Raw genomic sequence first — 61,432 nt, forward strand, 5'->3', positions numbered from 1 at the left:
AGGTGAAATAATTATTGTTCCTATAGTGCTTCCATATCCAGAAGAAACACAGATATGTGAGGGTGAAAACGTGTAAAAATGAACTGGTATGTTCCCGACAACATTTACATTTGCAGCCTCTGCTTGTTTATATTGCTGCCTTTATTTGACAAACACAGTGGATGCTACAGTAACAGTTTGTTTGACATCGCAAAGAAACCCAAAATGACATTTTTGACAAGACAGGTTGTGTGTTATCGGAAACAGCTGTAAATGGCCCAGAAACTTCAAGGCCTGGGGTCCCTGGGCCACAAATAACAAAATTCTGGTGAGAACACTGTTGTATATTTCAAGATTTCTACGGATGTCATTTTGTAAGGGGTATTCTTCCCGTTTCAATACCAGTCCCAGTCAATTTTCTCTTTTGGAGTTTTTGTATATGATCAGTTTGGCCAGTAAATCATTGATTGTTTATGTATTGGATGACTGTCAAATCTGAAATGCTGTTTGACAAATGCATCAATAATTGAAAGAATCGTTTCCCTATAATTCAGGGTAATTAATTGAAGCTTAAATTTGGCCATTGATTGCACATTGTAAAGAATTTTATGGAATATTTACAAACTGTAAGTCAATCAGGAGTAGAGAAAAAAAAACAACAAAAAGATTAAAGAAGGTGATGTTTTTCCTCTTCTTTAATAAGCTCAATATTAATTTATCATCATCATCATCATCATCACTGTACCGGTAATGTACATTATGTCGGTAAAATTATAATGCTGATCATTTATTTTAAAATAATTTTTTTTTCCGTAGAGCTGTTTGATAACTACATGCAACAGGATGCTCATGAATTCCTTAATTATTTACTGAATACAATAGCTGATCTCTTGCAAGGTAAAAGTTCTATATAATGTTATACATGTAAAATTGCAGTTTAACCATGCTATACAAGCAGCCCATTATATAGCGACCTCTTTTTCCCAGGCCAGGCAAAAGTCTAGTCAGTTTTTTCAAGCTTTTAAAAATACATTGTAATATCAGTTTGTGCCCCCATTGTTATGACAAGTGACCACTTTTTGGCATCCTTGAACATTCTTTTCTTCACAATTTGACCTCTTTATTTCATTCTCAATGGATTCTTGTTGACATTAAGGTGCAGTCATTGAAAAGTGATTAAGTTCTTTCTTGAAAGCTGTGTAAAGTGCATAAATCAGAATTCAAGCATAATGTTTGACCTAGTTTAAAGACTTTAAATTTTAAAGTCTTTAAACTAAGTTTCATCAATTTGGTCATCACATTTGGAAAAAATGCCAGAAAGCGTACTAGTTAATAGTATATATGTTACAGGTCAAAATTAAATTCAGGTTAAAATTTTTAACCTAGGTTGATCCTCAATTTCCTTTGTCTCCTAGCCCTAATTCATGAATAATTAGGGCTGGGGGACAAAGGAAATTGAGAATCAACCTAGGTTAAAAAATTTTAACCTGGATATAATTTTGACCTGTAACATATGCGTAAAACTACCCCATTAATGAAACTATGCTATTCGATTGTTGCATGTTGTGACCAGCTTATCATACATGTAGCCCAATCATGGTCATGTCTACTGTACATGTACAGCTATAAAATGTGGTCAATCCACAGTTCCACTGTGCTGGTTGGTGCTCGCATTTGTGCTTTAAACTCCAGTGTTATCACAAGTAGTGGCTGATTTTGAAATTGAATCTGTCATACACTGTATGTTTGCTGAAAACAGAAAAGAAAGTTAATATTCTTCAAAATGTAAGCTGTATTTAGAAATTGTTAGATGATGTGCATTGTTGAAGTGAGTCTAACATGATTTGATTTTTCATGTTTTAGGTGAACGTGCAAAGGAAAAAGAAAAAGACAAGCACAGTAGCACCAGCAGCGTCAGTAGCAAAAGCAGCATTTCATCAGCAGGAACAATAAATGGAGTATCAACAAACCAAAATGGCAAACCAGAGCCCACTTGGGTTCATGACATTTTTGAAGGAATACTGACAAATGAGACAAGATGTCTCTGCTGTGAAACAGTATGCACTATCTCATTTTGTTTGGCTAAGTTCTAAGGATATGTTTTAATACTTTTTGCAGTAGGTTATCAAGGTGTTCATTAGGTATCAGAGATCGGAAAATTCTCCATTTATTACACAGAATTCTCCGCGTCATGTTCGGTAGCCTATGACTACCAATACTTTTTATACAAACATGAAGCCTTTTTCAAAATACATTGTATTCTCCTGTGACGTTACACCTTTCTCCTGCTAAAAGAATTCGTAATGAAAAACCTGGGCTACTGTTTTATTCTTTAAAAACCCTGGTAAAATTATGATAAACTGTTGTGACCATAAAAAAGACATTGATTAGCTAGTGAAAAGTTTGGGGTCTTATTAAGCAAACCATCTCAATTTCTTTGCTGTTTATACAACTGTACACTGTACATGCTTGTAATTAAACAAATCAGATGACTGTGTATTTTGTTTAATGGATCCTCTTATACAAAATACTCAGTACACTGGCACTGGGACCTCTAGTTTATTATACATGTAACATGTCTTAAGGGAAGTGACTTCTGGGACCTTGGTAGTTGACCTCCACTGAACCTAGTCGGCCAAAGCAGAAAAAACAACAATATTCTTTAAATTTCTGTCTGGATGGTGCTTCGTGTAAACCCAACTTTTGCAACGTATTTTTTTTAGCACGATTCTTACATGCAGTGCATCAGCTCCTCGTAAACTGCATACACTGCACTTGCAGTTTGTGCCAAAAAAAAAAAGTAATGTTCACATGAAGTAACACCCAAACGGCAGTTTGAAGAATATTATGGTATTTTCCGCACTGACCAATAGAGGCTGACTAGATTTTCTTACTGCAAAGCTGTGCTCTAAGAAAGCTTGAAGGGAGTCCAAAAACTTTGAACCTGTAGAGTGTGAATTCAGAGTGCCTAGCATGTAGGTTCAGGGGTTTTCAATAAGAGCCAGTGGCCGGTGAATTTCGCCAGCTGTTTCAGGTGAACTGGCCACCTACTTTTCTTTGGAAATTACCCCCATTTGAATAGAGTATTCATGTGCTGTCAATGAATAAAAAAACCAAAATTTAATGATGTCTGTGTTCTGTTCAAACACTCTTATTTTTGCTCCTGAATGCTGGAAATGCATTCTAAGAGGCCAAGATTTCACGCGAGTTTTTTCCATCTCCACCTACTTCATAGCCTTTGCCACCTACTTAAAATCTTATTGAAAACCCTGTAGGTTATTACTGCAAAGTGTTCCATTTACCCAGATGTACATTATACTTATCTAGAGAGAAGTTACAGTGCCATGTGCTGCTAGAATACAGCCTGTCTTGTACGGGTTTGCTAAATACACATTTTTTTGTCCTTTATTTTTTTCTAGGTTAGCAGCAAGGATGAGTCATTTCTTGATCTTTCAGTGGATGTTGAGCAAAATACATCAATAACACATTGTCTCAAGTGAGTTTTACTTTTATCAAAGCAAAGGCAGGTATGTTACTGTTAATGGATGTGAAATTCCTTGCAGCAAGACTTGTAGCAAGCTTCAGAAAACATCAATGTAACTGGTAAATGTGATAAAGACATACATGTACTAATATTATTTTCTCTGTTTGTCACTTAACAGAGGATTCTCATCAACGGAGACACTTTGTAGTGAACACAAGTACTTCTGTGAAACATGCTGCAGTAAGCAAGAAGCTCAAAAACGGTATTTTGTCTCAACAGAATAATATTTTGTCCATCTCAAGTTTGCCAGGGTACATTGTTTTTATACCACTTTTATTTTGTTCCAATTAAGTACACATGAGCCTGTTCACAATGAATGTAAAGTGTGTTGACTTCAAGAAACATGCATTTTAAGTATGACCAGTTTTGTCCAGGCATGGTGGTACAGCTGTTTTTAAAAACATGCCAGACTTACATGTACATTGTACAAATCAACAGCAGTCAGGGTCCAAGCATTGAAATGTTGTTGTTTCCCTGGACAACAGTGAATCTATTTGTCCAGCTTTATAAATGTATCGTGGCAACTTACATTATTTTGTACTGCTTGGGAAACTCAGCAATGGACTACAGTGTCACCATGTCCAGGGGGAATACTACTACACAGCTCAGTTGGTGTAGTGCCCATTGATGAATGCAATGCATTCTTTACTTGTCTTTGTGGCATTAGGGAGATCTCTTTGATGCTTTTTGTTTGATTTTTCTTCTTTGTCAGGATGAAAGTTAAGAAGCTTCCAAAGATCCTAGCACTTCATTTAAAGAGGTTCAAATACATGGAGCAATTACAAAGATATGCAAAGCTCTCCTACCGTGTCGTGTTTCCTTTTGAACTCAGACTGTTTAACACAGTAAGTATCATAGATCACTGCATTAAATTGTTGAATTGTCCCTTGTTAGTACTTAATTATTTATGTATCGTATTAATTGTATACTTTCTCATATTATGTGAAGTGCTAGGTATTCTATAGGGGTGTGCTCAGTTGATTATATGAATTGTGAAATAGTACTAATGAATTTAGTTCCATTTGCGAAACTGGAGCATAGTGCTTGAAATAAAACGGCGTTTCTCTCGCCCCAAGGCATACATGTACTTACTACCTTGAACGGCAATGAGATGGTGGATGATACTGCCTCTGAAGCGTTGTTAGAAAAAAGAGAAAGATTAGTCTTCCCGTTTCTTAGTGATTTTTCTTTGAGAGTCTTTTTTTGAAGAACAAAATTAGATTTCTTTAGCAAAGATACCGCTGATGTTTGTACCAGAGTTATGTGATATTGATCTGGAGACATCACTGTTTAATAAACAAATCACAAGTCATTTTTAATAACGGAAAATTCATTAATAAAGACTCTTCAGGAATATCTGACCAGCAATTACAGTATTACTATTCCTGTACGAGTGAAGGTCAATCGGATGCGTCGTAAGACTCCCAAGTGTTTTGGGTCTTCAATTGTGAGTTGTCTCTCAATATAATCCTGTTTCTCCAACGTAAGTTAGATACAGTCATTCCAATGACTTTGTTTCTCTTAGTCACTGTCAAAATGTTCCAATCCGGACAGTAATTTGTTCATTAGCACGGCTTTCACAGCTTACCTTAAAATAGCTATTTCTGACGTTGTACTTAACCTTCCGAGCTATAAACATAAAGTTGCATTTGTGGAACAGTTCTGTTTAACTGTTTATTTGTTTGTTTCTTTTTTTGAAATAGTTAGTTAATTTCTCTGACTTTTTAATTGTGTTAATTGTAGTCTGACGATGCTATTAATCACGAGAAGCTTTATGATTTGGTTGCTGTTGTGATCCATTGTGGCAGGTATGTATTCATTCAACAAATAACTGTGAACAGACATATACGGCAGTCTTTTAACGTTAAGTACCTCGTACTAGCCTTTTTTGAGATCGGATCGCTGGGCCATAAATTGGGTGGTTTGGGGTACGATAGACTTCCACACAGGCCGTCTTTATGAGCAACGAAATCGCAATTCATTCGCGGCTCATTTTGAGCTACAAAGTCGCGAAAACCTTAAACGTACAACGAAAGTCGCGAGATTTGTAGAAAGTTAAGGGGAAGGACGAAGTGATCCGTAATTTTGCTTCACGGATCGAGAAAACGTCGCTAAAAAATGATTGTGTGGTCATATTCTTCTTTGGGTCAAGAAATAGGCGCCTGGCAAGCCATAAAAACGTATTGATTATTTTTCCGGAGGGAGGAAACACTAAAAGCGCAATTAGAGTGGTTTTCGTTTGAGTGTCGTAAAACCAAAACCAAAGTAATTACTCTGGCCAATCACATAGGACACAGACAATACATTGAACCAATCAAAACTCGAAGTAATTACATGTGGCTGACGCAAAGCGCGGGAAAATGCATGCGAGCGCGTCACAATTGGCTTTGGTTTTACTTCTGATTGGATGAAAAGGTGGCGCGAATCTTTTAAGCCAATCGCATCGTGTAGAAAGTGCAAAACCAATTACTTTTCGACACTCAAATGAAAACCGCTCTAATGAGCCACATTAATTTCGTCGCCATCACGCACTTGTAGTGGTAGTGTTAAAGGAAAAGGGAGGGTTCGTATAGCGGCTTATGGACCCAATACTGGCCAATCACAGAACAAGAAATGAAAGCCATAAATAATATTTGTTCCGTTTACATTTTACGCGCATTATCCCCGCGAGTAGTTTTCTGTTTGTTTATTTATTTATTTATTTATTTTTTGGGCGAAGTAAATTTCATACCTTCACCTCTGTTTTGTTGTTCTATTTTATCAAGAGACTCACATTCCCAAATGAAACTTTACAACTGTTTCTTTTTTCTAATTTTAACTTAAGTCACTTTTGGGCGTGAAAAGGTTTAAAACCTACGGAAGCACGTTGCCGTGCAAAATCATAAAACAACTGTGGTTACCTTCAACAGAAATAAGATAACAGGTTATAAATTTTGTTCTTGATCTTTTTGCAGTGGACCCAACAGAGGTCATTATATAACAATTGTAAAAAGTCACGGCCTTTGGCTACTTTTTGATGACGATATTGTAGAGGTAAGAAGTATTGTAATACTTGTTGCAACAAGTAAATATTTCAGTATGGATAAAGGAATAACAAAAGGAAAACTCTCAGTGTGACCAGCGAAGTCTCTTTCCAGTGGGGGATGGAGAGAAACTCCCCTGCCAAAAAAAGCGGGGACATCCACCCTCCGTTAGTACAGAAACGTGTCAGTCCGTAGTAGCTTAAAGTTTGTTTCATAGCTAAAACCGCTAATAATTATAGCTATCGCGTTAGTTGCGTAGTCTCCCATACTGTATAGGTAGAGTTCGTCGCCGAAGAAAGTCTGCAAAGGGGGTTCTAGGCTACCTAGGCTGTAGACGCACTTGCGGTTGCCTACAAAGCTGATATTAGTTTTTCTCATGTCTATTTTGCAGAAAATCGAAGCGCAAGCGATAGAAGAATTCTATGGCTTGACGTCAGAAATCCAGAAATCTTCTGAATCTGGTTACATACTCTTCTATGAAGCGAGGGGATAAAATGAAACGATGAAAATAAGCTCAAATTCGAGAAGTCTTTCACTGCCAGAATCGCGCCCCGTCTGTACGCCTATCATTGTTTTGATTCTAAATGGAAACTTTTTACCCGGTTTTGCCAGGCTTTCATCCTCTCATATCTGGTGGAAATAGTGAAAACGATTTCCCAGGGTGGGGAGTTTTGAAAACACCCCTTGTGCTCGCGTGGACTAATGAAAACTAGTACCTGGAAGACGTCGAGAAAAAAAAAGATTCAAACGAAAATATGACGCGCGAGATCTGGAAAAGGGCTGTGGCAAGTTGTGGCGGGAAAAGAGGGAGCGCCGCCTCCTCTCTCCTCAGCCTCCACGCCTTTTTCTGGATCTTAGCATTGCACATCAAGCTACATTACTATGTTGGAACCTGAAAGAGGCTAAATGAAAATGGATCTCTTTATCAATGGTAATTAATCGTAGTCCTTCCAAGCGATAGTATGCAGCTCTTCAATTTCATTGTATCTTTAATAGCACGGAGCTCGAATGGTTCAGAGCTAGGGTCCATTTTCATTGTTATTTTTTACTGTTCTCTCAGCCAATCCTGTGTGACCTTGTAAGAGGTGCATACCACCGAAATTTTAGGCTCGATACCAGCCGCTGTTCAGGGAAATGAGCCCGCGCTAACAAGACTGCGGACCGGAAAAGACCCCACTCAAATTTAACATTGCTAATTATACCTTGGACGTCTTTTCTTCCTTATGAAAAAAAAAAAACCTTTTGTCAGGGAAGTTTTGCTTTCTAAATAATTATTCATGCTAGTCATCGCGTAATATGATAAGACTGGTGCTGGTAGCCGGTCTCGAAAGTCGAACGTGTTGAGCCATCAAAGGTCGACAGGCTAGACCTTGAAGTGGGTCATCTTCATCCACCAGTTTAGCCTTTCGGAGGGGTTAAAAGATAATCCCTTTTGCGAGGGTGATTGGGGGGGGGGGGGGGGGGTGGGGGGTGTTCGGAGGGTAGTCAAGATTGACTGCGGACAATCTGTGGGAGAAAAAATTAAAACAAAAACGGGTACGTATTGACAAACAAACATAATTTAAAATCACAGCTAGAGGCCGAGGTTTTCTTTCCTTGAAAACGAAGAAAAAAAAGTGTAAGGTGAGGATGCCGACAGAGGGCTCGAAAAAGTGCAAATTTAAGCCTTGATTATGGGAAATACTCGTTATACGGCGTGTGTAGACTGGTCTTACGTGATATAGTTCTAGTCTGAACGTCAGTTACCAAAATTCTGTATAATAGTATTGTGACCATACAAGCGGTACCCCTTTTGGCAGTATATTAGCTTTTTATTATTATTTACTTATTTTGTTTTTAATATTGTACGAAGTGAAGTCTGGATTTCTTTCTTGAATCTTTATTTAGAGCTCCCTTCAGTAGAATTTAATCAGGATATATGCACTGTACATGTATATTTACCCATAAAGAATGTGTAATACGATGATGTTGCGCTGCACTGTCTATCTAAAACGGATACCAGTTTTTATTTTAAACAAGCAAAACAGAATCATATATGAACTTTGGGTGAAAGGGATCTCCATCTTGATTTATTTCATCCGCAGTTGATATATTGAAGTTTACCAGACGTACTTAATCGATAAACCGATAATCGATATAAATCATCAAGAAATATCGATTTCCGATAGAAATCGATAGTGATTTTTTTATCGATTGTTATCGATTACTATCAATTTCTATCGAGTGTTATCAATTTTGTTAATCGATAATAGTCGATAAATTATTTTTTTTCTGTGACTTTGATTTCTATCGATTTCCGATATCAATCGATATTAATCGGTGGATTAAATATCGATGATATCGATTGATTTCCGATATCGATTTTAATCGATTTACGACGTCTGAAGTTTATTTGTTCATCCTCTCCATCTGATACCGCCAGTTCGAGCCCTCCCGAACATAAGCACTTGAAATTCGTAACGCGAAAAGTCCCGTGAAATAAGCTTCCATCTCATTTTTGTACCTTGGCTTATTTACTTAAATTCACCTTAAATTAACGTGGCTTTCCGCTGGCGTGACATAAAGTCCATGGATGCCATTATAAACGAAACCTTTCAAAAACATCCACGAAAGTAACATTTTTTTATTATATTGGGAACTAATTTGCCACGACATTGGCCTTATTAACCCATATCAAGTGAATGATGATATACACCAGAGGCGGATCTAGGGGGAGGGTGCAAGGAGTGCGCACCCCCGCTTAGATGACCTGCGGTTTTCTAATACAACTGGTATTCTGCAAAAAAAAAACTATGTGGTTTATTGGTGTTAAAGTAAAGCAAGAGACGAGTGCACCCCCTCCTAAAAAAAATCCTGGATCCGCATCTGTATACGGTGGAAAGTACTAGCTGCTTTTACTGAACAACTGGTTTCTGAAAAGCAAAATCGGTTACGCAGCAAAGAAATTGTCTCTGATAACACTTAAGTTATTTTAATCACTTTAATCCAAAAGTACAGCACTTTTAAAATTATGGTTAAATTAGACATCCATATACTGGGTAAATGAGAATGAAAAACAGAAAACGTATTTTCAGTTGAATAAGAACATTAAACCTCACAGCGACATACTCTGAAAATCCTATCTTAGCACTGTGGAGACTAACCCCCTTCGAAATTTCAGAGTGAAGAACTCCTTTCAATTAATTAAAATTACTTCGTCACCAGTAAGGGTAGGGCGTGGCTTGAACTTCACTGTATGTATTTTTAGCTTGTGAACAGACTTAGGGGGAGAGGGTAATGTATTTTAGCCTGAAGGCGAAGATACGTTCGTGGGACAAAGCATCTTAACGCTGCAGAATTAAAATTAAGTTCTAGTGCCCGACCCGTGATTGATGACAATAAGAGTAAGTTTCTATAACTAAAGAAAAAGCTGCGCCGCTGGTTAGCTCTGGTAATTTCCTCCGTTGAAGTTTATTTCTCTTTTCAAATAATACGAGGCTCCGATTGCGTGATTAGACGATAGTTAGTAGCCAGAGGAGACTGGTTATGAAAGCCGGCAAACATCAAAGTTGAAAACAACGGTGCTGAACTTTAATGGAAAGCAAGGGGATACGACTGGAGTCTGGTCGACAGTATTGGACAACCCCCGTAGTTTATGTTGGAAGCTCTCTGACCATGCCCAATCCCTTGCTTTTTGCTCACAAATTGTGACTGAATGAATTAAAGCGATGTTTCTATTGGTCAGTGAGTTCAAAATGATAAGAGTGCGATTGAACGTTGTTCACGGTCAGGTCCAAAAAAACTAACGAAAACATATGAAGAGTCGAACTGGTTTCATTACCATTCCACTTAAATATCTATGTTGTCATAAACTAAGTTCTTTAAGGGTAATGTAGACCACAATAAAGAGATCAAGTGGTTTGAAATCAAGCATTGAATTCTTTTAATTAATGGCCGGTGGTGGGAATTGAGATGGGGCGATTGGATCCAAGTCTTAAGTCTCTTCTCTTGTAAATTACTAGGAAACTGTTTTTCCCAAGTTATAATTTTGTTAAAAAGACTCCGTTGTTGTTTATTATACTGTTAATATTATAAACCTCATTCCATCAGTGTTGCCTTATTATTACAACTATTTTATAAGAACCAATTCAACTTGATTTGGAAAGCGTTCGTTTTTTTGTATGAGAAGATAAACAGTCCTTTATTGTGCGTAAAATATATGAGACTCTTTTCAACCTGACATGAAGAATTGTAGGCTTTTATACGGGGGATCTTCGAGTGCTGATTCCGGAAAAGTGCGAATCCAGAATTCAGCTCAACGAATCCGGAATCCAAGCTCCACTGGCAAGGAATCCGAAATCCAAGATCTACTGATATGGACTCTAGAATTCAGTACCATGGCCGGAATCCGGATTTAACAGCTTGGAATCCAGAATCCAAGACTATCTTGAAAGTACCTTACATTGGGGCAGGAAAAAAGAGGAATTCACTCATTGTTGATTTAATTTGGATTTCAGTTCCAAAAGAGGTGTCACCAGGTTCTTTCTTTGAGGCCCCTACTGCCTCTCACTCTCGTGCCCAGATCTCCCTCTGACTTATGGTGAAAAGTGCCGTAGGAGATCTGGGTACGAGATGAACTTACCTCTTTCCCAGGCCACTAGCGCGCGGAAAACAGAGAGCACACGTGCTGTCCACAAAGCTGTCCACGCTTTGAGTAAGTACGTAGGGACATGTGGGCAAAAGAGAGAGAGAGGACTGTAAAATTTACGTTTTTGCCTGCTGAGTGAAGCGAAATCATCTCTGGTTTCAGTAATCGGCAGTAGGTTTGACAAATTGCCCGGTTCCAAAAAAAAGAGTTATAATTTACTGTCTGGGAACCAGGAGTTTTTCATGTTTGAAACTTCACGTCGCTTTAGTTTCCAAATAATGGGCTATCCCCATAATTCACGCTATCACATTTGGGGATATAATTTTTGGATAGTCTTATATTAAACAAAACAAAAACGTTTGCTTTCATGCGAGCAATTTAGAGAAGAGTTTATGACGCTCAATTAACACGTACCTGCATTTTCTGCATATAAGTCCTCTTTAGGTCGCCAAATTCTGAAGCTGGGGTTCATGTAATAGCTCGATTAATTTCATAGTTTGTTCCCTGGGCTTTGGAAAGTCACGGTATACATCCAACAATCATTTTAGAGACTCTCTCCTCCGCAGAGGCTCGCGCTGGGTATCCCAATAAATATAGCAATAATGGAGGCCTCTGTAGAGGAGGTTAGAGTCTGCGAGGTACAAGTCTTGTGGGATATCCTTTATCGGTTTTTTTGAACAGAGTTTTTTAAAGCTGCTAAGCCGGACCTTAATTTTTTTTTCATTAATTTCGAGCTAATTACGTACCATGCCTTTACAAGTAGTTTCCTGAAATTATGGTTGAAAAGCATTAGGAATGCGACTTTTTGGGTCGTTCCAGTGGAAAATGTTTGGGGACAAAAGTCCTGTGGTTTGTTTTCCATTTGCCCAAACCATGAACCAACCGGTCTATACCCATGTACTAAGTAAAAGACAATTCCAATCATGTCCCAAGAGCCTAGGCTACCCTTATTTAGCGGATGTGGAATGGATTCTTGGCGCACTGAAACTAAAAAGGCCAAGATCAGGGTTGCTGCCCCTGGAAGTAGGGACTTTAAGAGATCTAATGACGCGGACAGCAACGAGAACGTTAAAAAAAATACATAGGTTTAATATTAAGAAAAGAAACAACTTTGCACGTGCGTCACGCTTTTTTGTACATTTCTTTGCCCGTTTTTGCACGACTACGACGTGAAAATACTTAATTTCGTGTTTTATGGAGAACGTAACCAATCGACGACGGAATTATATTTCTCTTTCTGAGCTTGGATATAGTCACTTGAAATTCAGCTTCAAGAGGGTTCGCCTACATTTGACAAAGTAAGTGGGTACGAATAATCGCTATTAAGACTGAAAGAACACAAATTCACTTTTTTAAGCGACGTTCTCGTTGCCGTCGCGTCGTTGGATCTTAAAGTCCCTATTAAGATTGATGGAGAACCTGCCTGCGGGCTATTGACACCAAATCGCCCCATGTAAGGGAATCCAAGACAGTCCTGGATTCTTGATTCCAGGTACTGGATTCTAGTCTGTGTCAGCACACATTGGATTCGGATTCCTTGAGCTGTATTCCAGATTTCAAAGCCAGCATTCCCGATTTTACAGGGAAAATTTTTTCCTGGATTCCCTTTCATGGGGTGAAACAAAGGCAAAATTTATAAGTTCTAATGCCAAGATAACCTCGCCCTAGCTGTTAGAGAGAGAAACATTCAATAAAAACAATAAGGAACATGATAATTATTCACTAGGCTTTTATTTTTAGTTTTGATAGATTTCACAAGTAACTTGCAGCAAAAAGTACACCTAAACTGTATGGTTATTACACAGCTTCTCCTGGGACAGATTTTATGTGAACATGTTGCATGAAGGGCCGCGGGCCACAACAAAATTATCAGCATCCCTTGCAACTCTAATCACCTTAAGTTTTTATGTGTAGGGACTGGGAACAAATCTGGAATACCATTCTCAAAGGCATTTACAATTCATAAATTATACAAAAAAATGTTTGACAAGTGTTTGGAAATCAGAGGAAAAACTCCTCACTTTTGCATCCTTCATGTTTCTTTCTTTGCTTGAGCAGGAAATCAATGAATTTTTAATTCATTGATCACACTACAACATTTGTCAGAATACAGGGAGGCCACACAATCTGTGTGTGTAACCGATTGTTATTTTACAGTTAATGTACTGGATTTACCGTTTGCTTCATTTTATTATCGTAATATATCGCTAAATATGTATATAAAATTAAGCAATGTCAAATAAACATTTTATTACCTTACCTGTGGTTGTTTGAGGCAAAAGGACAACAGTATACCACAGGTAAGGTAATACAACGTTAATTTAACATTGATTTATATCAGCGTGCAAAGAAAGTAGTGTCCAATGGCGCAGGGCTAGTGGATTTTGCTATCGGGGTAGTGAATTTTGTTGTTAACTTGCCCGACAGGCAAGTGATGTTTATTGAGCAATTCAAATAACAGAGGAACTATATGAAATCAATTCTGCTCATCAAAAAGCATCTGGGGCCAGTCGAAATGACGTCTGGGCTAGTAAATGCTAGCTCCAGCTTGCCCAAATGGCAGGCCGTAAAAATGATTTTCTTTGCACCCTGTATATACATATTAATTTTAGCAATATACCACTACAGATGAAGCAAACTGTAAATCCAGCAAATCATTATAAATTAAATAACAACTGGCTACTCACAGATTGTGTGGGACCCCTTTGGTCAAAAACACTCAACCGTACACGTCACATTATCAACTCCCTTCTAATTGTTTGATCTTGTGATGAAACAGTGTGTCTTATATGTTTTATGATATTACTTTGTAACTGACTTGGATGAATTTGAAAAATATGATGTAAGATTATTTATAAATTTATTTTAAATGTAAGATGATGATCACAAGGTGATAGAGGCAAAATAGTCAATCAAACAGCAAACAAGGGCTAGAAAAAGCTGCATTTTTTCTCTCTCTATGAAAAAAAATATTCAGATATAAGCCCACAGTTATGCAGGTATGCTGTAGTTTTAACACTTAGGATGTGGCTGAAATCCTCTTTGTTTACATGTATGTCTATGGATGAAATAATTTTAATACAGTTTGATGTTCCAAGAGAAAGGTTCATGGCATTTTTGCATGATACTGCATGTGACTTGTTTTAAAATGAATCTTAAAGGTGAGCACTTTCCAAACTTTGACTTTGGTAAAAACATCAATGATCAAATCCTCCTCTGTTAACAGTGTATTCGTTAGGGAAGTCAAAGAAGAACTTGTTCGGTTGGCTTATCAAGGGAAGGACTCCAGCATTAGGAATTACATTCCAGGATAGGTAAAGACTGACATTCTTGTTTCCCCTGAAAAAAAAGAAAAAGAGACGAGAAAAGAAAAATCAATGTCCATGCACATGTCACTCACAGGTTTGACAGTGACAAGGCATTCATAATAATGTTGTTTGGTAAACTCACTTGAGTCCAAGACCATCGTCAAAGAAGTAGTACTTTGTATTCATGCCATGATAGTTCAGAAGAGCATTGTCTCCACGTAAGATGATCTTGTCCCATATCACCACTTGATTAAATTTCTGATTAAAAGAAAATCAATAAAATTAACATTTTTATACCACCTGAAGGCACTTGAAAAATAATTCCACAGTGTCTTCATGAGAAAAAAAATTATTATTTTATGTCCTAAATGAGTTTAAAGCAAGACTTTTAAGCAGAAAAATGTTAGTTGCGGGTCAATCTTTCTTATTGATAATTGACTGAAAACATAAAAACAATTTGCGATAATTGATTATGAAAAATTTCAGTTCTTTGTCATAAAATTTATACGTTTTTGTTAACATTAATTTTAATCCATTGATGACCCTTTTCTGATACATTTTGTATGTATTAATAATTATTGTCATGTTCTTAAAAATTGACACAACCACCATGCTTAAATCTCTCCACTGGTGCTATTAAGAGAAGAGGTCCACCCAAAAGAGAAAATCAAAACTTTCATTACATTGACTTGCACAAAGGAGCACAATAAACAGAATTCTTATAAGAAATTTTTCTCCTTACAAATTGATGATTGAGGAGTTTCGTCAATCTGGTTATTTCTTATGATTGATAATGAATCTCAGCTGATTCCCAACACTAAATATATACCTACACTATTTAACATAGAGAAAGAAACACACATACATTATTCTTGGTTGAGTACTCTGCTGTTAAATACAAGAAAAGCTGCTTGACATTCCAGTTGAAAATTCCTTTCATATGTTCCATGAAGTTAAGGAAAACACTTGTATACGTACATGTTGAAAACACAAACCCTAAAACAAAGAACTTTCATCCCACTACGCTATAAAAAGTTTACATGATGACTCTTTAAGGGACCCTCAGTTGGTTTCTAGTGGTAGGTGAGGGGAGATAAGATCAAAACAAATTTTCTTGCAACAACATCAATACATCATGGAGATAAAAGGTTAATAAAGTGTTGACCAAGGGAAATGCTTTGATCGTTTATCAACTGCTCTCAACTACATGTAGGGACAACAGTCTGGAGAATGAGTATGAGGATACATTTGCTGTAAATCATCTATTAAGCCCCCCCCCCCCCCCCAGGGTGGAGGGCTTATTTATTTCAAACACATTTGAAGGGGGGGTTTAAAAGAGACGGGGGACTTATTTGAGGGGGGGGGGGGGTATTTTATTTAGTAAAGATGATGGTATCAGTTCTCCATAAGGAACCAAAATACAAGGTGGAAAAGCTCAAGTACAAGAAGTCTATCATTTATTAGTGAAGAATAATAAGAGGGAGGGGAGGGGGGGGGGGCTTATAAGAGAGGGGAAGCTTATTAACTTTCTTCCCCTGAAAAGGGGGAGCTTATTAGAGAGAGGGGGCTTGTTTGAGAGGGGGGGGGGGCTTAGTGGAGGATTTATGGTATATGCTTGAATCCAATAATAAAGGGACAGTACGGCCAGTTATTGGTTAAGTAATGCAAGTGCTAACGCAAAACATTAATATTCAGAATCAAATAATAATTATTATAATAATAACAGCATAATCTTTCCAGTCATCATGACTGACTGTAGGAAGAATTTTGCCACACTAAGCAAATTTTCATCAGACGTTCCCCCATGATGCATTGTTATTATGAACTTATATTGAGGGTCAGGGCCATAATGAAAACTACTGGGTCTTATTAAACAAAGTCTTTTTAAAAAATGGACCTTCACATCATTGATGCAATAAAACATTATGCCATTCAATGCACACCAAGGGGGCATCTGAATAAAAATAACATGACTTGTGTTGGCACTGATTTTGATTATTGTTATTTTAAAATACAATTTAATTTAATTAAAGCTACAATGCCTTTGTAGAAGAGGGAGAATTGCCTACAAATATTGGGCCATTCCATGTGACGTCCAATGCCCCCTTCCCCATTCATGAGGTACAGAGAAATAGTAGACGGAGGGGGGTTCAAAATGTCATTTCTTTGGGGTAGCTTCATGTATGTTGGTACCTCTGATATCTCAAAAACATCTCTCTTTTTCTGATTGGAAAAATGTGTCAGCAGTCTTTGTTCCTTTTTCCAAAGGGCTAATATTTATAATTTACTTTGTCTCAATGCTCGGGATGCGGGTATAAAATGGAAAGGCCCAATAAAATGGAAAGGCCAAGTAACAGAATTCCTTAATTATATTCCTTTTCAAAAAGGATATCTCCTTCTAGATCGAAAGTAATGAAGCCCAAATCATTTTTATCCTTTGAAACGCTAAAGTCCTGAACGTTTTTCCTGATAAAAGAGAAAAACAGACGCACGTGTTAGAACAAGAAACTATTTTTGAGTCATTGTCCTCGAGGAGTTACTTACACCAAAACTTTCTTTGTCTGAAGATGCAGTGGCGCCTGATGTGTATTAAAAAGCGTCGAGAGGAAACATAAAAACGTCAAAGCCGCGAGAACTGTAAGGGTAAAAGCAAATACGGTGTTTAACCGTGATAGAAACGTGTTCATTTTGCTGAAAGATGTTCCCTCTGCAAATTTGAAGAAGTCTGAAAAAGTAGAGTTGTAAACATTTCATTGGACAGTGGATTTCGATGCTATGAAATGCCCACGAGTGTACCTTTTTGAAAAAGTCAGCTGGTCTTCTGTAGTGCAGGCTCCTTTATGGCGGACATTTTGGTCGTCTCTGTGAAATCTGGCGCCGCCGACCTTAACCCGGTATTTTACTGTCTTTTGTGCAAAACTGTCTGAATTTAAATGTTTGAGATGACAAATTTTAGCTTTACGAGTATTTTTTTTTTGTGATAACAAAAAGATTGGTCACTAGTGAAGGAAGGGCTGCTGCACATTGCGTAGAAGATGGAAACACTCGACTCCATTTTCGAGAATTCCGCTCGTAGTAACTTCAACAATATCGCTATTACATTTAACTCTGGCTCAACCAAAGAAGAGTTAACATACCGAGCAGTCAACGAAAAAGCTTGCAAGGTGGCAGAATTTCTGAAGACTGTATGTGAAAAGCATGAAACAGTGGCATTGTATTCCAAACAGTCGATCGGCTGTGTTGTGTCTATTCTTGGAGTTCTCAAAAACAAAGGTTGTTTCGCGCCTGTGGATCTTCAATGGCTCCCAGAAACGATGTGTAATTTCTTGTCGAATTTAAACGTTAGGCTCGTGCTCGTTGCAAAGGAGCTACTGGGGTCATTCCAAGAGTGCTTGCGTCAAAGTAAACATAGTTTAGCAAAAGACTACCAGTTTGAAGTTGAGGAAAATGTAGCTCTTGGTATGAATGGATTTGTGCTGATGAGAAAACTGTTAGATGTTAACTTTGCTGCAGTGAGTGCTGAGTCGCTGGAACTTGCTTATGTTATGCAGACATCTGGTACCACGGGTGAACCCAAAGCTGTGAAAGTCCCTCACAGATGCATTGTTCCAAATGTAACGGATTTAAGGTGGGTTTCTTGCCAGGTAAGCCTTTGGCTTTAGCTGTAATGGTACCAGGAAATATCCGTAAGTTCATCCCCTTGTGAATTAGCCCCGTACAAATCGATGTGCGACAAACACAGACTGCAGACTTGCAGACCTGCAGACTTGCAGACTTGCGGACTTGCAGACTCGTTCGGAACTTACGGGGAGGGGGGGGATAATTGCCCCCGCAAAGATTTCGCCCAGAAGGCGAAATCCCGAGGAGGCACTCTAGTAACTCGCACGTATATTAAGGAAAGTACTTACAGTTGAAATATACAGTCAGTATGCCAGAAAAAAAATTTTGATTTGCTTGAACAGGGGCTTGTGACATTTATTGTGCCGTCATACTTCGATACTCTTTTGCGTTACGTGTTATCAGTGACATTCTGTGGAGCAGTTGTTTCAGTGAAAGTTATGGACCAAAAGACACTCGTTAAGTGCAGATGAAGTTGTAAGGTGCATACAACCATGTATATATAAACACTTGGAGAGTTTGCCAGACACGAGTTCACAAATCTTTGATTGGAAACCTTACCAGACACTCTTTGTCTCTCTTTGACCGAAATAAGACTCAGCCCCAAACAAGCAAGACGAGTGAACAACGGCTAGCTTATCACCAGCAGAACAATGGACGATTACAGAAATTTGCCGACAATCAAATTCTGTGCTGACTTATTCCCTGCTCATAGATGTCCTTCCGCTATAAAGCCGCTTGATGATCCCACCCGTCTTCTTCTTCCCCTTGCTGAAGTTTAGGTCACCGTTCTTCCGATGTTAAGTCTTCCACGGCAAGCATTTCCAGTCACCTGTCGAATCGGGCACTGTTGTGTTTGCAGCCGGCTAGCGCTGTTGTTTGCCTCAGACGTACTTTGTGATTCGCCAACAGTAAACAGAGGATGAATAAAATTAGCCCAAAGCCCTGTCACAAAAAATGTAGGTCTGCAAATCTTCAAGTCTGCAAGTCTGCTAGTCTGCAGGTCTGCAAGTCTGCAAGTCTGCAGTCTGCGTTTGTCGCGCACCGCCTACAAACTCATCCACCACTTTCAGAGCTTGCAACATAGTGGACCTAAGACCTTAAAAAAACTGTGTGAAAATAGCAGTTCCTTACAGGTTCCTTACAAATACATGTAAGTTGCTTGTGAGGTAAAAAAGGTCAAACTGGGTCAGTTTGAAATACTGAACTCTATCACACTGCAAAAGATTGGCAAAGTATATCAAGTGTGGAACAATTCAGCTGGAAGGTTGAAATCAAAGTGATCTTTGGCAGAAGATGAGTACAGTATTTAAAATTCGAAAGGGTTGATGGATGGATTGTTTAGTTCTCTCTGAACATTTTATGGCGGTAACTTTTTATGGGGCTCATTAATTACTCATGAGATGACCCAACAGGCCATTTGCACAATGGCGTCATTTTACTACTACGACCAGAATCCTTTTCTTTTTTCCTTTCATATTTAAATTTTGCAATCCCAGTGAGGTTTGAATAATAAAAGCCCCAATTAGCACAAGAAAGCAGAACCCTGAAGGATTCTGGTCGTAGTAGTAAAATGATGTCATCGTGCAAATGGCCTATTTCTTGCGGTTCTGACTAGCAAACTCGACACTAAGGAAGGAAAGCTGTGGCTTCTGCATATGGACATTTTGCCTGAAGTTTACTGTCAGTACTGGTGTGTATTTGTTGTTCTTTAAGCCTGGTAAATGGCTGAATAGTATAGAAAGGCGGTGACTGCTCATGTCGGTCAACATCTTTTTCCAGTAAAAACTTATTGACAAATAGAATAGTATAGTGTGAAGAAAAGAACTCAGAAAAGGATTCTGAGCTCTACAGTAAAGGCCACAGGAATTGCGGCATTTACATGCATGTACCGGTAAATTGCGTGCATAGTGGGTGATTTACATTTATGTTTTGGTCATTTTAATATGTAAAGTTTTAACAAAAAGAAACTTGTAAACTAAAAGCTTCAGCAAAGAGAAGTGCACGGCTAAAAAAGGATCAGATTACACAAGGAGAGACTATTAGGACGATTAGGCCAATTCATACAGCTGCACCACCTGCAGTGCCAGCCTCCATGTTGATGTTATTTGCTTTGTCTGTAGTTTGACCCAGACCATTAATTTTTTGAAATGACCCAATTTAAAGTGTCATGCAGGACATATACCCCACTTTAACTAATTTCTAGATTGAACAGCGATATTAATACCTTAAAGATTGACATAACAATCATTGTGGACACTGAAGTACACATACCTGTTCCACAGGGAAATATTTCAACTGGTTTCAGATGACGTAGTGTACCTTGCTTCTCCCTACACCTTTGATCCCTCTATTGTACAGATGTTTATGGCATTTGCTGCTGGAGCCAGACTTGTGATTGTTCCTGGGCAGGTGAAAATGGCACCTTCTAAGCTTTGTCAAATCCTTTTTGATGAGGAAAGAGTGACTATTTTACAGGTAACACTGACATTTCAAACTATCTTCTTTTGAACTTATTCTTGATAGCATTTCTCTACCTATATTATTTTGACTGGCATTATATGTGTTTAGCGTATAATACAGACTCTAATGGTATAAACCGCACACACTCCGTGATCTACCTTGATGTTTTTAAAAGCAATGTGATTGGTTTGCTTTCTCAGACTACAAATGGTGGTATCCATAGAACCAGGTGGAGAATATAAAACACAAAATAAATTGCTGGTGGGGACTTAGTGCTTTGCCAAGGTTTTAGAGTAAGAACTTTTTAAAATACAAGTCCTAGTGTGTTGTTTTTGAAAGAAGGAAAAGATTGTCACTTCAAAGTGTTTAAGTGGCCTGATATTTAAATTGTAATGTTTAATTTATCATTCAAAGAATTGTTTACAACTATGAGGAGAACAACACCATTTTAATTCGTGATTTCCTTACTATAATGTGAAGTTTACCTAGAAATTGGAGTTGATTTATGATGGAAGACAATGAAAGCAAATACATAATTAAATTAATCTCCTTAATTTCATGCATGGGGTTACAGACTTTTTTGCTCTCTTTAAAACAACAGCCAACGCCCTCTCTAATGCATTTCATTGGTCAGGACTTGATTCAGTCTAAGATCCTTGCTAGCGATTCATCTCTCAGAGTGCTTGCCTTTGGAGGAGAATCCTGCCCAACCCTCTCCATCCTCAGAGCATGGAGACCACCAGGAAGCAAGACACTGATGTACAATTTGTATGGCATTACTGAGGTGTCCTGTTGGGCTTCTTGCTATCATATTCCTAATGATCAGTTGGAATTTAGGGAAATAGCAAGTGAAGCAGATAATGGTAATTGGAAAGAGAAAAGTCAAGATGATTTCCCAGTTGGGATTGTAAGTGATGTACCTCTTGGGCTACCACTGTCCAACACTGTGATTGAAATGCGAGATGAAAATAATGAACTTATCAAAGAAGGCATCGGGCAGATTTACATAGGTGAGATCACTTATCAAAATATGAATGTTAATTGCGAGTATAGTTAAACTAGTACAACATAATACTCTCACTTTGTGTCTGTCTCCTTAGCAAGTTGTCCATCTTATAAATAGAGAGTGAAAGTGCACTGTAGATGTCTGTTTTTATGTTTTCCCTTTTTTATAACTCAGATGATTTGCTTTGGATAGCCTCTCAAAATTCACAGCACACTATATTACCATAGTTGGATACATACATACATACATACATACATACTGTAACTCCATATGATTGAAGTCACTTTTGAAGTATTGTGCAACACTGCACTTAAAATTGTAAAAGTGGGCTGGGTTAATCAGCCCTTGCACGCTACATTTTGACTAACTAACGCTCTTGTCTTTTTTCAGTAATAGTTAAAATAATATAGCACTGAATTCCATATATCTTCAATATTGAATCAAGTCTGTGGTGGGATCATGAAAATGCCCAAATAAACCTTTAACGCTTCAAAATACATGTACATGTATGAGCTTGTTTATCAGATTTGAACTGAATCAAAATAATATGATGTTGTGTTACTGTAACTGTATTGCAGGTGGTCCAGACCGTGTTTGTCTCCTTGGTGATGAAACATCACTCACCGCACGAACCAAGCGTAAAACAGGAGACTGGGCGTATGTGAAAAACGGCTGTGTCTGGTTTTGTGGACGCAGAGACCGACAAATAAAGCGCATGGGAAAGAGAATAAACCTAGACTGGATTGAGCATGAAATTGCCGAAAAACTTATTGGCAGTGAGTGTTCTCTGGTTTTAGACAAATCAGGTGGCATAAGCCAATCAAGAATTCACTTATTTGTGGTCAGTGAATCTTTGTCGTATAACAGCAAGAAACTTGCATCACTAAGAAGTAATCTGCATAACCTGTTACCAGTTTATGCTCAACCTGATTTTGTTCACATAGTGCCTCAATTGCCAATGACAGCTCATGGAAAGACTGACCGCGATGCGCTCTTAAGGAGTGTTCAGAAATCCTTAGCTCACATAGATATAAAAACTATCAGAGAATTTCTTCAAAGTTCTTGGAAAGAGTGTTTACAAGTGACCAAGGTCAGAAGAATAGCTTCTGACAAACTTGACTTGTTCCAGAATGATCCTGTCATGAAATTAAGTGCATGGGATGTAAAGGACGATGATCTGTTTATTGCCAGCGGTGGAACATCCCTAGAGGCTCTGCGATTGGCAGATCTTATTGAATCATGGATATCCAAACAAGTAAAGACCCCTATGAACTTTCCAGAATTACTGGATGTTATTTTAAGCCAATCATTTGGCGCCCTTTGTGGCTACGTGGAGAGTGCATTAAATGGCCAAAATGGAATTGATTTGGGAGGTATTAAGGGGACAACCATGGTATATAAAGAAGAAGGTGATAATGATGAGATTTTCTCTGATTTAAATTTTGTTAAAGATGCCATGAAACTTCCATTGAAGAGGAAAGTGTTATCTTCAGTTGCTGGTGCTTCTCCGAAAAATGAAGTGTATGTTAAGTCGAAGAGATTATCAACTGCAGAGAAAAACAGCAACTCAGTCGAAAGTGGAACAAACAATTCAGAGTTGAAAACTTGTTTCTGCTCTGTACGCAGAGGAAACCAGTGGACTGTTTGCACGTTTTGCACTTTATCAAGACCCTTTGCAACCAGTGATATCACCAGTCAAACAGAGACGTTTGCACCCAATGAAAGTCACCTTCAGTCTTTCTCTGCATCTCATGATGTATCTACCAATAAAAATCAGACCCTCCCCTTCCCTGAAGATGTGAATGCTCCCGGTAGCCAGGTCACTGTCACTTGTCAGTGGCGCACATGTCTATACAAATGCATTGATGCCTCCCCTCTTGTGGTGAACTCTCCAGGGGGGTGCGAGGGTGAAGTTTTCATTGGGTCACATGGTAAAGTGTTCATGTGTATTAGACTCAGTGACGGTGAAGTCCTTTGGGAGAGAAGTGTGGGGGACAGAATAGAATCATCTGCAGCAATTTCTGCATGTGGCACTTATGTCATAGTAGGTGAGGTATTTTTGTTATCGCAGGGAGGCCGTGCATACTGACACAATCTTGGAAGAGCTAACATCTTTCATTTTTGAATATTTGAAAGAAGTGGCATTTCAACAAAGAGCCTTAGAAATATGAATTCTTTGAAGACGAAGCATCAGTTCCGAGTATCCTACCCAGATAGACTTCAAAACAGTCGGCGAAGCGCTGGCGTGATATTAGAGAGGTTAAACGTCACGATTACGTCAAACGGCAAATGCGAATTTGTACCACGTGACCAAGTTTCCCGTTTACTTGTCGTTTACTGTTCATTATTTCTACACACAAAAAAGTAGTTTCACGCAATTTTTTTAGCCATGAGAATTGTTTTGAGCTGTTTTTATCTGCTCATGTTCTATTATGAGAAATTCTCAGCTTGAATTTGACGCTTGCCGTGTACGTGAAGCTCTATTTTTGCTCGAAGCGCGTGGCTCCCCCCTCACCCCAGACCTTCCCTTTGACCGCTCGTGCGCGCGTTCTTAACCTAGGCGAAAATACGGGCTGTTTTGCAGCCCGCGCCCCACATAAAACACTAGCAAAAGTAAAATTAAGTAATTTGAGACAAAAAGGGTGGAAAGAAATCTCTGACCTTCTTGAAGATAGCTGCCAATGTTTTTCATTTACAATGTAGTCTAAAAAAGATGAGTGCGTGGCATGAAAGATAATGCAGATCATGCCAGGAAAAAGATTTCAAATTGCTGTCAATGTTTTACATTTACAAAGTAGTATAAAAATCATAAGTAATGCAGATCACGCCAGGAAAAAGATTTCAAATTTTATTGCGCCTTGCGTCCTAATTCAAGGCTAAATCAGGACTAGTTCAAAGTGGTTATAGACATTTCTTAGTTTTGAAAGGTGCCCCAAGGTACTGTTCCTTTCCTTACAACTTAAGTTGTTTTGCCTTTTAACATGTTTTCTTTTGTTTTGTGGTTTTTGTAGGTTGTTACGACGGCAAAGTCTATGTATTTAACCGCTTTACTGGTGACACACATTGGACATTTCAAACTGATGCAACAGTAAAAAGTTCACCTTGTATAGACTCACAGACAGGGTTGGCCTGGGTTGGGTCACATGATCATCACTTGTACGGCCTCGACATCAAGCGTAAGCAGTGTGTCTGTGCAGTGCACTGTGGTGGTGGATCATGCTTTAGTTCTCCTTGCATTAGCCATGAGCCTCATTTAGTTTTTATTGCAACATTGACTGGCCGTGTTGTTGCTGTTAATGCCGTTGAGCACACTGTCCTTTGGAGTCAGCAGTGTCCCAAACCAGTGTTCGCATCCCCTCTATTGATCCCCTGTGGCGTTGTGTGCGCATGCGTTGATGGGCTTGTCTATTGCTTTGATTTTCAAGGAAGAGAGATGTGGCGCTTTGGAACTGGCGCCCCTATTTTTTGTTCCCCTGCTTACACTAGAACAGAATGGGATTCTGACATTCCTGGGTATATCGTGTTTGGATCTCATGATAAATGCGTGTACTGTTTATCAGTTGATGGAAAGATGCAGTGGAGTTTTATAGCTAATGGACAAGTGTACTCAAGTCCTTTCGTTACTCAATTGAATTTCAAGCGTCAGACAGGCTGTCACTCAACATGTCGTGAGACATGTAAAACGCGTCACAAAAGTCACGCAAAAATGGCAGTGTTTGTGTTGTCCACTGTGGGAACCCTGTTTATGCTGGAACTCAAGTCTGGTATTCTTTTAGGTTCTTACTCTTTACCACGTGAAGTATTTTCATCTCCAGTTGTTTCTGATCAGCGAGTACTTCTTGGGTGTAGAAATAACTATATTTACTCGCTAAAACTGAATCAAACCGCGGGTGACTACACTCAGGTGTCACAGTCATTTCCTCGTCTTTAGCGGGGGCTTTGACCGCAGCTTACCTGCACGCAGTAAAACAACATTAATTTTGTTGAAAATATTGTCAATTATTTCTGTTGATAAATAATGATTCGGCTTAAACGAGTAAAATTCCTTAAAGACGTGCCAGCAATGTTACTTTTTACTGCTTTTTAATTCTGTGTTAGGCTATGAATTTTTTTTTTGTTGTGAGCTGAGGGGTTTACTTCATGTGAACATACAAGTAAACAAACAGAACAGGGTATAACAGCAGGATAAGATGATGAAACTCCCTGCAAACCAAACCTCTTGTAAAAACAGACAGCAGCACAAGAAAACAATGTGTACTCATTTGACCCTATTATCAAATAGGAATTCGCAAGTTTACTTCACATACAATTTCTTATGACGTTGCATGAAAGGGAAATTTATATTCTATCAATAAATTGAAAAATATGACGTCATATTGACGTCAAATTACGTCATTGTGTCAATCAAGTTCTGCCTATAAGTTGGAAATGATGGGTACATTTTTCTGTGAAATTTAGGTAAGCGTAGCGTGAGCTGTTTTTGAGGGGGCCTCCGAGCCGTGTTCCCCCCCTCCCTTCCACTCCTCCTCTCCTGTCGCAAAAAAGCCCCGTTTGAATATGGTAACTAACTCTACAGGAAGGTAAAATATTTGTCTTGCCACGAGGGTGGATAGAAAAAAAGAAAACCGACTGGATGTTAAGAACCGATGACATCCCATTGGCAGGTCGGACACTTAAACCACTGAGCTGATTTTTTTTTATGTCTGGGCTGGATGTTACTATTTTTCTGGCGACTCAAGCCTAAAAACATTCTTCGGTAGGGACAGACAACCAACCGTTATGGATTTTTTGTACTTTTTATCCTAGTTGCGGATATGTCAGACATGTCACTAATATGTCTACTGTAGAAAGGAAGGTAGACGGATAGAAACTACTACCACACATGATACCGTTTGCGCTCAAAGCCGAATTTTCGATATGTTCATTTCACCAAGGAGGATGTTTAATCCACCGGGGCGGCAAACACCTTCCTCAATTTGTATATTTCTTCATGCCATACTTGGCTTCATTCAACAGTTGTTTAAAACTTTGGTATGTTTGAGAATTTTCTCGTGTCGTATCTGGCCTGAGATGTTTCTTTCACAAGTTTGTAAAACTTCAGGTCTGGTAGCGATAAGTAACTGTTAAAATTTCGGCTTTTAGTGATACCGTTAATTTTTATCGTTTTAAAAGATAGAATTGTTAGAAATGGAAAAAATTACCACACGTTTCGCAGTTATAACAAGGCTCATCTAAGATATGGCATTTTACTGTCTTTATCATCCATCAGTGAGAGTGAAAACAGCCCGTATTTCTGCTTAGCTCACAAACCGCGGAGAGCGACAGTCCTGGAGCGAGGGTGAAAACGGAACGGTCGTATGAAACTCGCGCGCTTCGCCCAAAATTCTCACGCTGTCCTTGAAAAGCGGGTATTACATTTGGCTAAAACCGGTTTTGTTAATGTCTGATTTTTTAAAGATCGAGAAGGCGATCGAATGGAATATATATTTTAAAAAGAGCAGGGTAAGTTCGAAATACGTGTATGGAGAGTTTCGAAAAACTGGGGTCCGAAAAATCGGGGTGAAATATTTAGTTTACAGTGTCTGCACAAATCCAAGGGAGCGTAGAGGAAACGACTTTTGGTTGGTAAAATTTTGGAGACTTAAAAACAAAAACTGAATTCCACCGTGTTTATTAACTTGCAGCCTAAATACTGTTATAAAACCGGACAAAAAGATTCTTACATCATTATCAAAAGGAGTGTAAGTAAAATATTTTTTCCTTCATAAACAAGCGTTCTGTTTTTCCTTTGAGAATCACAGAACAATTTTGTAATTTTACATAAGAGTAGATTAACTCTGGGACTTATAGTACGTGTGTTATACTGAAAATGATTAAACGCGGTCTATTTGTAATATATAAAAATAAATGTCACAAACTCTCTGTGTACAATTTCAAGCTAAGACTAAAAATAAAGGGTCTGTTCCTTTCGGTAAATCTAAAAACGGATTTTAGATCTTAAAACGAATTTCGCGTCCCTTTCTGCAAATCCAAATCCGGATTTTTGATCTGGTGAATCCTATTTGAAAAAGGATTCATTGGATTTGAAATCCGAAGAATCCGAACCCAGATTAGTGGATTAGTGATCTACGCTGTCCCATTCAGAATGGCTCCGAAATTAGTGAGATTATCCAGCGGTATTTCCAGTTGAAGTTTTCCCGTCGAGTTTCCTAGCTTGTTGCTGCCACTTGCCGTAAAACATCTGAAAACACTGGAAGATTGCTTTTGGTACAGTAAAATATCCGCGTGCTAACCATTTGTCGCTAACTCAGGTAAATGAAGGCATGGGTCCCCAATGATTCAGTCAAAAAGTGACGGGGGGGGGGTGGTCTATCTTTGAGCACTTAAGCATTAGCAAGATACATACATGTGTGGTTTCTGTCAATTAGGTGATTTTCAGTCATGTAAATGTTGTCACGTGACTCCACACGGCCAGAAAACAATAAAAAGTCTTTAAACAAAAATGGCAACACTTTTTGTTGTGAGTTAGTAAACCGGACTGGTTTAGGACAATGTGTGATGCAAGCATCTACAAAACTGTGCTTGGCCTTTTTGGAATTTTTTACTGTTTTAGAATATAAACGGCTTTTTCAACTAGACCCAGTCCCCCAAAGCAATTGCATCCCATCTTAACGCCTTCGATTTGAAATATCTAAAAAAGGCGACGCACAGAAGTGATATATTTAAAGGCCTTAACATTATACAACCAGTAAAATAATTGAGGACACACAAAAAAGTGTTGCCGTTTCAAGAACAAGCTTTTTCAGCCGATGGAGGTCACGTGACCTAATTTGCATAATTTTAAAGGACGAAATTGACACAAACTAAAAATGTGGGTAGCTGGCAAAGTTTCATGTCTCTTCATCTAAAGCTCTTAGATATAGACCACCCCCTCACTTTTGAATAGAGCAAATTAAGGCAAATTGAGGCCCATGCTTTAATTTACCTGAGTAAAGATTGCTTAAAAACACAAATAAGTAAAAGGGACAAATGAACTGCCATCTTTCTTCTACAAACTCGCTTGTAGACGCAATAGGCAATCCATCGTGTCACAGAAAAAAATCCGAGCCACGAAACTGGATCAAACTGAGCCGACAACCTTTAGATACTTGTCAACTTTAATGCTCTTCTTTCTTGATCTGTTTATGTTCCATCGTCGCTATTCGAACTGCAGACCATAAAATTCTGCACGGTGTAATCGTATAATTTGTCAAAAAGTGGAAAAAACGTCATTTCTTGAGAGGCTGCCATGTAAATTTCACGCGTTTGCAAAAGGTTACCAAGTTACAAATCCAATTTCGGATTTCACGTTCCTTTCGACCGCGAAATCCAGCAAATCTAAGATCAAGACTCCGTTCTTGGATTCGCCGAAAGGAACAAACCCAAAGAAAACGAAAACCTGGAAATTTACTCTAACGAACATATTGTACGCAAACCACGTCAGACCGTAGCAATCGTGTAAGTATCATGTATGCTTAAGAGAACATTTCTACCCAAAAAAAAAACAGTTCCTCGATGTAACTAACTCAGTAGATTACTCAAAAGATTATCAATAATATCACTCGAAAAACTAACAAAAGTCATCTTCACGACGTGTCTTACGATCAGTAAATTCGAAATCAGTTTGATCCGGTCCACGCTTTTGTGGCTGATTCAACTGTGTACGGTCATGATCATCAGTCGCCTGCTCCTGGGAATCTATAACACGCTGCACAGCAGCTAACAAACGGGACAATTGCGTGACGTCAACAAGATCAAGTCCACGCTTATTCCGTTTTACGGAAAGAGCGCGTTGATAACACTCCTTGGCTTTTTCATAGTCACCCAACTTGTGATGTAGCTTACCCATATTACGGTAAGAGTTTCCGACCTTAACATGATCAGGTCCAAGCTTACTGAGTTGTACAGACAAGGCACGTTCATAATACTCCTTGGCCTGCTGATGGTCGCCCATTTTGCTATGTAGGTTAGCCATGTTATAGTAAGTATTTGCGACGTTGACATGATCATGTCCAAGCTTCCTGAGTTGTACAGACAAGGCACGTTCATAATACTCCTTGGCCTGCTGATGGTCGCCCATTCTGCTATGTAGGTTAGCCATGTTATGGTAAGTATTTGCGACGTTGACATGATCGGGTCCAAGCTTACTGAGTTTTACGGACAAGAAACGTTCATAATACTCCTTGGCCTGCTGATGGTCGCCCATTTTGCTATGTAGGTTAGCCATGTTATAGTAAGTATTTGCGACGTTGACATGATCATGTCCAAGCTTCCTGAGTTGTACAGACAAGGCACGTTCATAATACTCCTTGGCCTGCTGATGGTCGCCCATTCTGCTATGTAGGTTAGCCATGTTATGGTAAGTATTTGCGACGTTGACATGATCGGGTCCAAGCTTACTGAGTTTTACGGACAAGAAACGTTCATAATACTCCTTGGCCTGCTGATGGTGGCCCATTTTGCTATGTAGGTTAGCCATGTTATGGTAAGTATTTGCGACGTTGACATGATCGGGTCCAAGCTTACTGAGTTGTATGGACAAGGCACGTTCATAATACTCCTTGGCCTTCTGATGGTCACCCATTTCGCTATGTAGGTTACCCATGCTTTGGTAAGTAACTGCGACGTTGACATGATCGGGTCCAAGCTTACTGAGTTGTATGGACAAGGCACGTTCATAATACTCCTTGGCCTTCTGATGGTCACCCATTTCCCTATGTAGGTTACCCATGCTTTGGTAAGTATTTGCGACGTTGACATGATCGGGTCCAAGCTTACTGAGTTGTATGGACAAGGCACGTTCATAATACTCCTTGGCCTTCTGATGGTCACCCATTTCGCTATGTAGGTTACCCATGCTTTGGTAAGTACTTGCGACGTTGACATGATCAGGTCCAAGCTTACTGAGTTTTACGGACAAGGCACGTTCATAATACTCCTTGGCTTTCTGATGGTCACCCATTTCGCTATGTAGGTTACCCATGCTTTGGTAAGTACTTGCGACGTTGACATGATCAGGTCCAAGCTTACTGAGTTTTACGGACAAGGCACGTTCATAAAACTCCTTGGCTTTCTGATGGTCACCCATTTCGCTATGTAGGTTACCCATGCTTCGGTAAGTATTTGCGACGTTGACATGATCGGGACCAAGCTTACTCAGTTGTACAGACAAGGCACGTTCATAAAACTCCTTGGGCTGCTGATGGTCACCAATCAGTTGTTTTAGGATACCAATGTTATGGTACGTTCGGGCCACTACAATGTCATGGGATCCAAGTTCATTTACTTCTATGGAAAGGGCAAGTTCATAATATTCCTTAGCTTGCTGATGGTCACTCAAGGTAAAATGTAGTTCACCTAGTTCGCAATAAAGACTTGCAACGAACAAGTGATTGGGTCGCCGTTCCCTTGTCTGATCATCTTCAATGATCTTTAAAGCTGCGCTTAAGTACTGAATTGATGAATGGAACTCGCTATGAAGGCGGCACTCTCCTCCAAGCACTCTTAGGTTATAGCAAAATTGGTAGACATCCAAAGTTGTGTTACAGAAAACCTGAAATGTATCTTTATTTAAGAAAATGTGGTTAATTCCTACTACTAACGTTTTTAAATGTGGAACTATGTGTCTGCTCTCAAGGAGGACATCCACTGTCTTCTCAATCTTTGGGACTGCTTTGGTAATAAACTGCTTGCATGACTGCAATGCAACAGATAAAACTCGGGTATGTTCATCAGTGTTCATTCGATCTTTAACTACTAACTTCAGAATATCTTGTACCACTTTGTGTAATCGAATGTTCACTTCATTCTCATCGTCGATCAACAGCAATGAGGAGTCTTGGATCTGAATGCCTACCTCCTCTTTATCCAAGCTTTCATCAGCATTTACAACATACGTGGTCAACACGTCTAACCGTAATGGCTCTGGTGCACAAAAAGCGAGAAAAGTGAAAGCGTGCTTCATTATTTGATCAGAAGCCATTACCGCTTCAACGGCTACCCTGGTCGCTATTGTCATAGAGTTTGGGTAGATACTATTTATTTTGGCAAGTTCCTTTTCAGTGAGTTCACGTTTCCCTTTTTCTAGTTTTTCTAAGTAACCCTCCCAGCCAAATGCTGGATTGCTATTTCGCAGTTTTCTCATAAACACTCCTGCGCTGGCTAGAGCAAGTGGTTGGTAATCCAAAGCATGAGCCACCTGTTCTTCCATTTCGTTGGCAGAGATTCCAGAGAGCTCAATTAAAAGGCAAGTAGCATCAGCAAGCTCCATACCTTTGCTCAAGGAGATGTGGGATGTAAAGGAACTCTCAGGAGGGATACAGGAGCAATCCTGCGTTGTGATTAGCAGCTGGCCTTTGCCCCACTGCTCATTTCCTCTCTCAGGAAGAAACTGACCCATTCTAGCGAGATTTGTGACATTGTCAATCACTAAGAGCCAAGATGAGTAATGGTGGATTTTTGATGTAATTAAATCTTTGATAATGGCTATTTTCTGCTCAGTACTTAGATCCTTGGAGTTTTCGGTAGTAGTTATAGTATACGCTGGGCAGCTCACTTTTCTTGCCAGCGATAAGTACGATGTTAAAAGCGCTTCTGGGTTTTCAGCACTTAAAGTCATTACAAATGACGGAGCAGTTGTGTCTTCACTGGCGTCTTTGTAGAAATTCTCAGCAACTAATCCAGCCAGCTGAGATTTGCCACTCCCGGGATTGCCTGAAATATAACAATAACTTAAAGTGTTATCGTTAGCCTTCCTAAGGTTTAGGAGTTTCTGCGTTACTTTAGCAACGTCGCAATCGCGTCTCGCGATCACATGGGGAGGTCTGGGTGGAAGGACGCAAAATGGTTCTACTTCGCGCTGTAGCTGCTCTTCAAGGACCTTGCGTTGTTCTTCATTAGTTTGTAGCCTGTCTATGTTTTCTTGCAGTTCGGCATGCTTTTGTTGTAATTTGCTTTTTTCTTCCTGAAGTTCGGCATGTTTCTCCAGAAGCTCTTTAGCTTTTTCCTGCAATTTACTATCTTTGCTTTGAAGTTCGGCATCTTTTGTGTGAAGGTCTTGAGTAAGGTTCTGTACATTTGTAATCACATTTTGCAACTCATCGGTTGGAAAACTTTTCTGTGTACTTACAGTTTGGATTTCAACAGTAGACAGGCCAAGATTTCGAAATGCTGTCTCCACTTTGCCAACAGTGATGCTGAAGTCTGTATTTGAGAGCTGACCTTCTGTCATGTGAGCGAAGTCTTCATTGCGAAACTTCCTGAGATCATCAACATTGGTTTTGATCAGTGTACTCAGTCCATAAATAGAATCAGAGAACAGGATGGCATAAAATAGCATACTACAGTCCCACTTCGCCCTGTCTCCATTTACTATTGTAGCCAACAGTCGGGCATTTCTTCGTTTATTAACTGGGGACTCACCGTTATTGAAGTCTAGTCCATTTTGAGGCGTGTCCGTCCATTCTCCAAACTTTGTCATGTAACGATTGTCCCATTCCTGCTTGAACAGAAATCGCAGAGCTTTGGGCAGTATGTTAGTGGCTATGTGACAAACCCTGAAGTAGTTAAGCTGTTCTTCCGAAAATATCTTAGTGGCCATTTGGTAATAAAGCAGGGTGAGCAGTCTTGAAACCTGATTTACAAAAAAAAACAGTGTTACAAAATGAATTAAAATGCATGGCCATTGCCTTACACAATACTTTAGGGATAAAATGCGTTTCTATTTATACCTGGATTTTTTAAAACCGGGTTAGCAAAAAAATCAACTCATTCTACTACTTGGCAATTTAAGAAAATAAAACTTCATTCAAAGGCTGATTAAAAGCCTTTATCTGTCTCCGGGCAGTAAGTTAGTAGCTACTAGAAGCATTAATTTCAACGAGTCCAAATTTAAAATAACGCAAGTTTTAGAACACTTATATTCAGTGATCTGACTCCGTGAAGTTTCAAACTGGTGTCATTTCAGTCTAGAAATTTTTTAATTGAGTGAACTGCAGCGAAAAGGTGTCTGGTTAAGGCTTACATAACAACTTAAATAGCTAGCAAAACACTACTTTTTTCGTGGGTCCGATAAACGACAGGGTTTCGCAGAGAATAGACAACAAACTGAATGAAACATACCACATAAATTATCACCTTCGTATCTGCAAAAACCGGCCTTTTGGTTCCAAGCCATTAGAGCCGGCTGAAACTAGACCTAGGTCCAATTTTCCAAGGTACAATCAGCTAACCTAAACACCGAAGAAACGTTCTTATGGCTGGCACAGAATACTTTAGCGAAACAGCTCAACCATGCGACCACATACCTGTCAACACCATGCGGAAATCACACAATCGCACACTTTCGCGGCACTGATAAAACTATCCACAACCCCGCATAATCTTCTGACGTTTAACACAAGCCAAATATCACAGAACAACTCGGAAAAACTCAGCCTATTAGCAGATACACGCCTCTGTAATTGTCTCTTACACTCTTCTTATTTAAGTTCCTAGATGTAGACTCTGACTTCACACCAGAAAAAAACTAAGTTTTGTACTGGGTCAAAGTTCACCGGCAATTTTGCTCTCGCCTAATTCTTCTGACTCCTAAGAGCCTGTTCCCGAGGCCAAGACTCGGTGGTCACCTTAGAAAAATGAACAATATCGTACCTTTCTGTCTAAGCCCGGATCTGGGTGATTGATCCGTTTAGCAAAATGAAACGAGAATACAATACGATATTGGACGATGCAGACTCTGCGAATCGTAATAACTTTGTCCCATCTCAGAGCTTTACATGATGCTCTCTGGGAAACTTTTCTCAAGGTGACCAATAACAAAATTTAAACTACTAAATGGCACCGAAGCCAGCTTTAGGCGCGCACTGATTTCAAATAACTGTCACTTGTGTTTAAGAGAGAATTGTGGGTAGGATAAAAAAAAGACACACAAAAGGAGGAAGTGAAGGCAAGGGGGGGGGGGGGGGGGGGTAAATAGAAATGCGCTAAATTCTATCTACAGCCACATCTACACAAAGCCCTAACCACAAAACGAACACACAAACAAAAAAGGACATAAGCAAACGAATCAGTAAATAAGCTTTTAGACAGGGGAAGTTGAGAGAAATTACAAACTGTTTGCTAACCCGGTTTTCATAACTTCAGGTAGATTTGCTTTTATTTGATTTGTACGTAAAGGTATTGAGGTACATTATAAACCGAAAGTACGTGTTTCGCAGAACTTCCTGAAGCCGACAGGAAAGGGTCAGTGGTGAAAAGTAAAAATAAAAGTATAGTAGGCCAAGATGATTTAGTGAAAAACTGAAAAAGAAATATTAATGAATTTGAGGGCTGTTTCCCGATAGGTCAGGTAAGTTCAAACGGTTTTAAAGTTTTCAACAGTTGCATGGTTCAAACTTGAATTTTACTAGTCCGTTTGCAAAAAAACTGTAAGTGTCCCGGTTCGAGTAGTCGCCATGTGATGGATCTAATACAGTTGTTCGATATAAAGGAAATATACTCCTGGATTACCAGGAGAATATTGTTGAATTTCGGACCCAAAAAAGGGCGTCGCATCTTTGTGTCACCCGAGAACGTCCCCAAGCCAACCCGCGGTGATGAATGTCAAGTTTCATACCCTTCATCCTCAAACACCTTAGTCTCCCGCTAAGCAGCCGTTGAAGTACTAATTAACGTCAATTTTTTCGCTATGACTTCGCCGTAGTTGCGTTGTTCGTCAGTCGTTGACCGTCTGCCACCCTCACGCAACAAACAATTTAAAAAGCGTTCTTTTAGATATCGACCATATACCTCGCATACTGACGGGAAAACGTATGGGCAACCCACATTCTCGGCAAGAAATCGCATGTTCCACATACGACAACGTTTTAAAAAAATATTGAAAGAGATAGATAAGACGAAGAGATTGAATGCGACAGGCTACCGTGGATAAAAGAACAGAATGAAAGAAAAAGCACGAAGAGCAGGCGACGGTATGACTGGCGAAAAAAGAAAACGAGACTCCATGGAGTCAGCCTGATTAGCTGGTGGGATTAGATCCCGCCAGTTACGCAGGCTAGACTGGAGTCGGTGGCCGCTTGTGACACGCACGCGCTTAAATTTATCTCTTTGTGCTATCCTTAAGGAAATTTGAAATAGCTATAGCTTAATTTTTTAGAAAAATAGCTGTGCTTTTCCTATCCTGCGTGTGGTGTCATATTTTATGGAGGCTTAAACAGCTATTGAATGAGGCCTCCATGGATAACACCCCACCATCTGCATAATTTTCCTCGCATCATATGCAATTGCTTTCTTATTCCTTTAAAAAAATTTCTAAGTTCTTAAAATGGTCGGGTGTTGTAAACTTTTACCGTACACAGTCTTCTGATGAGCATGCGGTTTATTTTAGGCGATGATTAAAATGACGTGCCATGTTCATCACGTGTTTTTCCTCACTCTCTCTCTTGCAATGATGTGACTTCTCTCGATTTTCGTGCATTTATACACGACTCAATCATCGTCGAATACGATGTAAAAAGTTAATGTCCTGAAGAATACTCGACCGTCGATAAAGTAGGAAGTGGAAAACTTTTAGCGAGGAAATCCTGTTTCGTCTAGAATTAATCGCCTCCTTATTTCTTATCTATATTCAAGCAAGCGAGACTTACAGATTTTAGGAGCGTTCTTGCTCAATGTGTGAACTGCACTCATGCCAACCGGTTTTTTTTTTGGGCATGACGTCAGGGGTTGTATTTTGGCTCGTCACGCAGGAATCTCTGGGTATCCATCGCCGCCAAAATTCAAATTTAATGTACTTAGATCTAAACAATCATTTCAAACATTCTTCTTTGCAATTTAAATTTGCAATTATTGAACTGGAAATTGGAATCCACAATAACTGTAAATTATAGTATAGATCGCCCTCTTTTATGTAGCGCTTTTTCCTCCAATGTCCCAATTAAAGCACTTTACAGCGTGTTACATAGTTACAATTAACTGTAAAACTCAAAACACTTTTCTTGCTAGTTAAGCTTTATCTCAAAACGAAATGTCGCCTAAAAGTTGAAAAAGAAAAATGCACGTAACGCTACAAACTGCTACAAACCCTGGCAGCTGTGTAGTTTGCTTTTTCTTTTTGCCACAGTTCATACATGTTGAATGCATTACTTTGCTAAACGGGTAAATAAATAGGGTATTACTGTTTCGCTCTTCACGCCTTGTAAGCTTACGCCCGTTACACGAGCAAACAAAAAAAGTTGGTCCCGATTTTCAAAATGCCGAGGTGGTTAACGCTATCGCGGGTCAGCGTTATCAATCAATCGATCATCTTCGCTCAAGTGTGAGAATTTTGCAATTAAATTTAGGCTTTGCCATGCACGTAATACTACTCTTTCGAAATTACTTATTTCAACTTGCATCTAAATTCAACTCGTCTTTCTTAACACAACTGAGCCAAGACTTACACCAACACAATGTCTCGCGGCGGCCCTCTTTACTAATGCGGTGTTTTTATTACAAGGTCCGGTTAAGGTGGCTCCGTAATTAATACAAGAGCATTTAGCTGTGACAAATTTTCCGTCATAACTTTTTCGATTTTAACGCGATGGCTGCTAAACTTTGCAAAGAACAACAGATATCATTCGGCAATAATACGAAATATTCCGATTTCATTGATGGTAAATATTTCTTGAGAAATTAGCGCTTAAAAGGACCCTACTGTTCAAAGAACATCGCGTCTAGTAAAAAATTTTGCTGATATTTTTTACTGAAATTTCTGGTATCGGCTTTAATTGATATAATAAATATGCCAGAGGAATTTCAGAAAAATCGTTGGAGCAGAAGTCCGTAACTAAAAGTCGCTCAAAATTCAGCTGTGAAATTGTTTTGGAATTTCAAAAATAAATTACTATCAGGAAGAAGGAGACACCAGTTTCAATTTTCGGGACAAGTAAATTAAGTGTTTGCTAATTCTGAAAACAGAAGCCGATTGCCTATCGTGCTATTCTTTAGAGGGTATTTTTCAGTTTTACAAGCACTATAAATTGCTCCAAACTTTGCTCTGACGTCGATTGGCTTGTTCCTCGACATTTTTAAAATATCCCTTGGCAGTTTTGGTTCAAACTCCTGCTACATACATTTTGATGTATTGCAATGCATCCTCAACGGCTTTTGCACAGCAAAATCGAGGTGCTATGGTAACACCAAAAAAGTGTAAATTTTTGCAGCTGTGTGAACACCAAATAGGTGTTCAGTTAACACAACTGTCGTGTATATTTACACCAAAATGGTGCAAATATGACCTACATACGATCCTGAATGCGTTTAAAAACACCTTTGCAATGTTACAGCAACACTGACCTGGTGTATATTTTTTCTATATTGGTGTTTAGTAACACCAAAATTGGGTTAACGTAAACCAATTTTGGTGTTAAAATACACCAAAAATATGTCTCCTTTACACTGTTCTGGTGTTTTTGTTACACTAAAAAAGGGTAATGATGACACTGAATATGTGTAAAACCCATTGCAGCTGTGTGCACACCAAAGTCAGGTAAATTTACACTACTGGGAATTTTACACTGTATTAGTGTAGATCAACACTTCCAATTGTGTTATAACACACCGTTTGAGTGCTGAGCCAACACTATTTGTAACTCATGAAGAAGTCTTAAAAGTAGACAAAGTAACAGCTACGACAACAACCTGTAAGTTTACTCCCATTTAATTGCTTTACCCTGAAAGCAATAAAAACTTTGATCTCTTCAGAATTCAGTAAAACAGCATGAATTAAAACAAGTGTTAAAAACTAAGAGGGCTGTACACCGTAGGTCTTTCTTTTCTAAGACTTTTTAGGGAGGTTAATACGACGATGACGGCGACAAAAATGTTACGAAAAAAGCAATAGATTTATATTAGCAAAACAACATCTTTGCATGTGCATCACATACTTTTGCTTATTGTCTTGCCGTTGCTGCACGACTACGACATTTAACTACCTAATTTCACCAGTTTTGCGGAGGATGAGAGCACACTGCATGAGAGAACGATTTTCTCATGCAACCTTTTTTTAAAAATTCAAATATTAATATAGTCCTATACAGAACTACAGAAGCCAGAGAGATGAAATTTGAAACAACGTGGATTTACTTTTTAAGAGACGTTTTTGCCACCGTCGTTGTCGTCGTTCGGCTTAGCTATTGACGTGAAAGGCAGATTACACAACAGGTCGTGCAGATTTAATTTTAGTTTGCTTTAATTACGAGCTTAGAACTGATTCAGTTCATTCATGAGCTGTAATACCTTAGTCGGTATAGTTTAACATTGTCCATTCAAAACTTCTCCTTGGGACAAATGAATATGAGTGTCTGCATTCTTCCGCATATGCTATATTACACACAACATATATTAGAGTGAGCAAGGCGTTGGTATGTCCTCCATTAACCTTTAGAGGGAGATTCCTTTCCCCACTCAGGTATATATCATCTGGGGCTTGCAGTTGCCTCTCAAAGATGATGAAGTGCGTCATTCCCTCCTTGCTGTTCTCGGCAACTTTATTTGCATCAACACCATTCTATAAAGAGGAAAAAAGAGGCAAAAGAACACTTTCAATAAATGTGTTTTCTCAACTGCAGCATAATAAAAGTCAATAAATATTGAAATGAAAAGTTTTGTATGTTCATCCAATTCTTCAGATGGCCCGAGCCTATGTATATGCACGTTGGGTATGTTTTTGAATCGCGTTTTTCATTTTTGGCATCCTTAATAAAGAATAAAGCAAATTAAAGAAAATGTTGTCTATTTTTGTGTAGGTTTAACACTATTTGAGATATCAGCTTATGTTTAAAACCGAATTTTTACAAAAACTGTCAAAAACATCACAGAAATCGGTTGAATGGTTCCTGCCGAAAAACGAATTAGGATTGTAGTACAAGCATGAAAGGTTTAGCCTGATTAAATGAGGAAATAATGTTTGCCTTATGCTCAACTTAATTCTGTTTGCGAGACTCCTTCACTGAATTGTTTCAATGCAACAGGCATTTTTCGATAAAACATAAAAGATAAAAGATAAAATAAAAAGGTTCGATAAAAGGCAAGTCCAGTGTAACTTTTCCAAACTTTCCTTCCCAAAGGGTTATTAAGTTTTTCTGGAATCACTGTCCATATTCACATGTACTTTCTGTTCCCGTGGAATCTCTAGGAATGAGTTTGTTACTGCCACAACACTATCTGAAGAATTGATTGACTTTGTCTTATTTTTCATCTGCAAATGAAGCAATCTTTCTTTTTCACGTTCTGTTTGACGCCACAGTTGGTGAAACTTCTCTTGATTTTTTTTTGACAGAAGACAGTTTTTCTTCAGTTGTCTGTCTTTTCTTTTTTTTCTTGAACTAGCTCTTCATGAGCGTTTTTCTTTATTTGTTTTATTTCAAGCCTTCTTCGTTTATTTCGAGCTCGTCTCTGACGCCTTTTTGCCTCATCAGATCCTTTCCAACTAAAAAAAAATGCCGCAAATAATAAAAATTTGTTCAAAGTGGGTTGGAAGCATTACTGTGAGTGTATTTCCTTTTTCTTTGTCTTTCTTCCGTCCTTTCTTTCTTTTTTGTGTTTCTATCCTTCTTAAGTTTTTCTGATAATTTTAGATAACTATAATTATTACCAGCTATCAATTCATCATGTTCCAAGTAATGAGCGGGCTGGCCTCTCAACTTTGGAGCTAGTTAAAAGCGGAAAATCCAACTTTACATAGCTATGGAAACCCACAACATGATGAATTGAAAGATAAAGGTAAGTTGTTTGGGAATATATATAACTGAGAACCTTACAGACATATTTTAATAACACTTTTTGCAGCCTCGATTATTGTATCACTGAACAGAACTTTACAGTTTTTGGTCTCAGGCACTTTTATCGAAAAAGACAGTATTGAAGTATCATTGGTAAAATGAATAGGATGGCTGAAAATAATATTTTTCATTACAGGTATCTCTTGTAAATGATTGAAAATGTTTATACGTTCTTTTACATTGTATATGGACAGCACACATTGGCAAATTGTGTAGGTGTAACATGAAATAGGTAATGATGTGTTTAGAATTTGCTTACTAATCCAAAACCTCGTTCCCAGGATTCTCTCCTAACCGCTCCGTATAGGCTGACTAATGCATTGTAACTGAGTCTTCTTTCTTCCACTGAACCTAATTCCCCACCCACCCTACCTAAGAAATATGTCAGTATTAACTAGTCTATGTTGCAAGCTTCTCATTGCTAGTAAATTCCCTATATATAATATTGTCTCTTTTGTTATAGTTTCCATAATTGACCGGATTGCAGGAAAAAAAGCTTACAATATAGGACCACATGGACAAAATTTGCAAATCCCTCCCCCTTCTACTCCCCTAGCCGTTTTCATATAAAATGAAATGATGTTTGTGACAGTCACTGTCCCTTTGGAAGTGTAAATAGGTTCTCACCTCTTTTTATCAACTGTTGGGGCGCTAGATGCCTCGCCAACTGTTTCAGCATTAACGGCTTCTTGTACAGGTCGCGCTTCGGTAGACACTTCGTGAATTATCCGAACTTCTGTGCTTTTATCAAGTCAAGTTTTCGTACCTTGTGAAGAAGATTAGCGAGAACGCCAGCAGGGGGCACGAGGGTCTTCAGGGTCTACTCATTCATGCACAACCGAACCTGTTCAGCTTTGGAAGTTAAAAAGTAAAGAGTTAAGAAAGGAAAATTAAAGTTTTTGTAAAGCTAAACTTTCAGGCCTTAATTAATATAATGCGAAATAAAAACGTCAACGTGTTCCGTTATTTCGCGCCAAAAGTGCATTTTCAGTTGGGAACTTTCGTTAGATGGGGAATCAAAACAAAGATGTATCAGAACACCGTTCTACGAATTGTAGGTTCGTGTCACAGTATATGAGGGTTTTTTTCTTTTAAAAGCAGAACATATTATTTAGTTAGGACAGGCTATTACCTTACCATAAAAATTATCGGCAAATGCCTGAATACTGAATACCCCTCCTTCTTCATCCACTCTTGAACATCTTCGCAAATAAAAATAAGTGAAGCCAGGTTTTACCCTTAAAACAGACAGACTAAATAATTTAACTCTTCCGTGCAGAATCTACAGACGGTGAATTGGAAAGCTACTGCTTCGCTGTGCGTGAAAATATGAACAGCACCCAACGTTGAACAAGACACGAAACCTTTCCGCTTTTCTCTGATTGGACAAAACATTACTTGATAAGTACCGTCTTGAAAGGAATGTTCACAATGCAATCAAAGGGATTAATGAAACCGTGAGAACGTTTTAGGACTGAGTTGTGATTGGTCGTATCCGCACACAAAACATTCCGATGTTGTTTCGCTTGCCGACGTTGATAGACTCGTTTCAATAAAACTTACAAGATCACTTTCGTGAGCCTCACGCAGCATAGAAATATAAAAATGACTGGTGTTAAGCAAATGCGATGTTTTCGTCATGTTTCGAAGGTTAACTTGCTTATAAGACAAATGCCGTCTTTTTAGAATATTTTAATTTTTCCACAATTATCTTTGTTTTCACCTTTCCGGCGTATGAAAGCACGTGCTTTCAATTAGTCACGGAAAGCACGTGGGGCCCTGGTAGTAGATGCTCGTGTCACGGTGTGTGTGTGCATGTTTTTTTTGTTTTGTTTTGTTTTGTTTTTTTTTTTTTTAGGGTTCTCTGCCCGTAATAAAGTACGTGAGGATAATTGTCATTATTAAATCAGTCAATTTTTGAAGAAGAGGAAATTACATCATCCTTAATAAAGGATTCACATAACTTTTAGCACCAAGAAGTATAACTACTTTCATTGCTGCAGCACTGCCTCACATCTCATATTTTTTGAAAAGCAATAGACCTATTCGGTCTATTCACGTGAGCAGGGTGGTTAGTTTCAACATTTCTGACCTGGGATATGCAATTGATAATTTCAGATTAAACCCCGTTTTAGTGTTTTGATACACGATTTGGTGTAAAATAACACACCAGTTGTGTTAAGTTCTTGCAAGATTTCTGAAACACAGACGTAGTGTAACTTTACACCGCCAACGTGTGCCACATTTCTTGATTACACCATTTTAGTGTTTTCTTACACTGAATTGGTGTATCTTTTAAGAAACACTCGGCAAGTGTTATGATAACACTAATTCAGTGTTAATTTATATCTCCCTTGGTGTTAATTTACAACCTCGAATTTGCTGTGTGCTGCTGTACGTTGTTTCCAATTCAGGAAAAAGGTATTGGGATTGTAAGCTATCTTGTGTCGAAGCTCAGACAGAACTGTCGAGTACCTTTGTTTATGACCGGAAAATGAGCACGAGCGGCAGCTCTGCGAGGAATTCGCACCTCAGCTAGGGGGGACGAATGACAATGATGCCCATGTCTGTGAACCGATCTGTATAAACATGTATTGCAGAGCAAAACATAATAATCAAGAAAAAAATACCCATTCATTGAAGGAAGGAGTGACAAAAATTTCAGAGTTGTAAATTTATTCAAGGGCAGTATTTTTGCGATAATTTTATTTTGCACTGTGATGTTATTCGGTTCACAGGCATGGTCATCATTGTCGTTAGTCCCCCCTGGGTGAGGTGAGAATTCCTCGCAGAACTGAAGCTTGTGCTCATTTTGTAGTCATAAACAAAGGTGTTGGACAGTTCTATCTCAACTCTGATACGAGGTAGCGTCCAATCTCAATACTTTTTTCCTGTGTTGGAAGCAACGAACAGCACTACAAATCGTTGAAAATGCATTGCAATACATTAAAATGTATGCAGCAGGAGTTTGAGCCAAAACTGCCAAGGGATATTTTAAAACTGTCGAAGAACAAGTAATTCTACTTCAGAGCAAGGTTTTAAGTATTAATTCCTCTGGCATATTTATTATATCAATTAAAGCCGATACCAGAAATTTCAGTAAAAAATATCAGCAAAATTTTTTACTAGACGCGATGTTCTTTGAACAGTAGGGTCCTTTTAAGCGCTAATTTCTCAAGAAATATTTACCATCAATGAAATCGGAATATTTCGTATTATTGCCGAATGATATCTGTTGTTCTTTGCAAAGTTTCGCAGCCATCGCGTTAAAATCGAAAAAGTTATGACGAAAAATTTGTCACAGCAAAATGCTCCAGTATTAATTACGGAGCCACCTTAAGCTGATAGCGTAAAATTCCGAAAATAAGCCCTGGGGCTTGTATTTTTCAAAGGCCCTTTTTGAGGGGCTTATTTTTGGAGGGGCTTATATTCGGAGGGGCTTATCTACGGAGGGAAATTTGCGTTTCAAAATCGATTGGGCTAGCCTTATAATTGGAAGTAAATTTACCGTTTTTGCTTTGTTTTACTTTGTCTTTGAGGGCAATTTTCCAAGTACAAGCCCCTGGGGGGGCTTATATTCGGAGGGGCGAATTAACGGAGGGTTTTTTTGCGTTACCGGTTTGGGGGGCTTATATTTGGAGGGGCTTATTCATGGAGGGGCTTATTTTCGGAATTTTACGGTATTTCCCTTATCAACGATCAAAATACGACTTTTTAACCTTTTGGAGTTTGAAATAGAAAAAAAATGACAGACAGCATTTCAAGAAAAAAAATAATAACACACGCGATCTCGAAAGCGATCAACTGATCATTAAATTTGGAGTTCTTCAACGCGTAAGACACAAGCCAAAGGCGCCTCACAGAATCATGGATCTTCCAAGTCTTAGAAAAATGTTGCGGTACCGTGTAAGTGTTAAATTTAAATGCTGATTTGCTTTAGAATAATTGTTTGAGTCATCATTTCTCAGAATTTCAGTAAACACCAGCCTTGTCTGGGAAACTGATTCTCGGGTTCCAGAAACACCGAAAACCTGTGTGTTCTATTTTAAAAATCTGTTTGGGGGAGCATGCCTCCAGATCCCTCTAGGTAGCTCGAGCCTTCGGCACTCGCAAGGCGCCTTGCGCCACCAAAAAATATCGCGTCCGGTGCTTTCAGAATTATGTCCGCTACTTTAAAAACCTGTCGAAAACCCTGCAATACGACTTTTTTTGATTAGTAGTAAGGGGTGTAATTTTGTCAGTAACTCTAAGGCGAGCACACGAAGCGTGCGATATGGCAAGCCAGGCGAGCGCCAAAACAAAACCGTCCACACGACTTTCCGTTTTTGTTTGAAAACGCATTTTTTCCCCTCCGATTTCGCCTACCGTCCACTTGTATTCGGTGAAAACGATCACCGAATCAAGCATCTTTTCAAAAACGCTCTCCAGAGTGAAGATTTTTGAAAACGCTGGCCACTCGTTTATGGTGGAAAGAGGAAAACGCAGGTTTTCGAATACAATGACGTAATGCATCATTTACTGCTAGCATGACGCATGCTTTGCAAGGTATGCTATCGTATTTCCATTGTTTAGCGTTTTCGTATGGACGGGCGAAAACGATTCGAATACGCTACGTGTGGACACTTATTTTTTTTTGACAACGGAGGAAAGATTCTCCTTTTGCGATCTTCCTAGATACCGTATTAAAGGTCTTCTGTTTGCAGGGTATGGACGGATAAATTTGTAGCGAGATTTATTCTATAAATTACAGTCAATATTCTAATGATTGAAACATTTTCGACCAATCGACAGGATAAAAAGAGTTACTGATTCAGCTTGCTTGCATTGGAACCTGTTGAAGTAAAACTCTATATTTCAAGTGGTGACGACAACCTTCAGTGTATACTTTGTCAGCAAGACCGGCCCTTGCAGCTTCAAACATCAAATTGCAACGCATCATTGAAATTATCCTGTAAATATTCAACAAGAAGCAGATGACCAACTCGGCAACTAAATGGAACGATCGATCGAACTAGTCAGGACTCAACTTTGGAAACCTATGGAGACAAGTCAGGTTTTGATCAGAGCTTAATACTGAAAACGATTGCAGGCAAATTACAGCTTTTCTTTGGCGAGCTGATCAAGTGTTTCCAAGTCACAGAGCAAATTGTTTCTTTCTTTTCTGTGCGACACATTGAAATTAACCATCAAAATTTGTTAATGTGAGATTTGTAACCGAAGCCTGTCGTATTATTGGTCTCATAAAAGTGACAATTGACAAAAAGAAATCATACAACGTCCAAATCTTACTTTCGACCTACAAATAGTTCTCACTCGAATAAACTTCCGGCTTGAAAACTCATGATAAACTGGTACATTACGGATCATTGCATGTTTCCAATGTTTTAAAATAATTCATGTGGTTGTTTGAACATCACTTACCGCTTATCTGTTTAATTTCCTGTTCATGAACCTCTCAAGGAAGGATGAAATAATCCAAGGAACTCAATCGAATCGTTGTTCAGCAACATTCGCTTTGCTAAGCACTTTATTTTCGTTCTCCTTGATTGTCTTTGTATTAATTAACGTCTAGGATCACGCAAGGATACAGACGCCAAAGAGCGTTGTGGTTTTCACGTTACGTCATCGCCGCCATGTTGGTGGACGGTAAACAAAAGATCGCTCATTAGCTCGCTTTGTTTGTCCAACAGCATTTGTTCATTTCACCATTGTTATTGATGTCTCCCGAGATTGCATGAAAACCACCTATACTCCTTTTTAGCTCATGGATGACGTAGTCATGCTATGGGCTTTTGGAGGCACTCGAATGGCACTCGATCACCCACTCACTCACTCACTCACTCACTCACTCACTCGATTCTCATTAATTTATTCATTAAAGTCAGATTAAACACGTTACTCCTACCTCCCTTACTTAGTATTACTTTTTTTCCAAGTGCCTTTTTCGTATATGTTTGGAATATTCTAGAGGGTACTAGTAAGGCGAATTTTTTTTCCCGACACATCAATTGTAGAGATGGGTTTTGCAAAAATAACAATATTTTAAAGAACACTGATAATATCATCCGCAAGAAATGGACTTAGAATTGTTAAAAGGACATTGAAATAATTGAGCGTAGATCATTGTTCTATATTTGGACGAGTTGTGCACATTTGTTCCCGATATTGTACTTGATATGAAGAAGATGCGATCAACAGGAGTGTGAAAGAGCTATTGCAGCCTGACGATGGGATTTCGTTCAGCGAAAAGCGAATAAGCCAAAGAGCCTTATAATCACTGCAAAAAAAACTGTCCTCGAATTGTTAAAGCGACATTGAGGAGTATCTATTGAGGTTTATTCAGTTATTTGGACGAATCCGTTCGACCATTTGTCTTCGTATGCAAACAGGGAATGAATTAATGTTGTGTCAACTAGACGCACAGGTTTTAGAACCAACAAGCGTTACGCTATTTTGCTTGAATTCTTAGGTGATCTTTGCCTTACAGTAGGCTTTTGTTTGTCGGTGATTCCATTTAGCAGTGCTATTAATGTAATTTCTACGAGAAATGCTGCGCTGGTATCATAAGTCTCTGGCGAAAGGCAATCGGATACTTCGACTGCGTTTAAATTACTTGGCTAGGTCAGAGCACGTACTGCTTTGAGCTTAATCCGTTTTACATGTATTAAAATAATTTTTAGCTCGTGTTTATCAAAAGCGCGTTCTAAAGCAGTTCAATTTAGCCATAAACGCCTGTATTCTGTATTTAATATAGCTCGTACTGCGTATGACCGTTACGTACTCATCATATGGAAACATTTATTTGAAAGCATGGCACTTTTAAAACCACGGTTTAAATAAAACTCATGTATGTAAAACTTGGCTATTTTACAAGAAAGTGCAGTGTTTGACAGTCACATGAGAAAGCAAATTATTTTACAACTAAAAAGCGTTAATAATTGCTTTTAAAAGTGATCTTTGCTTTGTAAGTAGAAATGCTGCGCTCATAAAAAGTTTCTAGAATATTCAGGTACACATGCAATCGGATACTTCGAGTCACGCCGTATTTTGGCAAGTTCGTACACCATGAACCGTTCAAAAAGATTTATATGTTTTTCTTTGATTATTGAACTGTCTTTTCTACACTAATTCAATTCATCCATAAGCTCGCTCCTAAAAGCCTTTGATTTGTTCTCTGTCATATATGCCTAATTTTGACTCTTCCCTGCAATGAATGTGTTTGGCTGTTTCTTCTTGAATCAAAATACTCTGTGGATAATTTAGTGTTTTATTTTTCTTGTTGTGTGCTGTGTCACACAAATGTAAGAGAAAAGCTTGCACAAGAGTAAACAGCAGTGGACTCACCGGACGACGATACAAATTTATGTCGATGTTACAGCTGAGCCGTCAGCCATCTACTGACTGTATAGCAGGGGGAGTAACATTTTCAGGTGCGTTGGTGTGACTAAACGTCCTGTAACTCTAAGCGTATCTTATGCACTTTCTCGCATTGGCCTGGTACCTGCGATAAGTGATTTAAGCACCGCTTCGACTTTTTGTTCTTGCATAAAAAACTAACCAGTTTTCAATGCTTAGCGTGGTAATAGTCCGGAGTACCCGCAGGCAACTGGCTGTTTTTTTTTCTTAGCGATATACAGGGAAATGCAGAGGTTTTTACAACAAGCAATGGACCCACCTTGTCTATATTTGAAAAAATGCAACTGTATTATACTCGAAAACTAAAAACTCAATTAACTAGCCCGCGTTTACCACAAACTTGTGCAGAAAGTTACCTCGCCCCAGGCTTCTTCATACCTCCTAGCGCGTTAATTAGAGACGACTGGGGACGAGTCAATACAGGAACTATAATATGTGCGCATTGGGCTCCAGGGCACTTTTTGCACTCAATTGACAAACTCTAATAGCGAAACCAAATCAGCTATTGCACTTTTACAAGAGAGGATATTCATCCTCTCTTAACACAGGAGCCCATAACCCTGCTTAACAATGGTCTGTCTAGGCATACATTTGTTTTCTCTGATAAAAAACGCATGTAGTCAACAGAGATAGGAATATTGGATGACATGGTTTACAAGGGAATAATATTCGTGAACTTACGCCGGCAGTGAGACTGAACTTCTCATGAATGTTTTCTGTCCTTCACTCACAGGAGAAAAAATGCCCAGTGGGGCTGATGATGAAGGTGAATACCAATATTCCCCCCCCCCCCCCCCCCTCCTCTGCCCCTCTTTCCTAACTTAAGCGGCATTGCCGTTCGCAGCCCTCTGCTAAATTCTCTTTTCAGTTATGCAACAGCCAACAATGTTGCATCCGTTTGCACGTGGCCTAAGTCTTTCACGCAGGCACTCTTAAGGTTTCGTCACTCAGGCATCTACATGGGAGGCAGTTCGCTCCGATCCGCTACATAAGGGGAACGCAGTTTTTTTAGGTTCTTGTTCTTTACCAGGTGAAGTCGTTAATCAGTGTGTACTTCGAGTGCTTCAAGGGTGTAAAACTGACTATTTTCATTCACTTCCGTGTGTTTTAACATAGCCAGCTTAGCTGACATTTGAAGCGGAACAAAAAGGGGGAATAAGGCGCGCGAGTTTATAAAAAGCAGCCTATCGCGTTCTCGCGCGCTTATATATTTCCCCTTTCTCTTTCCCTCCATACGTCTGCCACACAGGCTAGTTACGGCCGTTATATGGCGCGAGAGGCTTTCCATTCATACGCCTGCCACATAGACAAGTAACCATTAGCGACAGCATCTGTGTAGATATTGCGTATGTCCCACAAAACCGGAATTGAATCGTTTGTCCGAAAAGGCATATCACAATCACGTTCTATTCTAGAACTTCAAAAAACACCCTCTAAAAATGTTTTTCTTGCCGGCTGAGCGTGCGAAAGAGGCAAGAAATGAAGTTCTCTCACACTGAATGGAACCTGGGCACGAGTTGCAATTGAGGGTATCAGTTTTCACGCTAATCATGTGATTCAGGTTTTCTTTCTTGCCAAACAGTACAACAGTGTTTTGTTTCTTGTGATCAAGGTGCTGTTGCATTGTTGTGTGGCAGACAAATGGCATTCAGTGTGTGAGAATTAGTCCTGCATTCGTTTTTTTTTTCTAAAACTGTCAATAATATGCAAAAAAATGACTAACACTGAAGTCGTTATTAACTTTGTTTCCATGTAGAAAAACTAAGGTACTTTATACTTTCAAAAAGAGTTCTCCTTTAAAAGCATCCTGTATTACTCAAATTAGGTGTCACTTACAGTTTAAGTGGCGCACGTCGTGCAAATCTTGCTGCATTAATAAGCGGTCTGCGCAAAGTGTTTCAGATATTCATATGATATTAACAACCTGCATAAAACTCTTGTGTACTTAAAACAAAACTCTTACCAAAATTGCAGCTTCTAAGGCAAAAATTAAAGACTGTCATTAGATTGTAAGACACGTTACTGAAAAGTTGAAAAGAATCGCTTAAGCGACGCTACAATTAATAGTAAAAACTACATCACTTTGATCCGGCATACGCTTGCTTGGGCAGATTAAAATAAACACTGTCGAATTACTGGAAATACTCAAGGAACTGCTGCTACCGTGTATCCAAAACAAGTTGAACATCAACTAACCAGTAAAAGAGCAATAGGTTATTAACTATAAACTATGTTAAAAGCAAATTCAAGAAGAATTATCTCAGAAGGGCTTCTACGAGGGAAAACGGATACGAAAGTCTGGGAATTCAAAACACGCCGAACATCATTAAGTAGGTGGTAGGTATGCGCGCTTTGACTTTGAGCATACGTACGAGTGATTAATCCTAAACACGATCGGAGTTCTCACTAACAGTCACCCGGTAAAAGAGCCTTTCTTACCTAGTATAGTCGTTTGTATTGTACAGCAGGCTCAGTTATGACCATCGGTTTGTCAACAAACGAATGCTCGCATTCGCAAAACCAGCATGACGGTAGAGGACAAGATTGACTAGTCCAGACATTCGGGCTTTGGCGACTTCAAAGGTTTGACGCGATTCAGGCACCAGATTTGACGCGATTCAGGCCTCCTTTTTTCCGCCTCACTGAGGAGGACAAAAGGAGCCTCTGTTCGCAAGGTGACTAATAGGCAGCACTCCGTGGCCTGTGATAGTCACCGAATACGCAATGTCAATACCTTACAAGCAAGCTCTCCTGGAGCTCCCGAGGGGTACGGGGGTGATCACGTCTCAGGAATTTGAATCCCGCACCCTTGTGGCTCCCCGTTGGCAGAGCTGTCAGTTTTGGCCAGTCGGTGCGGCATGGAAATGAGCGTCAAGTGTAAACAAACCGATAGGAACAGCACGTGAAAGATAAATTTCCCACGAGCAAATGAAGCCCTGAAAGTGCGACCGCAGCGAAAAGCTGAAACACCAGAAAATTGTCGAGTTCTCGGTTTCATAGGCAGGTCTTTGAGGGTGCCAGATCAACAGAACAACGTTAAAACAGTGGCAAACCACCGCTAAAGCCAGGTTCAGCCCTCGGCATGTACCTTGAACTCAGAGTATTGTTCGTTCGAAACCGCTTTTGAAATGAAGATGCCCAGGAAAACTAAATAAATTGCGTCTCTCCTGCAATTAAAACGGATTGTAAATTGACAGGAATACACCGAACTGAATTTGTCTGTTGCATAAAATGCTAAAATTATGCATATTTTCCTTCCGCTACCATATAAACTCTACCGCGAGCCCTTTTCTGTGCACTGTAAAGAAGCTAAAGCAACAAGCAAATAACCCACCAATAGTGTAATTTTAAAAGCGTTAAATCTCGGAAAGAGATCTTCTCGTTAGAGCAATATGTTTTAAAAAAGGTTTTCAAAGGTTTCACACCAGTGAAGGTGACTAGCCGGCCAGCCTACAAGCGAGCTCTCCCGGGGGAACATAACGTCATCGCCTGATTGAAAATCAGCCAATCATCTTCTCGCATCCCATTCTGGGACGCAGATTTTCAAATTCCTGAGACGTGAGTGCAAGCTATTTGTGCCCTCTTCCCATCCCCACTCCTGTACCCCCGGGAGCTCCAGGAGAGCTTGCTCGCAGGCTACAATAGGCAGATACGTGTTAAGTTAAAGTTATCGGGTCAATTCATTTTATTTCCATCTTCAATTCTGAGATACTGTGGCCGTATTGAACAGTTGCTGAAATGTACCACAATGGTGGCAAACATTAACGAGTATCAACAGTTAGAACAACTGCGGTACAAATCTGGAATAGTGTTATTGAAAAAGCTGATCAGAAATTGACCTTCATTGAAGAAAATAGTTGGGTTTCGGACAATGTTTCTGCTTTCCCATTTTCCTTACGCACCCTCCTGTGCTAGGTAGAGCAAGTGTCACCACTTGCAATCCAAAGCAATTGCTACGTCCCCTCTCAAGTCACTGTCAGTCATTTCAAAGAGGTATACTAAAAGGTAGATGGAATCAGGTTGGCTCAACACGTTTGCTTGTGGATGTGCAGAATGTGAAACAACGATCTGACGAGACACAGTAGCTATCCTGTTTCGTGACTAGCAGGTTTTAAGTTGTCTCGAACCCCCTACGCGTGGGAAGAATTTATGCATATTCTTCCATGTCAATATAATATTCATCAACGTCTTCTTCCTTGTTATTCTGCTCTGGTCCTTCTCTTTGCAGTATTTGTGGCTGAATAAACTGGACAGGGTCATAGTGAGAAAGACCCATCCCCTGGCGAAAGTGAACACGACGCTGAAATCGGCGAAGGAATAAAGAAGCCTTGGCATCATGAGCAATGAAATTTGCTCCCGTCTTATTTGCTTGGATGGGGAGGTCGAGTTCGCAGGTGCCGTGATGGTCACCCAGGTGGCTATCTTGGGTACTTACGTTTTGGTAAGTATCAGCCTGCTCGGATTTCGAACCAGGCATATTCAGTCCAAAACACATGGATCGTGCATTCTGCTCTGGTTCTTCTCTTTGCAGTATTTGTGGCTGAATAAACTGAACAGGGTCGTAGTTGGAAAGACCCATTCCCTGGCGGAAGTGAACACGACGCTGAACTCGGCGAAAGCGGAAAGGAGGCTTAAAGTCACTAGCAACGAAATTTGGTTGGATCTTTTTTAAAGGCGTTGCATGGAGGTCGAGTTCATAACTCTTTTTGGCCCGCTGATGGTCACCCAGGTGGCTATGTAGGGTACTTAAGTTTTGGTGTATATCAAGTACATCGCTATGCTCTGAATTCGAAACAAACTTATTCCGTCCAATACACATAGCATGTTCATAACACTTTTTGGCCAGCTGATGGTCACCCAAGGCGTAGCACAAGGTACCCATGCTTTGGTAAGTACTTGCTACGTCAACATGATCAGGACCAAGCTTATTCAACTGAATTTTTAGAGCGCGTTCATAGCACTCCTTGGCCTGCTGGTGGTCACCCAAGGCGTACTGTAGATTACCAATGTTGTGGTAAGTGCTCGCGACATCAACATGTTCGGGGCCAAGCTTGTTCAGACGAATTGACAGGGTACGATCGTAAAACTCCTTGGCCTGTTGATGATCACCCAAGGCGTAATGTAGGATACCTATGCTATGGTAAATACTCGCGACGTCACCATGATTGGGTCCAAGTTTATCCAGTCGAATGGACAGGGTACGTTCATAATACTCTTTAGCCTGCTGATAGTCACCCAAGACGCGATGGAGGATGCCCATGCTATGATAGGTACTCGCGACGTCAACATGCTCGGGTCCAAGCTTACTCATCTGAATGGCCAGGGTGCGCCCAAAATACTTCTTGGCCTGCTGATGGTCACCCAAGGCATAACATAAGATACCCATGCTGTGGTAAGTACTCGCAACGTCGGCATGATCGGGACCAAGCTTGTTCAATTGAATGTCAAGGGCGCTTTCATAGCACTCCTTGGCCTGCAGATGGTCACCTATGGCGAAATGTAGATTACCCATGTTATGGTAAGTGCCCGCGACATCAACATGGTTAGGTCCAAGCTTGTTCAGTCGAATGGACAGCGCTCGTGCATAATAGTCCTTGGCCTGCCCATAGTCATCCAAAGCGTGATGTAAGTTAGCCATGCTATGGTAAATGCTCGCGACGTCAACATGATTGGACCCAAGTTTGCTCAGTCGAATGGAGAGCGTTTGTTCATAATACTCCTTGGCTTGCTGATAGTCACCCAAGACGCGATGTAGGATGCCCATGCTATGGTAAGTTTGCGCGACGTCAACATGATTGGGACCAAGTCTTTTTAGCTGAATACGTAGGGCGCTTTCAAAACACTCTTTAGCGTGCTGATGGTCACCAAAAGCATACTGCTGTAGAATACCCATGTTGCGGTAAGTACTTGCGACGACAACATGATCGAATCCAAGCTTATTCAGTCGAATAGACAAAGTACGTTCATACAACTCCTTTGCCTGCTGATGGTTGCCCAAGGCGAGATGTAGAGTACCCATGCTATGGTAAGAATTCGCGACGCTAAGGTAATCAGGAGAAGGCTCACTCAGTTGAATGGACAGGGCGCGGTCATAATACTCCTTAGCCTGCTGATAATTACCCATGGCGTAAAGTAGCGTTCCCATGTTATGGTAAGTATTCGCCACGTAAACATCATCGGGAAAACGCTGACTCAGCTGAATAGACAGTGCACGTTCGTAATACTTCTTGGCCTCCTGATGGTCACCCAATGCATGATGAAGGATAGCCATCTCGTCGTAAATACTCATGGTGGCAGATTTTGATCCCCCAATTTCTCTCATTTCTTCAATACATTTCAAAGCTGCATTGAAGTACTCAATTGCTGAAAGGTACTCGCCATGTAGGTGACAAATACGTCCAAGCACTTGAAAATGAAGATACCAAGAGAAATCAGTGGTAGTACGTTTGAAATACTTCAATTTCTTCTCATCAACCAGCATACGACCAATGTCCACAGTTAGAGTTATTAAGTGTGGAACATTGTGTCTGCTTTCACCCACAGAATCGAAACTATACCAGCTGTCTGGCATTGCTTTTGTTACAAAATTACTGTGTGACTTTATTGCAAAATAAATAGCGTTAACGTGAGCTGGACTATTCACACGCTCGTTAACTAGAAGCTTGACGCTATCGTGTACCACCTTGTGAAGACGAATATTAACAGCATCCTCATTTTCGATCAGCAGAAGGGAGGATCCCTGGATCTGAATTTCAATTTCCTCTTTATCCAGCCTCTGATGAACATTCAGAATATAATTGGTCAAGATACCTAACTTCAGTGGTTCTAGTGCACAGAAAGCAAGAAAAGTGAAAGCGCACTTCATTATTTCGTCAGAATCCATTATTGTCTTAACGGCTATCCTGGTTGCTACAGTCATGGAGAATGGGTAGAAAGGGTTTATACCAGAAAGTTCCTTTTCAGTAAGTTCACGCTTGCCTTCTTCTAACTTTTGTAGGTACTTCTTCCAGCCAAAGGTTGGATTGGTATTTCGCACCTTTCTCACGTACACTCCTGCGCTGGCTAGTGCTAGTGGCTGGTAATCTAAAGCGTGTGCTACCTTTCCCGCCATGTCATTGTCAGTGTTTTCAGAGAGATCGATTAGAAGGGAAATAGCATCAGAAGGCTCCATGCCTTTGCTTACGGAAATTTGGGATGTGAAGGAGCTATCTGGTGGTATACAGGAGCAATCTTGTGTCGTGATTAGCAGCTGGCCTTTTCCCCACTTCTCATTCCCACGCTGAGGAAGAAGGTGACCTATATTAGCGACATTTGAGACATTGTCAATCACTAAAAGCCAAGATGAGTACAAGCCAATTTTTTTTGAGATCAAGTCTTTGATAATTGCGATCTTTTCTTCAGCTTTAAGATCGTTAGAGTTCTCGACGGTAGTTATAGTATACTCGGGGCAGCTCATTTTTCTAGCCAGCGATAAGTAGGATGTTAAAAGCGTTTCTGTGGTTTCAGCACCTAACGTCATAACAAATGACGGAGCACTTGCGTCTTTTATGACGTCTTTGTAGAAATTCTCCGCAACAATCCCAGCCAACTGGGATTTGCCACTCCCAGGATTGCCTGAGACATAACAGTAACTCAGACTGTTCGGGTCAGCCTTCTTCAAGTTTTGCAGTTTTTGTGTAATTTTAGCAACTTCACTGCCGCGACTTGCGATTAGATGGGGAGGTCTGGGTGGAAGGACACAAAAGGGCTCCACGTTACGATGTAGTTGCTCTTCAAGGACCTTACGTTGTTCTTCTATATTCTGTAGTATGTCTTTGTTCTCTTGCAGTTCTACTTCCTTCTCTTGAAGTTTTGCACGTTTCTCTTGTAATTTGTTCCTTTCTTCCTGAAGTTCTTCATCCTTTTTTTGAGATTTCTTTTTTTCCTCCTGAAGTTCAACGTATTTCTCTTGAAGTTTTGTAGCCTTGTCCTGCAATTCGATATCCTTATCGTGCAGATCGTTATCTTTGTCCTGAAGTTCTGCATCTTTCGTCGTGAGATCTATAGTAAGCTTTTGAACACTTGTCATTACATTGTGCAGCTCATCGGTTGGGAAACTTTTCTGTATACGTAGACTTTGGATTTCCGCTGTTGGTAGACCAAGGTCACGAAATGCTTTCTCTACTCTGCTAACAGTGATCGTGAAGTCCGAATTTGAGAGCTGACCTTCTACCATGTGTGCGAAGTCTTCGTTGCGAAACGTTCTGAGAACATCAGCATTGGTCCTGATCAGTGGATTTAGTCCATGTCCGATAGAATCAGAATACAGGATGGCATAAAAAAGCATAGTACAGTCCCATTCTGCTCTGTCTCCATTTACCATTGTAGCTAACAAGCGGGCATTTCTTTTTTGATTAATTGGAGACTCACCGTTTTTGAAGTCCACTCCATTTTGAGGCGTGTCCTTCCATTCTCCATACGTTGCCTTGTAACGATTGTCCCATTCCTGCTTGAACAGTAATCGCAAAGCTTGGGGCAGTATGTCAGTGCCTATGTGACAAACCCGAAAGTAGTTAAGCTGTTCTTCCGAGTAAATCTTAGTGGCCATTTGGTAAAGCAGGGGCGAACAGTCTTGAAACCTGTTTAAAAAACACAATGACCAATTGAATTAAATTAGCTATAGTCTCACACAATAATTTAGCGATAAAAGCGTTTCTTATTTGTTTTATTTGTTTTATTACGACAGTGGAGAACAAATAAGAGGAAACGTCAAAGAAAAAAGATAGTAATAATAATATGAAACTTTTCAAATTATGATTCATTTTCTATGTATTTCAATTCATGTCATTTCCATTATCGGATATATCACGAACTCACAATGGCCTGCTCTCCAGTTTGCTTGATTAGCTCAATAGGTAGAGCATTGCGTCCGGTCATCGCAAAGGTCAGGGTTCGACTCGGATTCCCGCTCAAGCCTAAATTTTTCATGTTCATTTTCAACCGCTCAGGTTGTTCAACATCATACTGCGAATCATGCTCACTTTCATATATTTATCCACAGTTCAAAATATGACTCGATAGATAGATAGATAGATACTTTATTAAAACTGCATTGCAGCCAAAGGCTGAATTACGCAATTATTTACAAAAACTTTGCAATACTTGAAAATTACAAATGAATCCTAGATAATAATTCGAAAACTTTTTTTTTTAGATAATATTAAAAATTCTATATAACATATTCATATTGAAATAAGTTAAAATATGAGGCATGAATATAAGTGGGATAAAACTACAGCCCGGACTGTTTCCACATCGCATATATAAAAGTATTACTTGTTCTTTCGTGCAAAGCTTTGGCATATTAAAAAGGCGCTGTCATCTTAGGTTATAGCGTGAGTTGTCATAGTCTGGTGGAAGCAGCGCCTTCAATTTATGATTTGGATCACTGACAATGTTATCAAAAAGCCTACTATATAGTACGTGATAATGCTCCAAAATGGGTGTTAACCCCACCTCTATTGCCGAGTTGCACTTTCCTGAGGTTATTATTGATATTGCTCTTTTCTAGAGCCGTACCAGCTCTTTCTTTAAGTACTGGGGGAGACCGTTGAAAAAGACAGGTGCTGCATAATCAATAACAGATCTCACGAACGATACGTAGGACAGTGCTAGGTCTTGTTTCGGAACTCCCGCTCTCTTTAAGTGAGTTAGGAAATAGAGTCTCTTGCTAGCCTTTTTGGTTATCTCAGTTACATGGTCGTTCCCTGTTAGATAGTTCGCTATAGTAAGGCATAGTAGCTTTGCACTAGTGACTAACTCTACCTCCTCTCCTTCTATGATGACGCGATCAAAGACTCTTTGCTCTTTAGCAAAGGAGATCCTGAGTATTTTGCACGTATCAGCGTTTAGTTGGACCCTGTTCTCGCGAGACCACTCAGTTACTCTGTTAGCTATGGCTTGCGCGTGACTAACTATATATATTTCAACTCATAATAACAACAACAATGAATAAAGCAAAAAAAAAAACAAACAAAATAAACAAACAAACAAACAGGGACTCGATCCGGAGATCATTTGCTTGCCAGGGAAGCAGATATGTCAGAGCACCACTAATCTGAAAAATATTCTATTTAATGCATTTTTAGTGGAAATTCAAACAGAAAACGCTGAAGCTAGTTGAGGCGTAACAAGAATTCAAAGATAGATTTCAGCAAAGCATGGTTTTCCAAGGCATTTCGTCGCATTTTCAGGGAGATGCTGCCGCACAAGACTGTTTTGTTACATCCGATTTCCGCTCTTATATTGATAATAAAGCGTATAGTCCAAATCACTTCGATTTTCTCCTTCATGTGCCTGTGTAGTCGAAATATATCGCCAAAGGCATTTCCTGCCCACTCGAAACGGCCGAAAAAGCAACCGAGCCAAGTATGCTTTGTAATGGTTCTGTTGCAAGGCAACTGCGGATACCAACCCGATATGTTGAAAAATGGCGAAAGGGTCATCAGTGGCTTAGTGACCCACGCGCGATTAAAGGCGACGCAAATTTTGACAAAATTGTTAACCTCGCATTCGCTTGGCCCTTCGGGCCTCCCTTCACTAGAAAATATGGTAAAGAATTGTTCAGTAATAATGTGGAAAGTACACAACTGAACACAGTCAATGTGTCTCAAGTGCTTTACAAGAAATGCACCGTATAACTGTTTCCGAGTTCACTGTTTAAAGTCCAGGCTCAAGTCGATTCTGACGAAGTAGAGATGAGTTTCACATAATGGGGAGCTTAAGCAAAGGCGTTCTTGAGTGACTCAAGTCAATCGGGAGTGAGACCTTTTCCCTTTTCAATATGCCTTGATACTACCACATTCAGTTTGTACTGCCACTATGGTGTCTTTACTCTTACTTGACATAACAACGCTCAATTGCAACTTGAAACGCATACAGTCATCATGACTGAACGAAATCTTTTTATTCAATTGGTAATTCAATCCGTGTTCAATGACCAAAAGTCGATGAGATGCAAAAGAAAATAATGAAAAAGCTTAAATTAAAGCTTATTGAAGCTTTCAGATGAAAAGCGACGTAACATTCTTAGAAAGGTATAAAAATATAAGAGCCATACACTGTATGGTGAAACCATGGACTTCTACACTTTGCAAAGACTCGTATCTTACCAAAGAGTCGTCCCGCAATGAACTGAGATCAGTCTCTACTTTCATTTAATTCGGTAAACAGATTTCCGGCGGGCAAGGTCGAATCGAAAATGCACAGTATACGTGTAAAAAAACTATACCTGAATTACCTGTGTTTGCCAATTTGTTGTATCACTTACATTACCCAGCGAGCAGAGGTTCCTCTCTTGCATGGCATTTAGCGTTTACAAAGTCGTTCGCGTCGGTTGTCAGTCGGTAGTTGGTTTGTTTTATAGGGTGAAACCTCTACTTACAGGGTACACTTTTGTACACTTACATGTGCATTCACGTGATTACCGTGATATCCGATAGACCTTAAACTCAACAACAGGATCTTCCCGGCCACAAACCGTGCATATTAGAAAATGGACAATACAGTTTATAAAGTGCCACTGACCACCTTCACCAAGAATACGTCTGCGGGCTCGCTTAAGCTCGCCCGCAAATAAAGCCAACTCGTGTTTCTGCCTCACTGTGTGATCCTTCTACGTTCCACGTATGATGCGAATTTTGACAAAATTATAAACCTTCGCTATTGGAGGGCCATACGAAAAATGTGTTGATGTTTGCCCTTTGAGGTTCGTAAACTAAGGCTGACATATTGTACCTTGACCTGTTTAGGTATTATAAAACTGCGCATATTTTAAGTTTCTAAAAAAACCCGAATGAGACAGGTGTCACATAGAAACTAATAATATTGGTCCACACAACGTCCGAAGCTTACAATCGACTAATAAAATAGTTTTCTTACTCTTTCAGAATATATTCCTGCATCTAAAAACTCATCTATTGACAATGACGCAATGCAGTGCTATGAATACTAGTATTCCACAGCGCATCAATCCATCTCATTATTCTTAGCTGTTTGAAGAATACTCACCAGCTTATATCTTCAAGGTTCTGGGCTCAATAAGACGAAAAGCTGTCAACGAAATCCCTCATGAACTCGAACGAACTCAATCGAATCGGTGTTTAGCAAAAAATGAATATTCAGCTATTCGCTTCGTCCACTTGCACTTTCGGTTTTGATTGTCTGGGTGTAGACTATTGTACGTCATACAACCGTGATGAAGAGATCACGCGAAAGAGCGTTCACCCATACCCGTTTTTGTTCGCTGTTACATGTGACATATTTATGCACAAAATTCAAATTATGTGCTATTCATTCATGTTTAAACTGAGAGGTCTCCGAATAAGTTGTACATTAAAGTAAGTTACAGAGATTTGCTCAATTCATGAGCGAACTTTTAGGGTAAATGGACCAAAAAGGACGACATAAGTCAGTGACTTCTGACAAAGCATTTGTCATCCTTACCACGCGTCAGTACTCAAGCGTTATTGTGTCCTGATTACAGGTGGCCTTTATAGAACGGTGCATAAATTACCACGTGTTTCTAAATTTTAGAATTAAAACAGTACACTGATCCTCATGGCAGGAAGAGTGATAGCAAAAATAAAGAAAAACAAACAAAAAAAAATAAAGTGGTGAACTATATTTGCCCGATATTTCGGTTTGCACCGACACAAACCTTCAACGGGGGCTATAAAAGAAAAATGAATACAGCTACAAGATGAACGTTACATGTGCGTGATTTGAATACACAGCAAAAAGAAATTGATAGGCTACTAATATAAAACCATTTCACCTGACGTTCTGAAAGATAAAGTGCTCACTATAATATATATGTCGAGCTAAAATCACTGGCGAGGATAAAGATCTCAGGGAATGCGAGTGAGAATATGCAAACACCCAAACCGAGCAGCGCCTGCAGTGGATATGTGCGTACCACAGCAACTTTAGTTTTGGAAAACAGTGAAGTTAAATTAACACTAAAAACCGGCCATCTCTTTTATAGTCTTTTGCTGTTACACAGGCGTTTTGGGGGGCGGAGGAGGGAGTAGTTACCCTCCTTCCCCATGATCACCTCAGTGTTTCATTAGGAGTATTTTGAATAACTCTTAGAATTTCGTATCAGTTTGGTCATAACAGGATTAGTACACTCTATGGTTGAGAGAGACTTGAAAATCACCAACACTCGATTATTAATAAGGAGTCACAAAGACTCAACCAATTATTCCATTACTTATTGCATGGGTAGGAATTTGTTACTATACCCTCCTCCTTGGCTTGAACATTTTGTTCCTAAACAGTAATTCTTTTGAAGCAATTCCGGCACGACGAATTGAAGCGTTAAGTCAAGAAACTAGTTCAAATCTTTTGCACCGACCTACAGACATAATGTTAGTGTTCACCCCGTTCAAAATGAGGTGTTCGTTTGGGATCAAGAATTCCATTCCTACAGGTTTACGCACATGAGAGGTCTTTAACTAAAGTTTCCTTACCCAGGCTGTAGCGCCTGTTATTTTGGTGAAACCATCAGAAAGCACTTTGCCAAATTAACGGATCCGTGAGCACAATG

General features: G+C 39.5%; 5 protein-coding genes across 5 annotated transcripts in view; 2 read left to right on the forward strand and 3 right to left on the reverse strand.

Moving 5' to 3' along the window:
* The window catches only part of LOC140947406 (ubiquitin carboxyl-terminal hydrolase 46-like), an 11,149-nt gene extending 3,160 nt beyond the window's left edge, over window positions 1–7,989 (forward strand). Inside the window, exons 4-11 of the mRNA XM_073396498.1 lie at window positions 796–876; window positions 1,843–2,036; window positions 3,399–3,475; window positions 3,642–3,725; window positions 4,236–4,368; window positions 5,267–5,331; window positions 6,478–6,556; window positions 6,938–7,989. Of these exons, the coding sequence (XP_073252599.1) occupies window positions 796–876; window positions 1,843–2,036; window positions 3,399–3,475; window positions 3,642–3,725; window positions 4,236–4,368; window positions 5,267–5,331; window positions 6,478–6,556; window positions 6,938–7,039 (815 nt within the window). The 3' untranslated portion in view covers window positions 7,040–7,989. The remainder of the gene's footprint in view (window positions 1–795; window positions 877–1,842; window positions 2,037–3,398; window positions 3,476–3,641; window positions 3,726–4,235; window positions 4,369–5,266; window positions 5,332–6,477; window positions 6,557–6,937) is intronic.
* A 4,891-nt stretch (window positions 7,990–12,880) lies between these two features.
* On the reverse strand, window positions 12,881–17,257 carry LOC140947541 (signal peptidase complex subunit 3-like). The gene is made up of 5 exons (XM_073396675.1): window positions 17,026–17,257; window positions 16,874–16,947; window positions 15,347–15,423; window positions 14,624–14,739; window positions 12,881–14,512 (listed from the first exon to the last, which is right to left on the reverse strand). Exons 1-5 carry the CDS (start codon window positions 17,166–17,168, stop codon window positions 14,371–14,373), a joined length of 552 nt encoding a protein of 183 aa, XP_073252776.1. The 5' UTR covers window positions 17,169–17,257; the 3' UTR covers window positions 12,881–14,370.
* Window positions 17,258–17,325: 68 nt separating this feature from the next.
* Window positions 17,326–25,603, forward strand: LOC140947540 (beta-alanine-activating enzyme-like). Its single transcript, XM_073396674.1, has 6 exons — window positions 17,326–17,375; window positions 17,473–18,109; window positions 20,385–20,577; window positions 21,164–21,572; window positions 22,147–23,616; window positions 24,580–25,603. The coding sequence occupies exons 2-6, from the start codon at window positions 17,517–17,519 to the stop codon at window positions 25,497–25,499; spliced, it is 3,585 nt and encodes a 1,194-aa protein (XP_073252775.1). The 5' UTR covers window positions 17,326–17,375; window positions 17,473–17,516; the 3' UTR covers window positions 25,500–25,603.
* A 3,574-nt stretch (window positions 25,604–29,177) lies between these two features.
* Window positions 29,178–33,235, reverse strand: LOC140949000 (uncharacterized). Its single transcript, XM_073398256.1, has one exon. The coding sequence runs from the start codon at window positions 33,204–33,206 to the stop codon at window positions 29,178–29,180; it is 4,029 nt and encodes a 1,342-aa protein (XP_073254357.1). The 5' UTR covers window positions 33,207–33,235.
* An 18,756-nt stretch (window positions 33,236–51,991) lies between these two features.
* On the reverse strand, window positions 51,992–56,431 carry LOC140949001 (uncharacterized). The gene is made up of 2 exons (XM_073398257.1): window positions 55,906–56,431; window positions 51,992–55,665 (listed from the first exon to the last, which is right to left on the reverse strand). The coding sequence occupies exons 1-2, from the start codon at window positions 56,429–56,431 to the stop codon at window positions 51,992–51,994; spliced, it is 4,200 nt and encodes a 1,399-aa protein (XP_073254358.1).
* Window positions 56,432–61,432: the final 5,001 nt, after the last annotated feature.

Source organism: Porites lutea, chromosome 9, assembly GCF_958299795.1.
Source record: "Porites lutea chromosome 9, jaPorLute2.1, whole genome shotgun sequence".
Lineage (NCBI taxonomy): Eukaryota > Metazoa > Cnidaria > Anthozoa > Scleractinia > Poritidae > Porites > Porites lutea.

What these genes read in the sequence shown, in the direction of transcription:
- LOC140947541 (XM_073396675.1), bottom strand. Translation starts at nt 17,168, where the DNA reads ATGAACACGTTTCTATCACGGTTAAACACCGTATTTGCTTTTACCCTT. An exon ending in TACTTTCGATCTAGAAGGAG is followed by an intron (nt 15,424 to 16,873) that starts ATATCCTTTTTG and finishes ACTTCATGGAAC; the next exon opens with ATATGAAAGGAATTTTCAAC. An exon ending in GACGATGGTCTTGGACTCAA is followed by an intron (nt 14,513 to 14,623) that starts GTGAGTTTACCA and finishes CTTTTTTTTCAG; the next exon opens with GGGAAACAAGAATGTCAGTC.
- LOC140947540 (XM_073396674.1), top strand. Translation starts at nt 17,517, where the DNA reads ATGGAAACACTCGACTCCATTTTCGAGAATTCCGCTCGTAGTAACTTC. An exon ending in AAAGAGTGACTATTTTACAG is followed by an intron (nt 20,578 to 21,163) that starts GTAACACTGACA and finishes TTAAAACAACAG; the next exon opens with CCAACGCCCTCTCTAATGCA. An exon ending in CATCGGGCAGATTTACATAG is followed by an intron (nt 21,573 to 22,146) that starts GTGAGATCACTT and finishes ACTGTATTGCAG; the next exon opens with GTGGTCCAGACCGTGTTTGT.
- LOC140949000 (XM_073398256.1), bottom strand. Translation starts at nt 33,206, where the DNA reads ATGGCCACTAAGATATTTTCGGAAGAACAGCTTAACTACTTCAGGGTT.
- LOC140949001 (XM_073398257.1), bottom strand. Translation starts at nt 56,431, where the DNA reads ATGGCCACTAAGATTTACTCGGAAGAACAGCTTAACTACTTTCGGGTT. An exon ending in GCTGCACAATGTAATGACAA is followed by an intron (nt 55,666 to 55,905) that starts GTGTTCAAAAGC and finishes TAGAACTGCAAG; the next exon opens with AGAACAAAGACATACTACAG.